A 72089-nucleotide genomic window follows, 5' to 3' on the forward strand; every position below is an offset into this window, starting at 1 on the left:
TCCGGAAACCGAGCCACGGTAAATGAAGGGGCGAGGAGGATATGGAATTGTACTGACCCACAAATGCAGGGGAGGAGCTCGTACAATGCATGGGGAGGTCTTCGCACACCAGACCTCACAGCGACGAGACAACTATCACATGTAAATCCATCCGATCAAGACAAATATTCTAATTATGTCATTTTAGAGGAAAACAAGTTAAGAATATAATATTCATGAGCTAACCAAGGTTTTTATGCCATTTTGTAGCTAAATGGGCTAATTATCTCATTGTTGGGGAAAATAAGGTAAGGAGAATAAGATAGAGGAGAAGAAAGAGGAGGAGAAGAAGAAGAAATCGAGAAGAAGGAGAAGGAGGAGGAGGAGAAGAAGGAGGAGAAGAAGGAGAAGGAGGAGAAGGTATTCTTCTTCTCTTCTTCTCTTCTTCTTCTCTTCTTCTTCTCTTCTTCTCCTTCTTATTTTTGTCTTCTCCTCCTCCTCCTCTTCTTCTTCTTCTTCTTCTTCTTCTTCTCCTCCTCCTCCTCCTCTTCTCCTCTTCTCCTCCTCATCTTCTTCTTCTTCCTATTCTTTCTATTAAGCTAACTAACTAACTAACCAAGCTAACTAAACCTATCGCTAAACCTATATAGCACTAAACAGCAAAAAAGTAACAAAAACAGAATCTACCACTAAGTATCTAAAAAAGAATCTAGCTACCACTAATTAACAAATCAAAATCTACCACTAAAGTACCTACTAAATCTACTAATTAACTAACTAAACTACCACTAAAACTACTAATTAACTAACCTACCAACTAAACTATACATATGCCACAACAACTATAATAACAACAACTACTACAACTACTACAATAACAAGAACAACTACTACAACAATAATAAAAATCATGCCGGTAGTTATAATCTAATTCCAAAAAATCATGCGGGTGCGGGTGGGGGTGTGGGGGCTCACCGGGAGGGGCGGCTGTGGCGGGGCCGGGAGTGTTGGGGGTGGCAGGGCGGCGCCGGGGGCGCTAGGGGCGGTGGCGCGACGGTGGTGGCTCTGGTGGGTGTCGGGGAGAGGTGGGGCAGCGGCGCCAGGAGTCTGTGGGGGCACCAGGGCGGCGACGAGGGCGGTGGGGTGGCGGCGGGGGGGCTGTGAGGCACAAAGGCGGCGCCGGGGGCGACAGGGGCGGCGGCGCGACGGTGGTGGCGGCGGTGGGCGTCGGGGAGAGGAGTGGGAGAGAGAGAGAGGGGCGGGGTGTGGAGCCGTTACACTGGGTGAGAGAGAGAGGGACGGGGTGGAGCCGTTACACACGGAGTTAGCGCTTTGTCGTATGCCGGCAGACGACAACGAGTCTAGATTCTTTGTCGTCTGCCTCCGGACTCTTTGCCGTCCGCTAGCAGACGGCAAAGAAGGGACTCCAGTTTGACCTAACATCCCCGCGGTCAGGTGGGCCCATCTACATGTTTGCCGTCTGATGTGCGCCTCTTTGTCGTCTGCTAGCTGACGGCAAAGATGTGACTCATGGCAAAGATACTCAATGCAATCAGCCAGTTCTTTGACGTCTGCTTTGTGGCAGCTGACGGCAAAGACACTCTTTGCCATCAGCTAGCTGACGGCAAAGATTTGGCAGATGGCAAAAAACTGATTTCCAGTAGTGCCTTTATAGTCACCCAGTTACGTTGTGACGTTTGATGCACACAAGGTATTCCTCCGATGCCAGTGAGTTATATGATCTCATGGTCATAGGAACAAATACTTGACATGCAGAAAACAATAGCAATAAAACGACACGATCAATATGCTACGTTCATAGTTTGGGTCTAGTCCATTACATGATTCTCCTAATGATGTGATCCAGTTATCAAGTGACAACACTTGCACATAGCCAGAAAACCTTGACTATCATTGATCAACTGGCTAGCCAACTAGAGCCTTGCTAGGGACATTGTTTTGTCTATGTATCCACACATGTATCTATGTTTTCATTCAATACAATTATAGCATGGATAATAAACGATTATCTTTAAACAGGAAATATAATAATAACTATTTATCATTGCCTCTACGGCATATTTCCAACAGAAGGGTAACGGCTGCGAGAGTCCACGGAGGGCTCCACCCACAAGGGGTCCACGAAGAAGCGGCCTTGTCTATTCCACCACGGCTTCCGTCCACACATGACTAGCCTCACTCATGGTAGATCTTCACGAAGTAGGCGATTGCTACTTCTCAAACAACAGCGCCAATATTTGACACATTTACGGAGACTTGCTTGCGTTGGTTTTTCCCTTGAATAAGAAAGGGTGATGCAGCACAGGAGCAGTAACTATTTCCCTCAATTTGAGAACCAAGGTATCAATCCAGTAGGAGAATCTCGTCAATTCCAGAGTACCTGCACAAACACAAAAGAGCTTGCACCCAACACTATAAAGGGGTTGTCAATCCCTTCAAGATTGTTTGCAAAGTGAGATCTGAAGGCGGAAAGTGCAACGAAGTAAAAAGTGTAAGGCTGAAAATATGGTGTGGAGTAGACTCGGGGGCCATAGTGTTCACTAGAGGCTTCTCTCAAAATAGCAAATATCACGGTGGGTAAACAAATTACTGTCGAGCAATTGATAGAACCGCGCAAAGTCATGACATGATGTAGAGGGATAATCTCAAACCAATGATGAAAACCCCATCTTTTTACCCTTGATGGCAACAACACGATGCGTGCCTCGCTACCCCTTCTATCACTGGGTGAGCTCACCGCACGGTATGAACCCGAAACCAAGCCCTTCTCCCATTGCAAGAATCAAAGATCTAGTTGGCCAGACAAAACCCACAACTCGAAGAGAATTACAAGGATATGAAATCATGCATAACAGAGATCAGAAGAAACTTAAATAAGATTCATAGATAATCTGATCATAAATCCACAATTCATCGGATCTCGAAAACACACCACAAAAGAAGATTGCATCGGATAGATCTCCATGAAGATCATGGAGAACTTTGTATTGAAGATCCAAGAGAGAGAAGAAGCCATCTAGCTACTATCTATGGACCTGTAGGTCTATGGTGAACTACTCACGCATCATTGGAGAGGTCATGGTGTTGATAAAGAAACCCTCCGTGTCCGAATCCCCCTCCGGCAGGGCACCAGAACGTGCCCCATATGGGATCTTGCAGAGACAGAAGCTTGCGGCGGCGGAAAAGTACTTTCGATGATCTCCTGATTTTTTTCTGGGATTTTAGGGAATATATAGGCGCAAAACCTAGGGCAGAGGTGGCCCAGGGAGCCCACAAGCCTGGGTGGCGCCCCCCCCCTGGCCGCTCCATGAGGGCTTGTGGGGTCCCTGCAGGGCCCCTGCCCTGATTCTCGGGCTTCCCGATCTTTTTCTGTTTCGGCAAAAATCTTTTTGGCAGTTTCATTCCGTTCGGACCTCGTTCAAAATCCTCCTCTGAAAGGGGTCAAAAACATGGAAAAAACAAGAACTGTCACTTGGCACTGAGTTAATAAGTTAGTCCCAAAAAATATAAAAGGCATACAAAACATCCAGAGTTTGACAAAATAATAGCATGAAACCATCAAAAATTATAGATACATTGGAGACGTATCAAGCATCCCCAAGCTTAACTCCTACTCGTCCTCGAGTAGGGAAGTGATAAAGAATGAATTTTTGATGTGGAATGCTACCTAGCATAGTTGTCCTTTGTAACTTCTTTCATGTGACATGAATGTTCAGATCCGTAAGATTCAAAACAATAGTTTTCTATTGACATGAAAACAATAATACTTCAAGCAAACTAGCAAGGTAACCATGAACTTTCAAAATAATAAGGCCAAGGAAAGTTGTCCCTACAAAATCATATAGTCTGGCTATGCTCCATCGTCCTCACACAACTAATGTAAATCATGCACAACCCCGGTATTGGCCAAGTAATTGTTTTCGCACTCTTACTTTCTCAAACTTTTTATAACTATCACGCAATACATGAGTGTGAGCCATGGATATAGCACTATAGGAGGAATAGAGTGTGGTGGTTGTTGGGAGACAAAAAGGAGGAGATGGTCACATTGACTCGGCGTATCAAAAGGCTATGGAGATGCCCACTAATAGATATCAATGTGAATGAGTAGGGATTGCCATACAAAGGATGCACTAGAGCTATAAGTATGTGAAAGCTCAAAAGTAGAACTAGTGGGTGTGCACCCAACTTGCTTGCTCACAAAGACCTAGGGCAATTTTGAGGAAGCCCATCATTGGAATATACAAGCCAAGTTATATAATAAAGATTCCCACTAGCATATGGTAGTGACAAAACGAGAGGCTCTCAATCATGAAGAACATGATGCTATTACGAAGCACAAGTGTGGAAAAAGATAGTAGCATTGTCCCTTCTCTCTTTTTCTCTCTCTTTTTATTTGGGCTCTTAGGCCTCTCTTTTTTCCCTTTTTTTCTTTTTGGGCTCTTTGGCCTCTTTTTTTATTTTGTCACGTGGGATAATTCTCTAATAATATCATCACACTTTTATTTACTCACAGCTGAAAGCTTAGAACGATGATGACTCTATAGGAGATGCCTCTGGCAGTGTACCAGGATGTGAAACGATCTAGCTTGGCGTATGACGTTGAAACATCTCGCTAGCTATCTTACGATCATGCAATGGCAATATGAGAGTGACGGCACAAGTCATCAGACGGAACAGTGGGAGTTGCATGGCAATATATCTCGGAATGGCTATGAAAATGCCATAGTAGGTAGGTATGGTGGCTGTTTTGAGGAAGGCATATGGTGGGTTTGTGTACCGGCAAAAATTGCGTGGCACTAGAGAGGCTAGCAATGGTGGAAGGTGAAAGTGCATCTATACCATGGACTCACATTAGACATGAAGAACTCACATACTTGTTGCGAAAGTTTTTATTAGTAATCGAAACAAAGTGATGAACGCATACTCCTAGGGGAACGTTTGGTAGGTGTTAACCATCGCGCGATCCCGGCCTCAACACAAAGGATGACAATCAATAGATCAATTATGCTCCAACTTCCTAACATAGCGGTTCACCATACGTGCATGCTACGGGAATCACTAACTTTGACACACGTATTTCTAGCTTCACAACACCCTACTAACATAACTCTTAATATTACCAATTCCACATCTCAAAACTAATTAAGAGGAATCAAAACTTCTCTTTCTACTCAATGCACATGAAGATAGAGGTTTTTGTATCCTCTTTGGGTACCTATCACCTTTGGAACTACTTTCATAGCATAGACCAACTACCAAGTCACGCACCGCCGTGCTCTAAAAGATATAAGTGAAGCACATATAGCAAAATTATCTAGCTCAAAAGATATAAGTGAAGCACTATGAGCATTCTAGAAAAACCACGATGAGTGCATGTCTCTCTCTCTAAAAAAGGTGTGCAGAAAGGACGATTGTGACACAACAAAAAGAAAAGACTCCTAAGATACAAGACGCTCCAAGCAAAACACATATCATGTGGTGAATAAAAATATAGCTCCAAGTAATGTTACCGATGGATTGAAGACGCAAGAGGGGATGCCTTCCCGGGGCATTCCCAAGCTTAGGCTTTTTGGTGTCCTTGAATTTGTCTTGGGATGCCTTAGGCATCCCCAAGCTTGAGCTCTTTCCACTCCTTATCTCTTTGTCCATGAGAACATCACCCAAAACTTGAAAACTTCACAACACAAAACTTAAACAGAAACCCGTGATAACATTAGCACAAGAAAACAAACTACCACCTCTTTCGGTACTGTAGCAAACTTGAATTCTATCTATATTGGTGTTGGGCTACTGTATTCTCACTTTTCCATGGCTAGTACCCCCCAATACTAACCATAGTTTCATCAAAACAAGCAACCAACTCAACAAAAACAGAATCTGTCAAAAACAGACCAGTCTGTAGCAATCTGTATACTTCGTATATTTCTGGTACCTCAAAAATTCTGAAACATTACGACTGCCTGGGAAAAAGGCATATCAACCATCGGCAAAAAGAATCAACTAAAAAGCTCTTTCTGAATAAAAATGAAAAATAATCTCGTGAGCGAAAAGTTTCTGTCTTTTTCCAGCAGGATCAAACAACCATCACCAAGACTAGTCATAAAGGTTTTACTTGGCTCAAACACAAAAAGAAACACAAAATACACAATCATAACAGAATGATGATGGTGTGGACGCAACAAAATAGAAAGAAAAACATAAATTCATTGGGTTGCCTCCCAACAAGCGCTATTGTTTAACGCCCTTAGCTAGGCATTGATAGTTCAATGATGCTCACACAAAAGACAAGAATTGAAGCACAACGAGAGCATCATAAAGCATGTGAAAATCACATCTAAGTCTAACATACTTCCTATGCATAGGCATTTTATAGGAAATAGATTGTCAAGACAACCAATAGTTACCATATGCAAGGAAGAAGAAAGAGACAATATCAATCTCTACATGACGAGAGGTAATTTGGTAACATGAAAGTTTCTACCACGATTATTTCCTCTCTCATAGCAATTACATGTGGGATCATATTCAAATTCAACAATATCGCTATCCCATAGGATATTCTTTTCATGATCCACATGCATGCAAAGTTGACGCTCTTCAAAAATAGAGGGATTATCATCAACTAAAGTCATGACTTCTCCAAACCCACTTTCAATAATATTGCATATATCATAATCATCATGAGGTTTAAAAAAATTCAAGATCATAAGAAATATCATTACCCCAATCACGATCATTGCAACAAGTTGTGGACATAGCAAAACTAGCATCCCCAAGCTAAGGGTTTTGCATATTTTTAGCATGATTATCACTAATAGAATTTATAGTGAAACCATTGCAATCATGCTTTTAACTCAAGGAGCCCTCGTGAATCACTTCATAAATTTCTTCATCACGATTTTCAGATTCATGCATCTCAAGCAAAACTCCATAGAGAAAGTCAAGTGCACTCAACTCACTAGCAATTGGATAAACATAATTGGATCTCTAAAAGAGATTAGCAAGTGGATGAGGATCCATATCACTAGATTTTTAGCAAGCGAAGATACAAGCATATTGAAGGCACATAGCACACAAGCGAACAGAAAGCAAGCGAGAGAAAAAGGCGAACGAAAAAGGCAAACTGTGAAGTGGGGGAGAGGAAAACGAGAGGCAACTGGCAAACAAAGTAAATGCAAGAGATGAGTTTGCGACACTTACTTGGATGAGTTCTTGACTTGATCCTCCCCGGCAACGGCACCAGAAATCCTTCTGCTACTTCTCAAACAACAGCGCCAAAATTTGCACGTTGACGGAGACTTGCTTGCGTTGGTTTTTCCCTTGAAGACGAAAGGGTGATGCAGCACAGGAGCAGTAAGTATTTCCCTCAGTTCGAGAACCAAGGTATCAATCGAGTAGGAGAATCTCGTGAAGTCAGAGTACCTGCACAAACACAAAAGATCTTGCACCAAAGGCTATAAAGGGGTTGTCAATCCCTTCAAGATTGTTTACAAAGTGAGATCTGAAGGCGGAAAGTGCAACGAAGTAAAAAGTGTAAGGCTGAAAATATGGTGTGGATTAGACCCGGGGGCCATAGTGTTCACTAGAGGCTTCTTCCAAAATAGCAAATATCACGATGGGTAAACAAATTACTGTCGAGCAATTGATATAACCGCGCAAAGTCATGAGTATATCTAAGGCAATGATCATACATATAGGCGTCACGTTCGAGACAAGTAGACCGATACTTTCAGCATCTACTACTATTACTCCACACATCGACCGCTATCCAGCATGCATCTAGCGTATTGTGTTCATGACGAACAGATTAACGCCTTAAGCAAGATGACATAATGTAGAGGGATAATCTCAAACCAATGATGAAAACCCCCATCTTTTTACCCTTGATGGCAACAACATGATGTGTGTCTCGCTACCCCTTCTGTCACTGGGTGAGGTCACCGCATGGTATGAACCCAAAACCAAGAACTTCTCCCATTGCAAGAATCGTAGATCTAGTTGGCCAGACAAAACCCACAACTCGAGGAGAATTACAACGATATTAAATCATGCATAAGAGAGATCGGAAGAAACTCAAATAAGATTCATAGATAATCTGATCATAAATCCACAATTCATCGGATCTCGACAAACACACCGCAAAAGAAGATTACATCGGATAGATCTCCATGAAGATCATGGAGAACTTTGTATTGAAGATCCAAGAGAGAGAAGAAGCCATCTAGCTACTAGCTATGGACCCGTAGGTCTATGGTGAACTACTCATGCATCATCAGAGAGGTCATGGAGTTGATGAAGAAGCCCTCCATGTCCGAATCCCCCCTCCGGGAGGGCACCAGAACGTGCCCCAGATGGGATCTTGCGGAGACAGAAGCTTGCGGCGGCGGATAAGTACTTTCGATGATCTCCTGATTTTTTCTGGGATTTTAGGGAATATATAGGCGCAAAACCTAGGGCAGAGGTGGCCCAGGGAGCCCACAACCCTGGCTGGCGCGGGCCCCCCTGGCCACGCCATGAGGGCTTGTGGGGTCCCTGCAGGCCCCTTGCCCCGATTCTCCGGCTTCCCGATCTTTTTCTGTTTCGGAAAAAATCTTTTTGGCAGTTTCATTCCGTTTGGACTCCGTTCAAAATCCTCCTCTGAAAGGGGTCAAAAACATGGAAAAACAGGAACTGGCACTTGGCACTGAGTTAATAAGTTAGTCCCAAAAAATATAAAAGGCATACAAAACATCCAAAGTTTGACAAGATAATAGCATGAAACCATCAAAAGTTATAGATACGTTGGAGACGTATCAACGATCTCCTTGTCCTTATAAACATCTTGGTTCAACTCCACAATACGAAGAAGGAGGCTCCCAAGCAACACCTAACCAATCTAGGAGGCACCACCCTACAAAAGGTAATAGATCCTGTAGAACAACGAATTCGTTGCTCTTGTGCTTCAAAAGATAGTCTCCTCAACACTCAATCACTCTCTCTTAGATTTGGCAAGGGTAGGAGAGATTGATCTTGTGGAATGCAACTTGGGGAGGCTGGAGATCATGTTTCAAATGGTTGGAATGGAATCTCTTGATCTCAACACATGAGTAGGTGGCTCTCTCTCAGAAAAATGGATTTGGCAAGTGTAAGTGTGTTCTGAGTGCTTCCTCTACGGATGAGAGGTGGGTGGAGGGGTATATATAGGCATCCCCAAAATTCAACCGTTGCAACATTATTGCCCAACTTGGTGACACCGAAATGAATCTCGATGGTACCGAGTTGCACTAAATGTGGCAACTTTTGAATTCTCGGTGAGACCGATATAGGAATCTCGATGGTACCGATATGATGACCTAGACTGGTTTCCAAATCTCGATGAGACCCATTTCAAACTCAGAAATTCCGAAACTTGAAATCTTGTCAACAAAAAGTTGGTCACACAATCTCGGTGGCACCGATAGGAATGTTGGTTGTACCGAGATGGTGGGGTTTAGCATAGGTTCTGTCAAGTGTAAAATCGGTAGGGCCAAATGGAAATTGTTGGTGGCACCGATTTTGCTCATATGGGTTTGGACAGAGATATTTTGTGGGATAATGGCTAAGTATTTCTGGTGGCTATCTCTAAGCACTTGAGCAACCAATTCATCATAGTACCTCACCCCCTTTTCATAGTACTGGATTTCCTATGGACTCAAAGTGATTTCTCACAAATATAAAATGAAGAGTCTTCTTGCTTGAAGCTTGAGCCAATCCTATCCTTCCTTCATTAAGGGGCTTCTCCTCACAATCCTTTAGCTAAAAATCTCTATGGACTATACCTAATTATACTAGGTAAAAGTATTAGTCCAAGAGTCAATGTATGTTGTCATGAATTTTCAAAACCACCAAGGGAGCATATGTGCTTTCAGAGCGCCCATACCCGTGTGCTCAAGTCTCCTTCTTTGGTGGTGAAGATGGAGGAGGTGGTTTAGATGATGAGGTAGCGTCACAATGTAGCCTCAAGAGGTTCATTTCGAAGGCTTCGATTTCAAGAGGGGTGAGATGCTCATAGTAAGGTTGAAGGTAATATTCTTCTTCCTCTTCTTTTGGTGGCATGTCCTGCCCTTGTTCTGGAGTTTGATCCCCCTTGACTTCCTTGCCCTTGTTCTCCTTGGTAGATCCTACTAGTTCTCTTCCTTCAGTTCCATCTTCATCAGCCAAGCATCTCCTTCTATGTGGTTAGAGGAGGAAGAAGACATGATGTCCGGCTTGATAGTTCTGATAGAAAAACAGCACGAAACAAGAATAGAGGGCTTCTCTGTGGTAGTGGGGTCAAATCATCAGGACGTGTATATAAATAATTTTTATATAAGGGAATACATGTTCTATAAGTAAACAGAGCGAGGAAGGTACCCGAGGGGACCACTAGACATCAGGCCCATGCCAGGGGGTGTGCACTGCGGTGCCTAGTGGACACATGGGTTGCATTCTCATGTGTTTCTCAGTTTCCTAAATTTTCTGAAATTCCAAAATTGCCACAAAATATTTTTGTGGATTTTTTTGAGCCCGTTTACTTACCGTATCACATACCTCTTCCTTTTAAGGGTTCTGGAGTGTTTTGGAAGGTCTCCCTATGTGCTCCTCCGGTGTCATGGTTTGGATAATATTTGTTTCATAATTAATTGGTGTACCTGAGATATAGTGCTTTATTCTTTGTCCTTTGACCACCTTCGGGGTAGTGCCTTCGGGATTATAGATCTTAATAGCTCCAGACTGATAAACTTCTTCGATGATATATGGTCCTTCCCATTTGGATAGAAGTTTTCCTGCAAAGAATCTAAGACGAGAATTGTACAATAGAACATATTCACCAACTTTGAATTCTCGCTTTTGGATTCTTTTGGCATGCCATCTTTTAACTTTTTCTTTGAATAGTTTGGCATTTTCATAAGCTTGGGTTCTCCATTCATCTAATGAGATAATATCAAATATCCTCGTTTCACCAAAAAGTTTGAAATCATAGTTGAGTTCTTTAATTGCCCAATAAGCTTTATGTTCTAACTCGAGAGGTAAATGGCTTGCTTTCCCATAAACCATTTTATAAGAAGACATACCCATAGGATTTTTATAAGATGTCCTATAGGCCCTCTATGCATCATCTAATTTCTTATACCAATTCTTCCTGGACCTATTGACAGTCTTTTGCAATATTAGTTTTATTTCTCTATTGGTTAATTTTAATTGACCACTAGACTGAGGATGATAGAGGGATGCAATTCTATGGTTAACATCATATCTAGCAAGAAGCTTACGCAAAGCACCATGACTAAAATATGAACCATCATCAGTCATTAAATATCTAGGGACTCCAAAATGTGAGAAAATATTTTCCTTAAGCATCTTAATAGTGGTGTTATGATCAGCACTATTGGTTGGAATAGCTTCTACCCATTTAGTGACATAATCAGGAGCAACCAAAATATGTGTTACCCATTGGAGGAAGGAAAAGTTCCAATATAATCAAATCCCCAAACATCAAATGGTTCAATAACAAGTGAAAAATTCATAGGCATTTCCTGGCGTCTACTAATGTTACCAAATCTTTGACTTTTATCACAAGAAAGGACAAACTTACGAGCATCTTTGAAAAGAGTAGGCCAATAAAATCCAGACTGTAATACCTTGTGTGCAGTTCTATCTCTCGCATGGTGTCCTCCATAAGCCTCAGAGTGACACTTCCGAAGGATTTTCTCATGTTCGTGCTCAAGTATACAATGTCTAACAATACCATCTACTCCCTCTTTATAAAGATGTGGGTCATCCCAAAAGTAATGTCTTAAATCAAAGAAGAATTTTTTTTCTTTTGTTGATAGGTGAAACTAGGTTGTTTGTATTTAGCAACAATGTAATTATCATAATCAGCAAACCACGGTGTGTTATGAGAAACATTGACCACAACTAGTTTTTTGTCAGGAAAGCTATCATCAATAGGTAGTGGGTCATCAAAAACATTTTCTAGCCTAGACAAGTTATCATCTACGGGGTTCTCAGCTCCTTTCCTATCAATGATATGCAAATCAAATTCTTGTAGCAAGAGAACCCACCTAATAAGTCTAGGCTTAGCATCTTTATCTTCCATAATATATTTAATGGTAGCATGATCGGTGTGAACAATTACTTTAGAATCAACAATGTAAGATATGAATTTATCACAAGCAAATACAACTGCTACGAATTCTTTTTTAGTGGTAGCATAACTTCTCTAGGCACTGTCTAGAGTTTTACTAGCATAATGAATGACATTTGATTTATTATCAACTCTTTGTCCTAGAACAACGCTAACAACATAATCACTAGCATCACACATAATTTCAAAAGGCAAGTTCCAATCTGGTGGTTGAACAATAGGTGCCGAAGTTAAGGCTTTCTTAAGTGTTTCAAAGGCTTCTACACATTCATCATTAAAAACGAAAGGAACATCCTTTTGTAATAAATTAGTAAGAGGCCTAGATATTTCAGAGAAATCTTTAATAAACCTCCTATAGAAACTAGCAAGACCAAGGAAACTACGCATATCTTTGATATCTTTGGGACATGGCATCTTTTCAATTCCATCAACTTTAGACTTATCCACTTGAATACCCCATTTAAAAAATATATGACCCAAGACAATACCTTCATTCACCATAAAGTGTCACTTCTCCCAATTCAAGAAAAGATTAGTTTGCTCACATCTCTGCAGAACTCGATTAAGGTTGCTTAAGTAATCAACAAAATAAGTTTCATAAACGAAAAATCATCCATGAAGACTTCAACAATCTTTTCACAAAAATCGGAGAATATAGTAGTCATGCATCTTTGAATGGTAGCAGGTTCATTGCATAATCCAAAAGGCATACGTCTATAAGCATAGATTCCAAAAGCACAAGTCAAGGTGGTTTTCTCTTGATCGGGTTGTGACATGGGTATTTGAGAGAAACGAGAATACCCATCCATAAAGAAAAATGGGTGTGCTTCGATAATCTTTCTAGCATTTGGTCTATGAACGATAAATGATAATGATCTTTTCTAGTAGCTTTGTTTAATTTTCTAAAATCCATTACCATTCTATAGCCAGTCACAACTATTTGTGGAATGAGTTCATTTTTATCATTAGGAACAACACTGATACATCCTTTCTTAGGGACACAATGAACTGGACTTACCCATCTACTATCAGCTATGGGATAAATTATACCAGCTTCCAGAATCTTTAATATTTCATTTCTCACCACTTTTTTCATTTTGGGATTCATTTTTCGTTGGTGATCAACAATGGGTTTAGCATCAGATTCCATATTAATCTTGTGCTGATAGAGAGTGGGACTAATGCCCTTAACATCATCAATAGTATACACAATAGCAGCTCAATGCTTCCTTAAAGTTTTTAATAATCTTTCTTCTTCATGCTCTGTAAGGTTAGTGATGTCTACTATGCAACCTTCTCCTGGTAGACGTTGTTGGGCCTCCAAGTGCAGAGGTTTGTAGGACAGTAGCAATTTTCCCTCAAGTGGGTGACCTATGGTTTATCAATCAGTGGGAGGCGTAGGATGAAGATGGTCTCTTTAAAGCAACCCTGCAACCAAATAACAAAGAGTCTCTTGTGTCCCCAACACACCCAATACAATGGTAAATTGTATAGGTGCACTAGTTCGGCGAAGAGATGGTGATACAAGTGCAATATGGATGGTAGATATAGGTTTTTGTAATCTGAAATTACAAAAACAGCAAGGTAACTAATAGTAAAAGCGAGCACGAACGGTATTGCAATGCGTGGAAACAAGGCCTAGGGTTCATACTTTCACTAGTGGAAGTTCTCTCAACAATTATAACATAAATGGATCATATAACTAGCCCTCAACATGCAACAAAGAGTCACTCCAAAGTCACTAATAGCGGAGAACAAACGAAGAGATTATTGTTGGGTACGAAACCACCACAAAGTTATTCTTTCTGATCGATCTATTCAAGAGTCCGTAGTAAAATAGCACGAAGCTATTCTTTCCGTTCATTCTTTCATAGAGTTCCTACTAGAATAACACCTTAAGATACATATCAACCAAGACCCTAATATCACCTAGATACTCCATTGTCACCTCAAGTATCCGTGGGCATGATTATACGATATGCATCACACAATATCAGAATCATCTATTAAACCAACACATAGAACTTCAAAGAGTGCCCCAAAGTTTCTACCGGAGAGTCAAAACGTGTGCCAACCCATATGCATAGGTTCCCAATGTCATGAAACCCGCAAGTTGATCACCAAAACATACATCGAGTACTCACATGAATATCCAAACGGGTGCCAACCCATATGCATAGGTTCCCAATGTCACAAACCCGCAAGTTGATCACCACACATAGACACGTGCAAGACATACATCAAGTGTTCTCAAAGACTCAATCCGATAAGATAACTTCAAAGGGGAAACTCAATTCGTTACAAGAAGGGAGAGGGGGAAGAACATCATAAGATCCAACTATAGTAGCAAAGCCCGCGGTACATCGAGATCATGACATCTCAAGAACACGAGAGAGAGAGAGATCAAACACATAGCTACTGGTACATACCCTCAGCCCCGAGGGAGAACTACTCCCTCCTCGTCATGGAGATCACCGGGATGATGAAGATGGCCACCGGATATGGGTTCCCCCTCCGGCAGGGTGCCGGAACGGGCTCCAGATTGGTTTTTGGTGGCTACAGAGGCTTGCGGCGGCAGAACTCCCGATCTAGGTTTCTTTTTGGGGGTTTCTGAATTTATAGGAATTTATGGCGGTGGAATTACGTCGGTTGGGCCCACGATGAGGTCACAAGCCTGGTAGCTGCGGCCTAGGGGGGTGGGGCGCCTCCTCGTCTTTTGACTCCCTCGTGGCTCTTCTGGCCTTCTTCCAAAGCTTCCGGGGTCTCTTTTGGTCCAAAAAAATCATCGCAAAGTTTTATTCCATTTGTACTCCGTCTGAAAAAGGGTCAAAAACACGAAAAAACAAAAATTGGCACTAGGCACTGAGTTAATAGGTTAGTCCCAAAAAGATATAAAATAGCATATTCATGCATATAAAACATCCAAAGTTGACAAGATAATAGCATGGAACCATCAAAAGTTATAGATACGTTGGAGACGTATCAGTTAGCAGTGATAATAACATGATATATCTTCTTTTCATCAAGATAAGCATATTTCAAAGTCTTCTTTTCATCAAGATAAGCATATTTCAAAGTGTCGGGTAATTGCTTTAATTCAAACAGAGGATCATCCTTGGGTGGAGGAGGACATCTTAGAGTTTCAATAGGCAAGTTGTGTTTAAGGATATGTTTTTGCTCAAAGAACATATTATCTATTCCATTTCTTTCATGCATATGCATATCATTTTCATGGTCTAGCAAATATTGTTCTAATGGATCCGTATGAGGAATGGCAATAGAAGCAAGACCAATTACTTCATCTTTACTAAGCAATTCTTTGTCATGGGGTTGTTTACTAAACTTGGAGAAATGAAACTCATCAGACGTACCACCAAAATTGACACTGATAATTTCCTTTCTGCGAGCATTAACAGTGTTCAAGAAGGGTCTACCAAATATTATGGGACAAAAATTATCTTGTGGTGAGCCAAGTACTAAAAAATAAGTAGGGTATTTTACTTTCCCACACAATACTTCAACATATCTAACAATCCTAAGTGGTGTGATGTTGTCTCTATTAGCAAGTTTAATAGTAACATCTATGTCTTCTATCTCAGCGGGTGCTATCACATGCATAATTTATTGATATAAGGTAAAAGGGATAGCACGAACACTAGCACCCATATCAAATAAACCATGATAGCAATGATCTCCTATTTTGACTGAAATGACATGCATGCCAACAACAGGTTTATTCTTGACTTTAGTATCAGGTTTGGCAATTCTAGCTGCTTCATTACAGAAATAAATAACATGCCCATCAATATTATCTACCAATAGATCTTTAACCATAGCGGTACTAGGTTCTACCTTCATTTTCTCAGAGGGTTTGGTTGTTCTAACATAACTTTTATTAACCACAGTTGAAGTTGTAGCATGTTCCTTTATCCTAACAGGGAAAGGTGGTTTCCTAATGTAAGTAGTAGGCACAACTGGGTCAACATTGTAAATAATAGTTTCAGCTTCAACTTTGATTGGTTATTCAAAAAATTTAATAGGTGGATGATATTTAAACCACTTCTCCCTAGGGAGATAAACATTAGCAACAAAGGTTTCACAAAATGAGGCTGCTATCTCAGAGTCAAGTCCATACTTAGTGCTAAATCATTGAAAGCATCGGTATTCATAAAAGATTTACCACAACCAAACTTAGATTTTATACCTGACTATTTACCTACGTCGAGCTCCCAATCTTCAGAGTTGCATTTAATTATTTCCAAAAGATCCCACCTGAATTCAATAGTCTTTTCATAAAAGAACCAGAGCAAGAAGTATCGAGCATGGTTTGATCATTACGAGAAAGTCGAGCATAAAAATTCTGAACAATGATTTCTCTTAGGAGCTCAATACTGGGGCGTGAATATAGCATTGACTTCAGCCTCCCCCAATCTAGAGCGATACTTTCTCCTTCACGACGCCAAAAATTATAGATAAAATTCCGATCATGATGAACAAGATGTGTATGATAAAGTTTTTAGTGAAACTCCAATTGCAATCGATTCTAGTTCCAAGATCCTCTATCATCACATAGCCTATACCATGTCAATGTCTTACCCAAAAAGGTAAAGGGAAAACCTTCTTCTTGACTTCATCTCCGGATAAACCTGCAAGCTTAAATAACCACAAACTTCATCCACATAGATTAGGTGCATATCGGGATGTTTTCTACCTCTCCTGCATAAGGATTAGCTAGCAGCTTCTATATCATACCCGAAGGAATTTCATAATAAACATTTTCAGTAGGTGCATCAAGTTGAGGGACAACCCTTAGTATTTCCGTTAGAGGTGAAGATACCCCGAACAAGCCCCTCAAAGGATTACTTTCCATAGTGACAAGTAACAACAAATTTCAGCACGTAATATAATTTTTCCCTTACCAAATTTCGCTTACCAAAAGTGCTTCACTCCCCGACAAAGGTGCCAAAAAAATAGTCTTGATTAGCCACAAGTATAGGAGGTTAATCATAGTCCTTTCGATAAGTAAGAGTGTCGAACCCAACGAGTGGCGGAAAGAAATGACAAGCGGTTTTCAGCAAGGTAATTTCTGCAAGACCTGAAATAGTGGTAACAAGTTGTTTGATAGCAAGATAATTGTAACAAGTGACAAGTAGAAATAGTAAAAATAGTTCCAACAAGATAGCCCAATAATTTTGTGACAAAGGATAGGCCAACACAATTTCTTATAATAGGCAAAGCATTCTTGAGGGCACACAGGAATTTCATCTAGTCACTTTCGTCATGTTGGGTTAGTTCACGTTCGATATTTTGATAATTTGATATGTGGGTGGACCAGTGCTTGGGTGTTGTTCTTAATTGAACAAACCTCCAACTTATGATTAACCCTCCCACAAGCATCCACAACTATGAGAAAAGTATTAAGAATAAATTCTAATCATAGCATTAAACATAGGGATCCAAATCAGCCCCTTAAGAAGTAGTGTTCGTTTAAGTTTCTCTCACTCTCGCAACCCACCCTCTAATTACTACTCCACTATGCATTACCTTAGGACCAAAATATGGTGAAGTGTTATGAAGTATATTTTCACATAACACCACTAAGGTAATCACAACATTCATATCATCAAAATATCAAACGAATATCAACTTCACATAACTATTTGCAACATAATTTCTCCCGTGGCCTCAAGAACAAAAGTAACTAATCACAAGTGATAAACATTTCCAAGATCAGAGAGGTATTGAATAGCATAATGGATCTGAACATATGATCTTCCACCAAGTAAACCATAAAGCATCAACTACAAGATGTAATTAACACTACTAGAGACACCCAAGGTACCAATCCGAGGTTCTGGTACAATATTGAGTACAAGATATGAACTTGGGTTTTGATAGGAGATGGTGTTGGTGAAGTTGTTGATGAAGATTGGCCTCCACAAGATGACAGGGTTGTTAGTGATGACGATGGCCTCGATTTCCCCCTCCGGGAGGGAAGTTCCTCCGGCGGAATCGCTCCGCCGGAGGGCTAAAGTTCTCGTGCCTAGGTTCCGCCTTGAGACAACGGCGCTTCATCCTGAAAGTCCTCTCCTTAATTTTTTAGGTCAAACGAGAATATATACGAAAAGATGGGCGCCAGAGGTGGGCAAGGAGGCCCACTAGACATCAGGCCGCGCGAGGGGTGCCTGGCGCGCCCTAGTTTCTAGTGGCTACCTGGTGGCCCCCTCTGGAACTTCTTCGTTCTAGTATTTTTTTATTTATTATAAAATAAATCTCTGTAAATTTTCAGCTCAATTGGAGATGTGCAGAATAGGTATCTGTGACGTAGCTTTTTCAGGTCCAGAATTCCATTTGTCGGTATTCTCCCACTTGATGTAAACCTTGCATATTATGAGAGAAAAGGCATTAGAATTACTCCACCAAGTGGGAAAATGCATAAAAACATTATAAATAACAGTAATACAACATGACAGAAAATGGACGCATCAGGCACCCCGGAGGTGCCTTGGAGGGGGCTCTCCTCCCTTCCTTGTGGAGGGAGGACTCCACCCTAGCCGTAGGCCCTCCTTGGAAGAGGGGCCAAGGGCTACAACGTGAACCTGCCCCTTTCCTCCTATATATATAAGAGGAGGGGGTTGGACGCAACAATTCACACACCCCGCGGCCTCCCCTCTCTCCCATTCTTCCTTGTTCGCAGTTCCAAAAGCACTTGGTGAAACCCTGTTGGGATTGTTCCACCACCATCTCCACCATGCCGTCATGTTGGTTGAGATCCCAGCTGCCTCTCCTTCCTCTCTTGCTGGATCAAGAAGGAGGAGACATCATTGCGATGCACGTGCGCTGAACGCAGAGGTGTCGTTCATTCTACGCTAGATCGGATCGGATCATGATTGGATCACGAAGACGTTCGAGTACATCAATTGCATTATATAAGCTTCCACTTAGCGATCTACAAGGGTATGTAGATGCACTCCTCCCTCTCGTAGATGTTGATATCCATAGATTGATGTTGGTGAGTGTAAGAAATTTTTTGTTTCCCATGTGCGTAGATGACATCACGAGTAGAACGCAAAGGAGTTTGTGGGTGTTGATATTCAGATTGCTTCCCTACTTAGTATTTTCTTGGTTCAGCGGTACTTTGGGATGAAGTGGCGTGGACAAACTTTACTCGTCCACGTACGAGAGACCGGTTCCATCGACTGACATGCAACTTGTTGCATAGAGATGGATGGCAGGTGTCTGTCTCTCCTACTTTAGTTGAATCGGATCCGACAAAGGCGATCCTTGTAGAAGGTTAAATAGCAACTTGCATATCACCCTTGTGGTTTTTGCGTGGTAAGAAGATTTCTTGCTATATAACCATATCAGCCACGTAAAACATGCAACAACAAATTAGAGGATGTCTAACTTGTTTTTGCAGGGTATGTTGTGATATGATATGGCCAAAGACATGATGATATGTGATACATCTACGTCGTATCTACTTTTCCGAACTCTTTTGCCCTTGTTTTGGACTCTAATTTGCATGATCTGAATGGAACTAACCTGGACTAACGTTTTTTTCAGCAGAATTACCATGGTGTTGTTTTTGCGCAGAAATAAAAGTTCTCGGAATGACCTAAAAATTTACACAAAATTTTTGTGGAATATATAAAAAATACTGGCGCAAGAATCAGTGGAGGAAGTGGAGCATGGAGCCCACAAGCCCACCAGGCGCGGGCCCCCCTGGTCGCGCCTGGCAGGCTTGTGGGGCCCACAACGCTCCACCGCCTCCAATCTCAGGTCTATTTAGTCCCTTTCGTCCAGAAAAAAATCAAGGAGAAGAGTTCATCGCGTTTTACGATACGGAGGCGCCGCCACCTCCTGTTCTTCATCTCGAGGGCAGATCTGGAGTCCGTTCTGGGCTCCGGAGAGGGGAAATCTTCGCCATCGTCATCATCAACCTTCCTTCATCGCCAATTCCATGATGCTCTTCACCGTTCATGAGTAATCTCATCGTAGGCTTGCTGGACGATGATGGGTTGGATGAGATCTATCATGTAATCAAGTTAGTTTTGACGAGGATTGATGCCTAGTATCCACTATGTTCTGAGATTGATGTTGCTGCTACTTTGCCATGCTTAATGCTTGTCACTAGGGCCCGAGTGCCATGATTTCGGATCTAAACCTATTATGTTTTCACCAATATATGTGTGTTCTTGATCCTATCTTGCAAGTTGTAGTCACCTACTATGTGTTATGACCCGACAACCCCGTAGTAACAATAGCCAGAACCACTCCCGGAGATGACCATAGTATGAGGAGTTCATGTGTTGGGGATATTATCTGTTGTGTGACCCGCCCTAGTTGGGCCGGGTCACCAAGCAGGCGACTCGTCCTTTGGCGATTCAAGCTTTGGCCCAATAAGCCCAGGAGCTGGATGGCGGTTCAAGATCCTCGTGGAGAATCAATCATTGGGAAGATCTCCAAGTCTTGGAAAGCACGACGACTTAGAGATAGAAAGAATCATGACTTGCGTAATGGCAAGGACTCTTGTAAACCCTAAGGGCTTGACCTTTATATAAAGGCGAGTCCCAGGGAAGGAGAGGGGAGGTTAGAAATCATTGAGAGCTAGGTCAGGCGAGTTACGCCCTCCTTGTAATCGAAACATCATCAATACAACACAAAGCAGGACGTAGGCTTTTACCTCCTCACGAGGGGCCGGACCTGGGTAAATCTGAGTCCTCCTCCCGTTCAACCCCTTTGAGTTGCCACCAAGGTGCGACGGCTCCAATACTAAGTCCTTTCACGAGGACATCTGCCGTGACAAAACCACGACAGTTGGCGCCCACCGTGGGGCCTACGCACGGTGGAGTTGAGTTCTCAAAGGGAGCCCTACCAGGGTCAGGGAGCTATGCGGCTGGGCTCATGACCCGGAGCCGCCACGGAAAGTACTACATCAACAACTCACTGTGGGGGCCCGAGGCCGATTCAATCGAATCCGGCTACAGGGTCCCCTTCGGCAAGATCAACATCTTCGTCGGCATGGTTGGATCACCCGTGCCTGAGCCGGACATCTCCACCGACATCGTCGAGCTGGCCAGGTATGTCCGTCCTGTCGTGATGCCAAACCTGACGCACCCGGTCTTCGTTGGCTTCACGCAGGGATCTGATGAACCAGAGCGATCAGCGACTCAGGAGACTACGCCGGTCAACACTGATGACGAGTCATCCATGGGCGACACAGATTCAATTCAGTCCCTGCACGAAGGCCGCCTCGGAGATCTGTCGCTGGCGATGGATCCCGAAGTCCTCGACCAGACCCACCGTCAGATCGCCGTGTATATGGCGGGGGCGACACAGTCCCAGCAAAATCCTGCAGGCAACAACGAGGCTGGCGAACCATCCAAGGGCCTAGCTGCGGTCCTGGTGGACCTGACGGCGGAGATAGCAAGGATCATGGCGACCCCAGTAACGGCAAAAAACCAAGGAACGGTAAACGCCGAGTTGGCAAAGCTGCGAGACGAGTTGGCAAAGGCCCAGCGAGACGCAGAGGCAGAGGCCGCCAGAATCGTGACTCGGCAAGCTCAGATCACCGCCGAAACGGCCCGCTTGAACACCGAGAACTGGCGACTTGAAAGGCATCAACGCGCGTCCGATGTTGTCCATCAGAGGAGGCACCAGGGGCGTTTACCCCCTGATCTGAACCCTACCCGCCTTTTCGACACTCCGCGCACCCCCAAGGCCGGAACCGTTCCGGGAGGAGGGCCGGTTCACCCACCAAACCCGCCGCTTCAGCCAGCAGATAATCACGTCCCCTGTTTCCAGATGCCTCAGGGCCACTTTTCCAACCCCGTGGACAACGTGCTTGCCGCCACTCGCCACCTAGAATCCCTTCCAATTTATGGCAACACTCCGGCAGAGATAGAAGCAAGGAACGCCATTGAGATGTTGAAAATGGCGGTGGTTCAGAACGCGCAATTCTCACACAGCCTTGATCGGCTCCACTCCAGCCCCCAGGCGAGTCGCACCAGAAGCCGGCCTAAGGACCAACCCGCCATAACCAGCGGACCGCGACACCTACCTCAGGGTAACCCGCCTGACCATCGGGACCCGCCTCGCCAGGATCACCAGGACATCCAAACCCGCCCAGTGCCACTTAGCGGAGGCGGCAAGCAAGTAGGGGTGCCATGTTTGGCCCGTGCCCTACGCAACGAGCGGATGCCGAAGGACTTTAAAGGACCGAGGAAGGTGCCCAACTACACACCGGACCTTGAGCCGGCATCATGGGTAGAGAGTTACGAACTCGCGATGGACATGCTCAACGTAAGTGAAGCAGTCTGTGCCAGATACTTCACAATGATGCTCGAAGGGACGGCATGCACTTGGTTGAAAAACCTGCCACCCAATTCCATCCAGACTTGGGCTGAACTGAAGGAACGATTCATCAAAAACTTCCGGGGAACTTGCAAACGCCCGATGACGATCGTCGACTTACAGCACTGCGTTCAGCGCCCCGATGAGTCGTCCCACCACTGGACGCGGCGGGTTGCGGAAATCATTCACTCATCAGATGGCATCACGGCGGCTCAAGCCGTGCTAATCCTGGAGAAAAACTGCCACTATGAGCCCTTGGTACAAAAGATGGAGCGACTCAAGCGCAAGGTCCAGGATATGGGCGAATTGATGGACACCCTCACTCGGTATGCCGAAGCAGACGATACCAAAGATCCAGGAGAGGCCGGCAGCCAGGCCAACTCGCCGAGGAAAGGCGAGTCATCCAAGAATCACTCCCGGTTTCAGGGGCGCGCCCACCATAATCATAGTGGAAACGGCAAGAGAAGGCAGCAGGAAGGATCCACGGACTTCGCCGCCAACACCAATGCTAACAACGGCAACCAGCACCAGAAGAAGAGGGGTTACAGCGGCAAGAAGCCGCGCAACTACAACGAGATACTTAAGGGGCCCTGCCCACACCACGCCATGGCGGACGGGTCGGCGACTCACTCTTGGGAAGACTGTTACGTAATGCAGGAATTTCGGGCGGAGGCAATCAAGAAGGGCTAAACCGGTGACCAGGGCCAACGGCAGGAATAGCTCGGTGTGCCTAATCAACGTCAGAACCCGTTCGGCGGCTTTCCCGAACCAGGGGCCCAGGGCGGCCCGCAACCAAGCAGTGGCCAGTACCCTGTGCATAACCAGCAGCGGTATAACCCGCCCGGAGTGTTTCAACAGCCACCCCCGCAGGGGGCTCCGCAGGGGCAAGATGATAATGGCGGATTCTGCAACAATCCCAAACAGTTAAGCAGCGGACAATAGCATGTTTTTACCACCAGCGCATGTAAGAGAGACAAGAACGTGAAGCACTGGACATATATCGTGTCCGAGCCGGCACTCCCCAGGTATCTCCACTGGTCTGAGCAGACTATCTCATGGAGTAGGGAGGATCACCCGCCCAGAATCGACAATCCCGGCGACTTGGCATTGGTCGTGGCCCCCCAAGTTGGGGGATATACCCTTTCGAAGGTTCTTATGGATGGTGGCAGCAGCATCAACATATCATATTTCGACACCTTTCGAAGGATGAACCTTTCAGAGAAAGACCTAATGCCGTCTACCACCGTATTCCATGGTATCGTCCCAGGCAAGTCGGCATATCCAATTGGGCGAGTCAAACTTAATGTGGCTTTTGGTACAGCATCTAATCACAGGAGCGAGTCGCTTTTATTCGAGGTGGTCAAGCTAAAGAGCCCTTATCATGCGTTGTTCGGGCGGCCGACTTACGCTCGGTTCATGGCTCGCCCCTGTTATGTCTACCTTAAACTCAAGATGACTGGCCCTAAGGGACCCATCACGGTTGATGGTGACAGGAGGATAGCAAAGGAGTGCGAAGAAGGGGACGCGGCTTATGCGGAAATCACCTGTGCTGCAGAAGAGCTCAAGTATCACCAAGCCAACGTTGACCCGGCAGACATGTCACCTCTCAAGAAGCCAACAACTGATGCCGAACCACCCCTCAAATTTAAGCCGACCGATGACACTAAGATGGTGGACTTCACTCCTGGCAATTCATCCCAGCAGTTCACCATCGGGGCGGGTCTGGATCCCAAATAGGAAAGCGCGCTCATCGAATTCATCCGTGAGAATCGGGACATCTTCGCATGGAAACCTTCTGACATGCCCGGTGTACCGAGAGAATTCGCTGAGCACCATCTTAATGTTGACCCTAAAGCAAAGTCGATTCAGCAATATCTTCGCAGGTTCAATGAGGAGCGATGCAAGGCGATCGGAGAGGAAGTCGCGCGTCTTTTGGCCACCGGATTCATCGTGGAGGTTTTTCACCCTAAGTGGTTGGCTAACCCGGTCCTGGTGCTAAAAAATAACGGCACTTTCCGCTTGTGCATCAACTACACCGACCTCAACAGAGCTTGCCCAAAGGATCCTTTCGCCTTTCCCCGCATTGATCAAATCATTGATTCGGTGGCGGGCTGCGAGCGTTTGTGTTTCTTGGACGCCTACTCCGGTTATCACAAAATCAAGATGGTTGTGGAAGATCAGGAGAAGACAGCTTTCATAACCTCGTTTGGGGCTTTTTACTATGTATCCATGTCGTTCGGGCTCAAGAGCGCTGGGGCGACTTACCAGCGCTGTATCCAAAACTGCCTCCGCGGCCAAATCGGACGTAACGTTCATGCTTACGTCGATGACATCATAGTTAAAACTCGCAAGAAGGAGACGCTCTTGGAGGATCACAAGGAAACTTTTGAGAATCTACGGGTGTATCAGATGAAGCTTAATCCCACCAAATGTGTCTTTGGCGTTCCCGCAGGAAAGTTGTTGGGTTTCTTGGTGTCTGAACGCGGAATTGAAGCCAACTCGGACAAAATCGAGGCAATTACTTTGCTCGGGAAACCAGCAAATATTAATCAAGTTCAACGCATGGCGGGTCATATTGCGGCCTTGAGTCGCTTCATAAGCCGCCTGGGGGAGAAAGCTATTCCCCTCTATCAGTTGCTCAAAAAGGCCGATCGTTTTGTTTAGACTGACGAAGCCAACGAAGCCTTTGAAGCTCTGAAGCAGCAGCTGGTCAACCCGCGGGTTCTGGCCGCCCCGACTAAAAAGGAGCCTATGCTTTTATACATCGCGGCCAATTCCAAAGCGGTGAGCGTGGCATGGCTATTGAATGGAGGGAAGAAGGAAAGGAATACCCGGTGCAGCATCCGGTGTATTTTATCAGCGGGGTGCTGACCCTCTCCAAACAACGCTACCCGCACTGGCAGAAGTTGGTTTACGGGGTCTTTATGGCAAGTCGGAAGCTCAAACACTATTTCCAAGAACATCCTATCACGGTGGTTAGCTCCGCCCCTCTTGGGGACATCATCGAGAACCGAGAAGCAATGGGGCGAATCGCCAAATGGGCGATTGAGCTTGGGCCGCACCACATGCGGTATACACCTCGCACGGCCATCAAGTCCCACGCATTGGTCGACTTCACGGCTACCAAGTTGATCATATCGACTGGTGACTTAACGAAGCAGCTGATGCCCTCTCACGTCTCGGCTCCCAACGTAAGCCGGTTCCTCCTAATGTTTTTTTGGATATTTTACATAATCCTTCCGTGAGGTTGCCCTCAGAAGAGGAGTTGGCGATACCAGATCCTGAGTCCCAGTTTGTGGCGGCTCTCCGTGTTACGCTGGATTGGGTTATTCCTTATTTGGCATACCTTGCACGAGGCGAGTTACCTTCAGATGAGGTGTTGGCTCGCCAAATCGTTCGTCGGAGCAAATCCATGGTCATCATCAACGGCGAATTATATAAGCGAAGTACTTCTGGGGTGTTCCAACGATGTGTTTCTTCCGATGAAGGGTGCGTAATTCTGAACGACATCCATGCCGGAGATTGTGGGCATCATGCCAGGTCACGTTCCCTGGTCTCAAAGGCGTTCCGACATGGATTCTTTTGGTTGACGGCTCATGCGGATGCAGAAGAGATAGTTCGTCGATGTGATGGCTGTCAACGTTACGGATGACAGGATCATGTGTCGGCTCAAGAACTAAGGATGATCCCTATCACTTGGCCTTTTGCAGTCTGGGGGTTAGATATGGTTGGCCCTTTTAAGATGTCATCCAATAAAAAACTCATCTACTGGTGGCGGTTGATAAATTCACCAAGTGGGTCGAAGCAGAACCTGTTGGCACCTGTGATGCAGAAACAGCCGTCAAATTCTTGAAAAAGTTGATCTTCCGGTTTGGATATCCACACAACATTATCACTGATAATGGTACCAATCTATCACAAGGAGCGATGCAGAAGTTTTGCCACCGTGAGCACATCCGGCTTGATGTATCTGTGGTCGCTCATCCACAATCTAATGGGCAGGCGGAACGGGCGAATCAGGAAGTACTGCGAGGAATCAAGCCCCGACTTATGGTTCCCCTGGAGCGCACCCCAGGGTGTTGGTTGAGGAGTTACCTTCAGTATTATGGAGCATCCGAACCACCCCAAACCGTTCTACGAGTTTTACTCCCTTTTTCCTCGTGTATGGAGCAGAAGCCGTTCTTCCCAGTGACATTAGGCATGACTCGCCCAGAGTCGCTGCTTATGTGGAACAGGACAACGAGTTGGCACGTCAGGATTCTGTGGATGCTTTGGAGGAAGCACGCAATTTGGTTGCCTCCCGATCGACTATCTATCAGCAGGACTTGCGGCGTTATCATAGCCGGCGGGTCAAGAGCCGAGCTTTTCAAGAGGGCGACTTAGTGCTTCGTTTGATCCAAGATTGCACTGGCATGCATAAGTTGTCACCACCATGGGAAGGACCGTTCGTCGTTGATGACCCACAGGTATAGGGGATCAATCTTAGTCCTTTCTATAAGTAGGAGTGTCGAACCCAATGAGGAGCAGAAGGCTCTGATAAACGGATTTCAGCAAGGTAATAACTGCAAGCACTGAAAGTAGCGGTAACAAGTGATTGTGTAGCGAGGTGAAACGTAGCAAGCAAAAAGTAACAAGTAACAAGTAGTAGCAACGGTGCAGCAAGTGGCCCAATCCCTTTTGTATCAAGGGACAAGCCTGAACAAAGTCTTATAGGAGGAAAAACGCTCCCGAGGACACACGGGAATTTCTGTCATGCTAGTTTCATCATGTTCATATGATTCGCGTTCGTTACTTTGATAGTTTGATATGTGGGTGGACCGGAGCTTGGGTACTGCCCTTACTTGGACAAGCATCCCACTTATGATTAACCTCTCTCGCAAGCATCCGCAACTACAAAAGAAGAATTAAGACAAAGTCTAACCATAGCATTAAACTAGTGGATCCAATTCAGCCCCTCACGAAGCAACGCATAGACTCGGTTTAAGCTTCTGTCACTCCAGCAACCCATCATCTACTTACTACTTCCCAATGCCTTCCTCTAGGCCCAAATATGGTGAAGTGTTATGTAGTCGACATTCACATAACACCACTAGAGGAAAAACAACATACATCATATCAAAATACCGAACGAATATCAAATTCACATGACTATTATCAGCATGACTTATCCCATGTCCTCAAGAACAAAAGTAACTACTCACAAGACATAATCAAAATCATGACCAGAGGTGTAATGAATAGCATCAAGGATCTGAACATAAACTCTTCCACCAAGTAATCCAACTAGCATCAACTACAAAGAGTAATCAACACTACTAGCAACCTTACAAGTACCAATCGGAGTTGCGAGAGGAAGATTGGTTACAAGAGATGAACTAGGGGTTGGAGAGGAGATGGTGCTGATGAAGATGTTGATGAAGATGCCTCCCCTCCGACGAGAGGAGTGTTGGTCATGACGATGGCGATGATTTCCCCCTCCGGGAGGGAAGTTTCCCCGGCAGGATCGTCCTGCTGGAGCTCTAGATTGGATCTGCTCAAGTTCCGCCTCATGGCGGCGGCGAAACCACGAAAAAGCTCCCTATTGATTTTTTCCAGACCAAAACCCTTCATATAGCAAACGGGGGAGCTAGTGGGCCGCCAGGCAGCCCACAAGCATGCCCTGCGCCACCAGGGGGGTGGTGGCGGTGGGCAAGCTTGTGGAGCCCTGGTGGGCCCCTCCGGTAGTTCTTTCGCCCAGTATTTTTTATATATTCTAGAAAAAATCCACGTAACTTTTCAGGGCATTTGCAGATGTGCAGAATAGTGGACTAGGATTTGCTCATTTTCCAGTCCAAAATTCCAGCTGCCTGAATTCTCCCTCTTCAAATAATCCTTGCAAAATAAGAGAGAAAAGGCATAAATATGGTACCACAAGTAATATAACAGCCCAAAAAGCAATAAATGTCAACATGAAAGCATGATGCAAAATGGACGTATCAACTCCCCCAAGCTTAGACCTCGCTTGTCCTCAAGCGAAAACCAAGTTCCATAAACATGTCCACATGTTAAGGGACGAAGGTGTCGATAAAACATAATACGGACATGAGGGCATCATGATCACACATAGAACAACAATATATCATAAAGATTCTTATGGGAAAGTAACAATTCCTTCACAAAGCAAAGCATGAAGCAAAAACCTTACCGAGAAGTAACCAACAATAGTCCATAGTCATTGAAGCAATTGCAATTTATCACAACATCAGAAAGAGTCAAATAAGAGCTTGTAAGGCAAACCCACATACTCAATCATCTCTTTTGTTTTCCACAATTGTTACAACTCACGTGGTACTCATGGTGTCAAAGTTTCAGCTGGACACAGAGGAAGATAGGGGCTTATAGTTTTGCCTCCCAACGGTTTACCACAAGGGTAAAGTCAACAACAATAAAGCATGAGTATTCAACTCCAAGTTGATATATGATTATAGATCTTTCCCAAGCATGTGACGGTAGCCAAGACATAGGCAAAAAGGGAATTGGTGAAGATCACCATGACTCTTACGAGGGTAAAAAGTAAAGGTACAAGATAGGCCCTTCGCAGAGGGAAGCAGAGGTTGTCATGCGCTTTTGAGGTTTGAATGCGTGTCCTCTTAGTGCGGAGGAACGTCACTTTATATTGCCTCCTGTGATAAAGAACTTTATTATGCAGTATGTCGCTTTTATGTCTTCCTCATCACAGGTTCGTACAAAGCTTATTTTCCACACACTAATAGATCATACATATTAGAGAGCATTTTTTATTGCTTGCACCGATGACAACTTACTTGAAGGATCTTATTCAATCCATAGGTAGGTATGGTGGACTCTCATGGCAAAACTGGTTGGAGGTTTATGGATGCACAAGTAGTATCTCTACTTAGTGCGGGAGTTTTGGCTAATATGAGGTGGAATCAATCACTACTGAAATTCAGAAATTTGCCGTCTGCCAAGGCGGACGGCAAAGGGGGCAACCACGGACGGCAAAGGCTTTGCCGTCTGCCCCCTCATGGCAAAGTAGACGGTAAAAAAAATCCGGTGAAGAGGCTCTTTGCCGTCTGCTTTCACAAAGCGGACGGCAAAGAATCTTTGCCATGAGGGGGCAGATGGCAAAATAAGTGGGACGGCATATATTGCAACGTCCCCGTCAAGTGTTAACGGCAGGCCTCCTCTCTTTGCCGTCTGCCTCCCCCCCTTTGCCATGTGGGGGCAGACGGCAAAGAGGGGAGAGAGAGGGGGCAGATTCTCTCTTTGCCGTCTGCCTCCCCCCCTTTGCCATGTGGGGGCAGACGGCAAAGAGGGGAGAGAGAGGGGGCAGATTCTCTCTTTGCCGTCTGCCTCCCCCCCTTTTCCATGTGGGGGCAGACGGCAAAGAGGGGAGAGAGAGGGGGCAGATTCTCTCTTTGCCGTCTGCCTCCCCCCCTTTGCCATGTGGGGGCAGACGGCAAAGAGGGGAGAGAGAGGGGGCAGATTCTCTCTTTGCCGTCTGCCTCCCCCCCTTTGCCATGTGGGGGCAGACGGCAAAGAGGGGAACCAGCCCCTTTTTTATTTATTTTTTATTATATCCAGCATTTTTAACAATAATCAGGATATATATATATTTGACATAAATAAATTTCTTTCCGTACTCATAACCATATTAAAATAACTCTCATCCATAGTGCATACATATTATGGAAGTTACATCCGTACCAAACCATATATTACACCAGTTTCATCCACGTGCATACAAAGTTTCATATATTCATATACTACAATAGTTTCAATACAACCCATGGTACAAGAAATCATCTTCAAGCATTCCATCAACCAAGCTTCCCGTGAAGTGAAGGTAATCTGCAAAATGACAAATAAGAAAGTTAGAAAAATAATACTAGATGAAGTAGTGTATATATAGGTTATTTCGGAGAGAAATTAGCTAAGTATAGACCATTTAGGAGCTAACTAAGCTAATTATGTCATTTAGGTGGAACCCTAGCTAACTATAGGAGAAGAGAAAGAGAAGAAGAAGTAAAATAAGGAGGAGGAGGAGGAGGAGAAGGAGAAGGAAGAGGAGAAGAAGAAGAAAAAGGAGGAGGAGGAGGAGGAGGAGAAGGAGAAGGAAGAGGAGAAGAAGAAGGAGAAGAAGAAGGAGAAGAAGGAGAAGAAGAAGGAGAAGGAGCGGGAGAGCTCCTTCTCCTTCTTCTTCTCCTTCTTCTCCTTCTTCTTCTCCATCTTCTCCTTCTTCTTCTTATCCTTTTGTCCCCTTCTTCTTCTCCTCCTCCCTCTCCTCCTTCTTCTTCTCCTTTTTCCTCTTCCTTCCTTTCATTTTCCTCTTTTTCTCTTCTTGTCCCCTTCTTCGGGCTAAATTGGCTAAGAATGCCTTTTTGGAGCTAATTATGTCATTTCGAGGATAATTAGCTAAGTATAGGTCATTTTTTATTAAATAGGCCATTTTGGAGCTAACTAAGCTAATTATGTCATTTCGTAGGATAATTAGCCAATTCAGCCTTTCTTGGATAAGTCTAAGCTACGTAGAAGAAGAGATAGAGAAGAAGAAGTAAAATAAGGAGGAGGAGGAGGAGGAGGAGGAGAAGAAGAAGGAAGAGGAGAAGAAGAAGAAAAGAAGAAGGAGAAGAAGAAGGAGAAGGAGAAGGAGGAAGAAGGAGGAAGAAGAAGGGGAAGGAGGAGCTCCTTCTCCTTCTCCTCCTTCTTCTCCTTCTTCTTCTCCTCCTCCCTCTCCTCCTTCTTCTTCTCCTTTTTCCTCTTCCTTCCTTTCATTTTCCTCTTTTTCTCTTCTTGTCCCCTTCTTCGGGCTAAATTGGCTAAGAATGCCTTTTTGGAGCTAATTATGTCATTTCGAGGATAATTAGCTAAGTATAGGTCATTTTTTATTAAATAGGCCATTTTGGAGCTAACTAAGCTAATTATGTCATTTCGTAGGATAATTAGCCAATTTAGCCTTTCTTGGATAAGTCTAAGCTACGTAGAAGAAGAGATAGAGAAGAAGAAGTAAAATAAGGAGGAGGAGGAGGAGGAGGAGGAGGAGAAGAAGGAAGAGGAGAAGAAGAAGAAAAGAAGAAGGAGAAGGAGAAGGAGAAGGAGAAGGAGAAGGAGGTAGAAGGAGGAAGAAGAAGGGGAAGGAGGAGCTCCTTCTCCTTCTCCTCCTTCTTCTCCTTCTTCTTCTCCTCCTCCCTCTCCTCCTTCTTCTTCTCCTTTTTCCTCTTCCTTCCTTTCATTTTCCTCTATTTCTCTTCTTGTCCCCTTCTTCGGGCTAAATTGGCTAAGAATGCCTTTTTGGAGCTAATTATGTCATTTCGAGGATAATTAGCTAAGTATAGGTCATTTTTTATTAAATAGGCCATTTTGGAGCTAACTAAGCTAATTATGTCATTTCATAGGATAATTAGCCAATTTAGCATTTCTTGGATAAGTCTAAGCTACGTAGAAGAAGAGATAGAGAAGAAGAAGTAAAATAAGGAGGAGGAGGAGGAGGAGAAGAAGAAGGAAGAGGAGAAGAAGAAGAAAAGAAGAAGGAGAAGGAGAAGAAGAAGGAGAAGGAGAAGGAGGAAGAAGGAGGAAGAAGAAGGGGAAGGAGGAGCTCCTTCTCCTTCTCCTCCTTCTTCTCCTTCTTCTTCTCCTCCTCCCTCTCCTCCTTCTTCTTCTCCTTTTTCCTCTTCCTTCCTTTCATTTTCCTCTTTTTCTCTTCTTGTCCCCTTCTTCGGGCTAAATTGGCTAAGAATGCCTTTTTGGAGCTAATTATGTCATTTCGAGGATAATTAGCTAAGTATAGGTCATTTTTTATTAAATAGGCCATTTTGGAGCTAACTAAGCTAATTATGTCATTTCATAGGATAATTAGCCAATTTAGCCTTTCTTGGATAAGTCTAAGCTACGTAGAAGAAGAGATAGAGAAGAAGAAGTAAAATAAGGAGGAGGAGGAGGAGGAGGAGGAGAAGAAGAAGGAAGAGGAGAAGAAGAAGAAAAGAAGAAGGAGAAGGAGAAGCAGAAGGAGATGGAGAAGGAGGAAGAAGGAGGAAGAAGAAGGGGAAGGAGGAGCTCCTTCTCCTTCTCCTCCTTCTTCTCCTTCTTCTTCTCCTCCTCCCTCTCCTCCTTCTTCTTCTCCTTTTTCCTCTTCCTTCCTTTCATTTTCCTCTTTTTCTCTTCTTGTCCCCTTCTTCGGGCTAAATTGGCTAAGAATGCCTTTTTGGAGCTAATTATGTCATTTCGAGGATAATTAGCTAAGTATAGGTCATTTTTTATTAAATAGGCCATTTTGGAGCTAACTAAGCTAATTATGTCATTTCATAGGATAATTAGCCAATTTAGCCTTTCTTGGATAAGTCTAAGCTACGTAGAAGAAGAGATAGAGAAGAAGAAGTAAAATAAGGAGGAGGAGGAGGAGGAGGAGAAGAAGAAGGAAGAGGAGAAGAAGAAGAAAAGAAGAAGGACAAGGAGAAGAAGAAGGAGATGGAGAAGGAGGAAGAAGGAGGAAGAAGAAGGGGAAGGAGGAGCTCCTTCTCCTTCTCCTCCTTCTTCTCCTTCTTCTTCTCCTCCTCCCTCTCCTCCTTCTTCTTCTCCTTTTTCCTCTTCCTTCCTTTCATTTTCCTCTTTTTCTCTTCTTGTCCGCTTCTTCGGGCTAAATTGGCTAAGAATGCCTTTTTGGAGCTAATTATGTCATTTCGAGGATAATTAGCTAAGTATAGGTCATTTTTTATTAAATAGGCCATTTTGGAGCTAACTAAGCTAATTATGTCATTTCGTAGGATAATTAGCCAATTTAGCCTTTCTTGGATAAGTCTAAGCTACGTAGAAGAAGAGATAGAGAAGAAGAAGTAAAATAAGGAGGAGGAGGAGGAGGAGAAGAAGAAGGAAGAGGAGAAGAAGAAGAAAATAAGAAGGAGAAGGAGAAGAAGAAGGAGAAGGAGAAGGAGGAAGAAGGAGGAAGAAGAAGGGGAAGGAGGAGCTCCTTCTCCTTCTCCTCCTTCTTCTCCTTCTTCTTCTCCTCCTCCCTCTCCTCCTTCTTCTTCTCCTTTTTCCTCTTCCTTCCTTTCATTTTCCTCTTTTTCTCTTCTTGTCCCCTTCTTCGGGCTAAATTGGCTAAGAATGCCTTTTTGGAGCTAATTATGTCATTTCGAGGATAATTAGCTAAGTATAGGTCATTTTTTATTAAATAGGCCATTTTGGAGCTAACTAAGCTAATTATGTCATTTCGTAGGATAATTAGCCAATTTAGCCTTTCTTGGATAAGTCTAAGCTACGTAGAAGAAGAGATAGAGAAGAAGAAGTAAAATAAGGAGGAGGAGGAGGAGGAGGAGGAGAAGAAGAAGGAAGAGGAGAAGAAGAAGAAAAGAAGAAGGAGAAGGAGAAGAAGAAGGAGAAGGAGAAGGAGGAAGAAGGAGGAAGAAGAAGGGGAAGGAGGAGCTCCTTCTCCTTCTCCTCCTTCTTCTCCTTCTTCTTCTCCTCCTCCCTCTCCTCCTTCTTCTTCTCCTTTTTCCTCTTCCTTCCTTTCATTTTCCTCTTTTTCTCTTCTTGTCCCCTTCTTCGGGCTAAATTGGCTAAGAATGCCTTTTTGGAGCTAATTATGTCATTTCGACGATAATTAGCTAAGTATAGGTCATTTTTTATTAAATAGGCCATTTTGGAGCTAACTAAGCTAATTATGTCATTTCATAGGATAATTAGCCAATTTAGCCTTTCTTGGATAAGTCTAAGCTACGTAGAAGAAGAGATAGAGAAGAAGAAGTAAAATAAGGAGGACGAGGAGGAGGAGGAGAAGAAGAAGGAAGAGGAGAAGAAGAAGAAAAGAAGAAGGAGAAGGAGAAGAAGAAGGAGAAGGAGAAGGAGGAAGAAGGAGGAAGAAGAAGGGGAAGGAGGAGCTCCTTCTCCTTCTCCTCCTTCTTCTCCTTCTTCTTCTCCTCCTCCCTCTCCTCCTTCTTCTTCTCCTTTTTCCTCTTCCTTCCTTTCATTTTCCTCTTTTTCTCTTCTTGTCCCCTTCTTCGGGCTAAATTGGCTAAGAATGCCTTTTTGGAGCTAATTATGTCATTTCGAGGATAATTAGCTAAGTATAGGTCATTTTTTATTAAATAGGCCATTTTGGAGCTAACTAAGCTAATTATGTCATTTCGTAGGATAATTTGCCAATTTAGCCTTTCTTGGATAAGTCTAAGCTACGTAGAAGAAGAGATAGAGAAGAAGAACTAAAATAAGGAGGAGGAGGAGGAGGAGGAGGAGAAGAAGAAGGAAGAGGAGAAGAATAAGAAAAGAAGAAGGAGAAGGAGAAGAAGAAGGAGAAGGAGAAGGAGGAAGAAGGAGGAAAAAGAAGGGGAAGGAGGAGCTCCTTCTTCTTCTCCTCCTTCTTCTCCTTCTTCTTCTCCTCCTCCCTCTCCTCCTTCTTCTTCTCCTTTTTCCTCTTCCTTCCTTTCATTTTCCTCTTTTTCTCTTCTTGTCCCCTTCTTCGGGCTAAATTGGCTAAGAATGCCTTTTTGGAGCTAATTATGTCATTTCGACGATAATTAGCTAAGTATAGGTCATTTTTTATTAAATAGGCCATTTTGGAGCTAACTAAGCTAATTATGTCATTCCATAGGATAATTAGCCAATTTAGCCTTTCTTGGATAAGTCTAAGCTACGTAGAAGAAGAGATAGAGAAGAAGAAGTAAAATAAGGAGGAGGAGGAGGAGGAGGAGAAGAAGAAGGAAGAGGAGAAGAAGAAGAAAAGAAGAAGGAGAAGGAGAAGAAGAAGGAGATGGAGAAGGAGGAAGAAGGAGGAAGAAGAAGGGGAAGGAGGAGCTCCTTCTCCTTCTCCTCCTTCTTCTCCTTCTTCTTCTCCTCCTCCCTCTCCTCCTTCTTCTTCTCCTTTTTCCTCTTCCTTCCTTTCATTTTCCTCTTTTTCTCTTCTTGTCCCCTTCTTCGGGCTAAATTGGCTAAGAATGCCTTTTTGGAGCTAATTATGTCATTTCGAGGATAATTAGCTAAGTATAGGTCATTTTTTATTAAATAGGCCATTTTGGAGCTAACTAAGCTAATTATGTCATTTCATAGGATAATTAGCCAATTTAGCCTTTCTTGGATAAGTCTAAGCTACGTAGAAGAAGAGATAGAGAAGAAGAAGTAAAATAAGGAGGAGGAGGAGGAGGAGGAGGAGAAGAAGAAGGAAGAGGAGAAGAAGAAGAAAAGAAGAAGGACAAGGAGAAGAAGAAGGAGATGGAGAAGGAGGAAGAAGGAGGAAGAAGAAGGGGAAGGAGGAGCTCCTTCTCCTTCTCCTCCTTCTTCTCCTTCTTCTTCTCCTCCTCCCTCTCCTCCTTCTTCTTCTCCTTTTCCCTCTTCCTTCCTTTCATTTTCCTCTTTTTCTCTTCTTGTCCCCTTCTTCGGGCTAAATTGGCTAAGAATGCCTTTTTGGAGCTAATTATGTCATTTCGACGATAATTAGCTAAGTATAGGTCATTTTTTATTAAATAGGCCATTTTGGAGCTAACTAAGCTAATTATGTCATTTCGTAGGATAATTAGCCAATTTAGCCTTTCTTTGATAAGTCTAAGCTACGTAGAAGAAGAGATAGAGAAGAAGAAGTAAAATAAGGAGGAGGAGGAGGAGGAGAAGAAGAAGAAGGAAGAGGAGAAGAAGAAGAAAAGAAGAAGGAGAAGGAGAAGAAGAAGGAGATGGAGAAGGAGGAAGAAGGAGGAAGAAGAAGGGGAAGGAGGAGCTCCTTCTCCTTCTCCTCCTCCCTCTCCTCCTTCTTCTTCTCCTTTTTCCTCTTCCTTCCTTTCATTTTCCTCTTTTTCTCTTCTTGTCCCCTTCTTCGGGCTAAATTGGCTAAGAATGCCTTTTTGGAGCTAATTATGTCATTTCGAGGATAATTAGCTAAGTATAGGTCATTTTTTATTAAATAGGCCATTTTGGAGATAACTAAGCTAATTATGTCATTTCGTAGGATAATTAGCCAATTTAGCCTTTCTTGGATAAGTCTAAGCTACGTAGAAGAAGAGATAGAGAAGAAGAAGTAAAATAAGGAGGAGGAGGAGGAGGAGGAGGAGGAGAAGAAGGAAGAGGAGAAGAAGAAGAAAAGAAGAAGGACAAGGAGAAGCAGAAGGAGATGGAGAAGGAGGAAGAAGGAGGAAGAAGAAGGGGAAGGAGGAGCTCCTTCTCCTTCTCCTCCTTCTTCTCCTTCTTCTTCTCCTCCTCCCTCTCGTCCTTCTTCTTCTCCTTTTTCCTCTTCCTTCCTTTCATTTTCCTCTTTTTCTCTTCTTGTCCCCTTCTTCGGGCTAAATTGGCTAAGAATGCCTTTTTGGAGCTAATTATGTCATTTCGAGGATAATTAGCTAAGTATAGGTCATTCTTTATTAAATAGGCCATTTTGGAGCTAACTAAGCTAATTATGTCATTTCGTAGGATAATTAGCCAATTTAGCCTTTCTTGGATAAGTCTAAGCTACGTAGAAGAAGAGATAGAGAAGAAGAAGTAAAATAAGGAGGAGGAGGAGGAGGAGGAGGAGAAGAAGAAGGAAGAGGAGAAGAAGAAGAAAATAAGAAGGAGAAGGAGAAGAAGAAGGAGAAGGAGAAGGAGGAAGAAGGAGGAAGAAGAAGGGGAAGGAGGAGCTCCTTCTCCTTCTCCTCCTTCTTCTCCTTCTTCTTCTCCTCCTCCCTCTCCTCCTTCTTCTTCTCCTTTTTCCTCTTCCTTCCTTTCATTTTCCTCTTTTTCTCTTCTTGTCCCCTTCTTCGGGCTAAATTGGCTAAGAATGCCTTTTTGGAGCTAATTATGTCATTTCAAGGATAATTAGCTAAGTATAGGTCATTTTTTATTAAATAGGCCATTTTGGAGCTAACTAAGCTAATTATGTCATTTCGTAGGATAATTAGCCAATTTAGCCTTTCTTGGATAAGTCTAAGCTACGTAGAAGAAGAGATAGAGAAGAAGAAGTAAAATAAGGAGGAGGAGGAGGAGGAGGAGGAGAAGAAGAAGGAAGAGGAGAAGAAGAAGAAAAGAAGAAGGAGAAGGAGAAGAAGAAGGAGAAGGAGAAGGAGGAAGAAGGAGGAAGAAGAAGGGGAAGGAGGAGCTCCTTCTCCTTCTCCTCCTTCTTCTCCTTCTTCTTCTCCTCCTCCCTCTCCTCCTTCTTCTTCTCCTTTTTCCTCTTCCTTCCTTTCATTTTCCTCTTTTTCTCTTCTTGTCCCCTTCTTCGGGCTAAATTGTCTAAGAATGCCTTTTTGGAGCTAATTATGTCATTTCGAGGATAATTAGCTAAGTATAGGTTATTTTTTATTAAATAGGCCATTTTGGAGCTAACTAAGCTAATTATGTCATTTCATAGGATAATTAGCCAATTTAGCCTTTCTTGGATAAGTCTAAGCTACGTAGAAGAAGAGATAGAGAAGAAGAAGTAAAATAAGGAGGAGGAGGAGGAGGAGGAGGAGAAGAAGAAGGAAGAGGAGAAGAAGAAGAAAAGAAGAAGGAGAAGGAGAAGAAGAAGGAGAAGGAGAAGGAGGAAGCAGGAGGAAGATGAAGGGGAAGGAGGAGCTCCTTCTCCTTCTCCTCCTTCTTCTCCTTCTTCTTCTCCTCCTCCCTCTCCTCCTTCTTCTTCTCCTTTTTCCTCTTCCTTCCTTTCATTTTCCTCTTTTTCTCTTCTTGTCCCCTTCTTCGGGCTAAATTGGCTAAGAATGCCTTTTTGGAGCTAATTATGTCATTTCGACGATAATTAGCTAAGTATAGGTCATTTTTTATTAAATAGGCCATTTTGGAGCTAACTAAGCTAATTATGTCATTTCATAGGATAATTAGCCAATTTAGCCTTTCTTGGATAAGTCTAAGCTACGTAGAAGAAGAGATAGAGAAGAAGAAGTAAAATAAGGAGGACGAGGAGGAGGAGGAGAAGAAGAAGGAAGAGGAGAAGAAGAAGAAAAGAAGAAGGACAAGGAGAAGAAGAAGGAGATGGAGAAGGAGGAAGAAGGAGGAAGAAGAAGGGGAAGGAGGAGCTCCTTCTCCTTCTCCTCCTTCTTCTCCTTCTTCTTCTCCTCCTCCCTCTCCTCCTTCTTCTTCTCCTTTTCCCTCTTCCTTCCTTTCATTTTCCTCTTTTTCTCTTCTTGTCCCCTTCTTCGGGCTAAATTGGCTAAGAATGCCTTTTTGGAGCTAATTATGTCATTTCGACGATAATTAGCTAAGTATAGGTCATTTTTTATTAAATAGGCCATTTTGGAGCTAACTAAGCTAATTATGTCATTTCGTAGGATAATTAGCCAATTTAGCCTTTCTTTGATAAGTCTAAGCTACGTAGAAGAAGAGATAGAGAAGAAGAAGTAAAATAAGGAGGAGGAGGAGGAGGAGAAGAAGAAGAAGGAAGAGGAGAAGAAGAAGAAAAGAAGAAGGAGAAGGAGAAGAAGAAGGAGATGGAGAAGGAGGAAGAAGGAGGAAGAAGAAGGGGAAGGAGGAGCTCCTTCTCCTTCTCCTCCTCCCTCTCCTCCTTCTTCTTCTCCTTTTTCCTCTTCCTTCCTTTCATTTTCCTCTTTTTCTCTTCTTGTCCCCTTCTTCGGGCTAAATTGGCTAAGAATGCCTTTTTGGAGCTAATTATGTCATTTCGAGGATAATTAGCTAAGTATAGGTCATTTTTTATTAAATAGGCCATTTTGGAGATAACTAAGCTAATTATGTCATTTCGTAGGATAATTAGCCAATTTAGCCTTTCTTGGATAAGTCTAAGCTACGTAGAAGAAGAGATAGAGAAGAAGAAGTAAAATAAGGAGGAGGAGGAGGAGGAGGAGGAGAAGAAGGAAGAGGAGAAGAAGAAGAAAAGAAGAAGGACAAGGAGAAGAAGAAGGAGATGGAGAAGGAGGAAGAAGGAGGAAGAAGAAGGGGAAGGAGGAGCTCCTTCTCCTTCTCCTCCTTCTTCTCCTTCTTCTTCTCCTCCTCCCTCTCGTCCTTCTTCTTCTCCTTTTTCCTCTTCCTTCCTTTCATTTTACTCTTTTTCTCTTCTTGTCCCCTTCTTCGGGCTAAATTGGCTAAGAATGCCTTTTTGGAGCTAATTATGTCATTTCGAGGATAATTAGCTAAGTATAGGTCATTCTTTATTAAATAGGCCATTTTGGAGCTAACTAAGCTAATTATGTCATTTCGTAGGATAATTAGCCAATTTAGCCTTTCTTGGATAAGTCTAAGCTACGTAGAAGAAGAGATAGAGAAGAAGAAGTAAAATAAGGAGGAGGAGGAGGAGGAGGAGGAGAAGAAGAAGGAAGAGGAGAAGAAGAAGAAAATAAGAAGGAGAAGGAGAAGAAGAAGGAGAAGGAGAAGGAGGAAGAAGGAGGAAGAAGAAGGGGAAGGAGGAGCTCCTTCTCCTTCTCCTCCTTCTTCTCCTTCTTCTTCTCCTCCTCCCTCTCCTCCTTCTTCTTCTCCTTTTTCCTCTTCCTTCCTTTCATTTTCCTCTTTTTCTCTTCTTGTCCCCTTCTTCGGGCTAAATTGGCTAAGAATGCCTTTTTGGAGCTAATTATGTCATTTCAAGGATAATTAGCTAAGTATAGGTCATTTTTTATTAAATAGGCCATTTTGGAGCTAACTAAGCTAATTATGTCATTTCGTAGGATAATTAGCCAATTTAGCCTTTCTTGGATAAGTCTAAGCTACGTAGAAGAAGAGATAGAGAAGAAGAAGTAAAATAAGGAGGAGGAGGAGGAGGAGGAGAAGAAGAAGGAAGAGGAGAAGAAGAAGAAAAGAAGAAGGAGAAGGAGAAGAAGAAGGAGAAGGAGAAGGAGGAAGAAGGAGGAAGAAGAAGGGGAAGGAGGAGCTCCTTCTCCTTCTCCTCCTTCTTCTCCTTCTTCTTCTCCTCCTCCCTCTCCTCCTTCTTCTTCTCCTTTTTCCTCTTCCTTCCTTTCATTTTCCTCTTTTTCTCTTCTTGTCCCCTTCTTCGGGCTAAATTGTCTAAGAATGCCTTTTTGGAGCTAATTATGTCATTTCGAGGATAATTAGCTAAGTATAGGTTATTTTTTATTAAATAGGCCATTTTGGAGCTAACTAAGCTAATTATGTCATTTCATAGGATAATTAGCCAATTTAGCCTTTCTTGGATAAGTCTAAGCTACGTAGAAGAAGAGATAGAGAAGAAGAAGTAAAATAAGGAGGAGGAGGAGGAGGAGGAGAAGAAGAAGGAAGAGGAGAAGAAGAAGAAGAAAAGAAGAAGGAGAAGGAGAAGAAGAAGGAGAAGGAGAAGGAGGAAGAAGGAGGAAGAAGAAGGGGAAGGAGGAGCTCCTTCTCCTTCTCCTCCTTCTTCTCCTTCTTCTTCTCCTCCTCCCTCTCCTCCTTCTTCTTCTCCTTTTTCCTCTTCCTTCCTTTCATTTTCCTCTTTTTCTCTTCTTGTCCCCTTCTTCGGGCTAAATTGGCTAAGAATGCCTTTTTGGAGCTAATTATGTCATTTCGACGATAATTAGCTAAGTATAGGTCATTTTTTATTAAATAGGCCATTTTGGAGCTAACTAAGCTAATTATGTCATTTCGTAGGATAATTAGCCAATTTAGCCTTTCTTGGATAAGTCTAAGCTACGTAGAAGAAGAGATAGAGAAGAAGAAGTAAAATAAGGAGGAGGAGGAGGAGGAGGAGAAGAAGAAGGAAGAGGAGAAGAAGAAGAAAAGAAGAAGGAGAAGGAGAAGAAGAAGGAGATGGAGAAGGAGGAAGAAGGAGGAAGAAGAAGGGGAAGGAGGAGCTCCTTCTCCTTCTCGTCCTTCTTCTCCTTCTTCTTCTCCTCCTCCCTCTCCTCCTTCTTCTTCTCCTTTTTCCTCTTCCTTCCTTTCATTTTCCTCTTTTTCTCTTCTTGTCCCCTTCTTCGGGCTAAATTGGCTAAGAATGCCTTTTTGGAGCTAATTATGTCATTTCGAGGATAATTAGCTAAGTATAGGTCATTTTTTATTAAATAGGCCATTTTGGAGCTAACTAAGCTAATTATGTCATTTCATAGGATAATTAGCCAATTTAGCCTTTCTTGGATAAGTCTAAGCTACGTAGAAGAAGAGATAGAGAAGAAGAAGTAAAATAAGGAGGAGGAGGAGGAGGAGGAGGAGAAGAAGAAGGAAGAGGAGAAGAAGAAGAAAAGAAGAAGGACAAGGAGAAGAAGAAGGAGATGGAGAAGGAGGAAGAAGGAGGAAGAAGAAGGGGAAGGAGGAGCTCCTTCTCCTTCTCCTCCTTCTTCTCCTTCTTCTTCTCCTCCTCCCTCTCCTCCTTCTTCTTCTCCTTTTTCCTCTTCCTTCCTTTCATTTTCCTCTTTTTCTCTTCTTGTCCCCTTCTTCGGGCTAAATTGGCTAAGAATGCCTTTTTGGAGCTAATTATGTCATTTCGAGGATAATTAGCTAAGTATAGGTCATTTTTTATTAAATAGGCCATTTTGGAGCTAACTAAGCTAATTATGTCATTTCGTAGGATAATTAGCCAATTTAGCCTTTCTTGGATAAGTCTAAGCTACGTAGAAGAAGAGATAGAGAAGAAGAAGTAAAATAAGGAGGAGGAGGAGGAGGAGGAGAAGAAGAAGGAAGAGGAGAAGAAGAAGAAAATAAGAAGGAGAAGGAGAAGAAGAAGGAGAAGGAGAAGGAGGAAGAAGGAGGAAGAAGAAGGGGAAGGAGGAGCTCCTTCTCCTTCTCCTCCTTCTTCTCCTTCTTCTTCTCCTCCTCCCTCTCCTCCTTCTTCTTCTCCTTTTTCCTCTTCCTTCCTTTCATTTTCCTCTTTTTCTCTTCTTGTCCCCTTCTTCGGGCTAAATTGGCTAAGAATGCCTTTTTGGAGCTAATTATGTCATTTCGACGATAATTAGCTAAGTATAGGTCATTTTTTATTAAATAGGCCATTTTGGAGCTAACTAAGCTAATTATGTCATTTCGTACGATAATTAGCCAATTTAGCCTTTCTTGGATAAGTCTAAGCTACGTAGAAGAAGAGATAGAGAAGAAGAAGTAAAATAAGGAGGAGGAGGAGGAGGAGGAGAAGAAGGAAGAGGAGAAGAAGAAGAAAAGAAGAAGGAGAAGGAGAAGAAGAAGGAGAAGGAGAAGGAGGAAGAAGGAGGAAGAAGAAGGGGAAGGAGGAGCTCCTTCTCCTTCTCCTCCTTCTTCTCCTTCTTCTTCTCCTCCTCCCTCTCCTCCTTCTTCTTCTCCTTTTTCCTCTTCCTTCCTTTCATTTTCCTCTTTTTCTCTTCTTGTCCCCTTCTTCGGGCTAAATTGTCTAAGAATGCCTTTTTGGAGCTAATTATGTCATTTCGAGGATAATTAGCTAAGTATAGGTCATTTTTTATTAAATAGGCCATTTTGGAGCTAACTAAGCTAATTATGTCATTTCATAGGATAATTAGCCAATTTAGCCTTTCTTGGATAAGTCTAAGCTACATAGAAGAAGAGATAGAGAAGAAGAAGTAAAATAAGGAGGAGGAGGAGGAGGAGGAGAAGAAGAAGGTAGAGGAGAAGAAGAAGAAAAGAAGAAGGAGAAGGAGAAGAAGAAGGAGAAGGAGAAGGAGGAAGAAGGAGGAAGAAGAAGGGGAAGGAGGAGCTCCTTCTCCTTCTCCTCCTTCTTCTCCTTCTTCTTATCCTCCTCCCTCTCCTCCTTCTTCTTCTCCTTTTTCCTCTTCCTTCCTTTCATTTTCCTCTTTTTCTCTTCTTGTCCCCTTCTTCGGGCTAAATTGGCTAAGAATGCCTTTTTGGAGCTAATTATGTCATTTCGAGGATAATTAGCTAAGTATAGGTCATTTTTTATTAAATAGGCCATTTTGGAGCTAACTAAGCTAATTATGTCATTTCGTAGGATAATTAGCCAATTTAGCTTTCTTGGCTAAGTCTAAGCTACGTAGAAGAAGAGATAGAGAAGAAGAAGTAAAATAAGGAGGGGGAGGAGGAGGAGGAGAAGAAGAAGGAAGAGGAAAAGAATAAGAAAAGAAGAAGGAGAAGGAGAAGAAGAAGGAGAAGGAGAAGGAGGAAGAAGGAGGAAGAAGAAGGGGAAGGAGGAGCTCCTTCTCCTTCTCCTCCTTCTTCTCCTTCTTCTTCTCCTCCTCCCTCTCCTCCTTCTTCTTCTCCTTTTTCCTCTTCCTTCCTTTCATTTTCCTCTTTTTCTCTTCTTGTCCCCTTCTTCGGGCTAAATTGGCTAAGAATGCCTTTTTGGAGCTAATTATGTCATTTCGAGGATAATTAGCTAAGTATAGCTCATTTTTTATTAAATAGGCCATTTTGGAGCTAAGTAAGCTAATTATGTCATTTCGTAGGATAATTAGCCAATTTAGCCTTTCTTGGATAAGTCTAAGCTACGTAGAAGAAGAGATAGAGAAGAAGAAGTAAAATAAGGAGGAGGAGGAGGAGGAGGAGGAGGAGAAGAAGAAGGAAGAGGAGAAGAAGAAGAAAAGAAGAAGGAGAAGGAGAAGAAGAAGGAGAAGGAGAAGGAGGAAGAAGGAGGAAGAAGAAGGGGAAGGAGGAGCTCCTTCTCCTTCTCCTCCTTCTTCTCCTTCTTCTTCTCCTCCTCCCTCTCCTCCTTCTTCTTCTCCTTTTTCCTCTTCCTTCCTTTCATTTTCCTCTTTTTCTCTTCTTGTCCCCTTCTTCGGGCTAAATTGGCTAAGAATGCCTTTTTGGAGCTAATTATGTCATTTCGAGGATAATTAGCTAAGTATAGGTCATTTTTTATTAAATAGGCCATTTTGGAGCTAACTAAGCTAATTATGTCATTTCGTAGGATAATTAGCCAATTTAGCCTTTCTTGGATAAGTCTAAGCTACGTAGAAGAAGAGATAGAGAAGAAGAAGTAAAATAAGGAGGAGGAGGAGGAGGAGAAGAAGAAGAAGGAAGAGGAGAAGAAGAAGAAAAGAAGAAGGAGAAGTAGAAGAAGAAGGAGAAGGAGAAGGAGGAAGAAGGAGGAAGAAGAAGGGGAAGGGGGAGCTCCTTCTCCTTCTCCTCCTTCTTCTCCTTCTTCTTCTCCTCCTCCCTCTCCTCCTTCTTCTTCTCCTTTTTCCTCTTCCTTACTTTCATTTTCCTCTTTTTCTCTTCTTGTCCCCTTCTTCGGGCTAAATTGGCTAAGAATGCCTTTTTGGAGCTAATTATGTCATTTCGAGGATAATTAGCTAAGTATAGGTCATTTTTTATTAAATAGGCCATTTTGGAGCTAACTAAGCTAATTATGTCATTTCGTAGGATAATTAGCCAATTTAGCCTTTCTTGGATAAGTCTAAGCTACGTAGAAGAAGAGATAGAGAAGAAGAAGTAAAATAAGGAGGAGTAGGAGGAGGAGGAGGAGGAGGAGAAGAAGAAGGAAGAGGAGAAGAAGAAGAAAAGAAGAAGGAGAAGGAGAAGAAGAAGGAGAAGGAGAAGGAGGAAGAAGGAGGAAGAAGAAGGGGAAGGAGGAGCTCCTTCTCCTTCTCCTCCTTCTTATCCTTCTTCTTCTCCTCCTCCCTCTCCTCCTTCTTCTCCTCATTTTTCCTCTTCCTTCCTTTCATTTTTCCTCTTTTTCTCTTCTTGTCCCCTTCTTCGGGCTAAATTGGCTAAGAATGCCTTTTTGGAGCTAATTATGTCATTTCGAGGATAATTAGCTAAGTATAGGTCATTTTTTATTAAATAGGACATTTTGGAGCTAACTAAGCTAATTATGTCATTTCGTAGGACAATTGGCTAATTTAGCCTTTCTTGGATGAGTCTAAGCTACGTATAAGAAGAGATAGAGAAGAAGAAGTAAAATAAGGAGGAGGAGGAGGAGTAGGAGGAGGAGGAGGAGGAGGAGAAGAAGGAAGAGGAGAAGAAGAAGAAAAGAAGAAGGAGAAGGAGAAGAAGAAGGAGAAGGAGAAGGAGGAAGAAGAAGGAGGAGGAGGAGCTCCTTCTCCTTCTCCTCCTTCTTCTCCTTCTTCTTCTCCTCCTCCCTCTCCTCCTTCTTCTCCTCATTTTTCCTCTTCCCTCCTTTCATTTTTCCTCTTTTTCTCTTCTTGTCCCCTTCTTCGGGCTAAATTGGCTAAGAATGCCTTTTTGGAGCTAATTATGTCATTTCGAGGATAATTAGCTAAGTATAGGTCATTTTTTATTAAATAGGCCATTTTGGAGCTAACTAAGCTAATTATGTCATTAGATGGAAGTCTAGCTATTTTGGAGCTAACTAAGCTAATTATGTCATTAGATGGAAGTCTAGCTATTTTTTATTAAAACACTAGAAATAACATACCTAAGTTAGGGTGAAGCACGGTGGCTCTAGCTTGTTTCACCTGGAGAAGGCTGCCCTGGAGAAGGCTCGACTGTAGAAGGGTCGTGCGATGCGTTTCGGGACATATTCTGCACCAAACATCGTTTGCAATGTGTAGTTAGCATGAGGACACTCTTAAGATCACTCCACTGAAATGAAACTCACCGTCCCCGCCACGTTAATGACTGGCATCGGCGGAGGGACTTGGCCGTTCTTCTCGCACATAGACTGTACATTTGGTTTCGACAAGTCAAACTTTTTATTTATTAATGAAACGGACATTCAAATGCAAGATTTGAAATAACATGAAGAAGAAACTTACCACGAAGAGCTCGTATATGGCCCTGGTAGACGCTTCATTCCGTGCCCTCTCCGCCTCCACCAATGCAGTCGTCCTCTCCTCCAGCTCCCTAATTTCCTTATCCTTCTCCGCCATAGCCGCCTGCATTGCCGCTCTCTCTTTCTGAATAGCAGCCTGCAACACAACTCATTGTTAGCAATGTAATCATATTGGTTCCAACGCACAACATAATGCGGAAAGATAGTTGAGTCCATTAAACTAACCTCGATGGCGAGCTCGACTGGCCGTGGACGACGTGTTATCTCCGGACAAGAGCTCGTTTGGCGTGCCTTTATCTGCCGGAGAGTGCTAGGACAACGTATAAGGCCGTCTCCAATGGCGATCGAGCCATGGGGCCTCCCGTTGCCAGCTATCATCACCAGCTCTGGATCAATAGGCCCCTCGCTCGGGTTAAAGTCCTCCCCTTTCCTCGCCTTCCCGTGATCTCTGTACTTCACGAGCTTGTCGTGGGAGGAGATGTTGGTGAAGTTTTCTGGATGCTCGAGGTCAGACTCACAGAATGCCTTGACCTTCTTGTACGAGGCAGTATGGGCCATCGCATACAGGTCGTACATCTGTGGCGCCTCCGTCTTATTGTGACGCGCCTAAAAGAGAGAGAGCAGAAAATTGTATTGGTAAAGGGCTCAAGATAGCATTAAGAATGAATTGCATGAGGCATGAAGCAAACCACATACCCAGTTCTCGCCAAATTGGATTAAGTTGACGCTCCCTTGATGGTGTGGCACGCCAACCATTTTGCCACGCCTCTCCTTGGCGTTGTTGTGGCTGGTCTCCCACGTTTCGGAGCACCACTGGTCCACCAAGGCCTCCCAACAATCCATCTTATCCACACACCATCTAGGGGGCACCTAAGTTAATAAAGAGAAATTTGAGTGCGTAAGAACCAAATCAAGGAAACTAACTACAAAGCCTTAATAATATGTAATTACCTTCATGTAATGCTCCTTCTCCATCTTAGCATCATGGCACTTCGCCTTATCAATCCTAATACGCCGCGTGGCATAGTAGTCTCGAACAGCCTGCACCCGAGCCTCGTGCCGAAAGTTTTGAAGTAGGCGGCGACATTCGGTTTCGATAACCTTTGTCGCGTCGTCCTCGTATCCCTCCTCACACCTGTAGAAGGTCTGCAAACGAGACAACACCGATTAGTACAATAAATAGCTATGGTTAATTTATAATTGTGTGAAAGAGAAATTACCCAGAACTTTCGGATCACCATGTCCGCCCTCGTGTCACACAAAACACCGTCGATCTCCACCTCCGGCGGGGCCGGGGCACCCAAGTAGTGCTCCCAGGTCATCCCTACCTCTCGCTCCCGACCGGGCAACGTAACAAACCCTGGGAAGTTTTGACGGCAAAGAACACCGAGGACGTTGTTGGGCTTGCGGACACCCTTGGCAACAATCCAACCCCTACAGTATGACAAATTAAAGCCAAAACATTAGATATTTGAGAAAACGCGAAGGCAAAAGGTTAAATAAGAGTAAATTAACTTACTTGTCCCCATTTTGCCTAATCGAGCACCTCTGCTCGGGGGTCGCTGGCACGAGCGGGAGCCCCGAACTACCACGCTGGTAGACGGTATCCCCCTCACCCAGCTCCTCGTCGCTACCAGCATGGCCAGTTGGCTCTGGCCAGGGATCCCACTGGGTCTCTTGGGACGTACCCTCATCCCTGTTGTGCTCCGCAGTCGTGTGGAAGGAAGCCTCTGGGACACGAGTCTCGTGGGTCAAAGGCTCGTCGACCTGAGGCTCGTCGACCCGAGGCTCGTGAACCGGAGACCGTGTAGCCTCCACCTCAGACGAATCCACCCTAGAAGTCCTCCTGTGCTCAGGTGAATCAGCTTGGGGTGGTGGCGGAGACCGTGTAGCCCTACCTCTCCCGCGGCCACGTGTACCTTTAGTACAACATAAATACCAACATGAGTAATAAAATGTATATAAATACCAATATGCATACAACATGAGTACAACATAAATACCAACATGAATACAACGTGTACCTTTAGTGCCTCTCGACTTCGCGGGTGGTCGACCTCCTCTCACGGGGGCCGCTCCTTGCATAGTAGAGAGCAACACTCTCCGAAGAGGCGAGGCAGGAATGGAAGTACCCATCCCATCACCCGCCGACGAAGAAGCAGTCGCGGCATGCTTTCGACCCTTTCCCACCATCTTTCAACACCTGTCATGACAAAGAGTAAATGAAATTAGTACAACATAAATACCAACATGACTAATAAAAATTGAATACCTAACATGAACTCAAAATTTATATATAGTATAATAGTTGAATACCTGACATGAACTAATAACAATCGTCCTCGTCTATATATGCTTCGGGGTCAATAAATGCATCATGATCATCACTATCATCAATAAATGCATCATCATCATCACTATCTAGAAGAACATGTGGAAGGCCACCATTATGTAATCGGTCAAGAAGTGACAGGTCATCCGCAGTAGTAACCTCTTCTTCTTCCAGCTCTTCCTCTTCGGGCTCAGGGGTTAAGACGGATTCACTGTCGCTGTCTACTTCAATGTTCTGGGGTGAAGTAGAGCGGTTCTTGAAACATTTCTTGGACATACGTGTTTCTTGGAAGAATTCTCCTTCGTATGTGTCTGGGTTAATGTGAGGTTCGTAATCCTCTTCATTGAGGGTAGGTGGTCTAAAATGTGGTGGCACTTCATAAACGACATCCCAACCTTTGAGATTTGGATCAGTTTGGCAGGCCCACGGTAGATAGAAAACTTGTGTCGCCTGTTGAGCCGTAATATAGACATCGGGAACATCTAAGTGGGTGTTTTGGTTGATTTCGACTAGTCCTATATGTTCATGAGTCCTTCTAGTCTCCCTCGGCTCAAACCAATAACATTTGAAGACTACGACGGTCGGTGGGTTTTCACCATAGAATAGAAGTTCATAAATTGCTTCAACCCTTCCATAATACTCGGTGTCTCCTTCGCCGATAGCAGGGACAGAACAATTTGTAGTCTTTAGGTCGGGCATAGATAGCTCTTCTCCAAAGGTACGAAAGTGATACCCGTTGATGTTGTATTTGTCAAACGAACGGACCTTATAGTCAAAACCATTAGCGACTTGTCTCAACTCGGCGTCCATAGACTCTGCATCAGCCTACAAGTTTAATACGAAAGAATGGATGCATTAGCCGCAAATTAGACCAATAAGTCAAATGGGCCCTTAATGGTAATTAATTACCCTTTGTTTGAACCAAGAGATGAAACCAGGATAGTCGCCTCCATGCTTTGCGAGAAGCTCATACTCTTCGACGGAATCCTTTTCGATGACCGCTCCATCCGAGAATTCGGCGACGTATCGACTATATCAAATATCCGGGAATAAGAGTGGTTCAAAGCAATTAGAAGTTGCGGAACAATAAATTAACGAGAACTTACTCGATGTACGGCCGCACTTCTGTTAGGTTGGTGAAGATATACAATGAAATGGTCCGCCATTCTTCGACATCCAACGATTTCCCTTTCGAAGCACCAGATGGTGCGAGCTTACCTTTGAATAGGCTGAGGTTGGATCGAACTTTTTCTCGATCGCCATCATTGTACCGAGGCTTCGGGTTATGCAAATGATAATTTTTGGCTTCGTAGTGTGCTGTCACGAAGTTTGCCGCCTCCTCAGTAATGAATGCCACGGCCATCGGGAAAACAAACCCAATCTACACATACTCGGGCTGTCCATGGATAATGTTGGACAATTCGAAAGGATGGCGGTTATAAATATGCAAAGAAATGCATATTTATAGATGTCGCCCTTTCGAACGGGAGACGCATACTGGTCACGCATACTCATGATTGAAGAAACCTATAGCTAGCAAGTTTCATGATTGAACGGGAGACGCATACTCATGATTGAACGGGAGACGCATACTCATGATTGAAGAAACCTATAGCTAGCACGAAGACCGGAACAGAGCAAATTAAGGGGGTAGGAGGAGAAGTCATTTGTGCTCACCAACAAACGCAAGGGCAGAGCTCGTCCAACGCACGTGGAGGTCGTCGAACAACTGCACATTGAAATTCACCCGATCAACACAAATACGATGTTTTTATAATTAACATGATCGGAAAATATGTGACCTAACTCATAATTTACAAAACTATGACCCCGTGGGCCTCTGGAAGGCCGAAAATCACCTTCTCGTTCAAAAGAAGGCAGAAGAGGTGTCGGGAGTCGGGGCTTAGTGGCGTCGGGAGTCAGTGTCGTCGAGGGTCGGTGGCATCGGGGGTCGGGGGGTTAGTGGCGTCGGTTATGGGGGGTCAGTGGCGTCGGGAGTCCAGGGTCAGTGGCGTCGGGGGTCCAGGTTCAGTGACGTCGGGTGTCAGTGGCGTCGGGGGTCGGGGGTTGGTGGCGTCGAGCGTCGGGGGTCGGGAGTCGTGGGCCGAGGGTCTGGGTCGGGGGCAGTGGCGTCGTGGGTCGAGGGTTAGTGGCGTCGGGGGTCAGTGGCGTCGGGGGTCGGGGGTCGGGGGTCAGTGGCGTCGGAGGTCGATGGTCGGGGGTCAGTGGCGTCGGGCGTCAGGGGTCGGGGGTCGAGGGTCAGTTTCGGGGTGCCGGGGTTCCCTTTTCCTCTTCTTTCTTCTTCTCCTCTCTCCTCTTTTTCTTCTTCTTCTTCTTCTTCTTCTTCTTCTTCTTCTTTTTTCTCCTCCTACTCCCCCTCCTCTTTTTCTCCTTCTATTCTTTTTCTTCTTCTTCTTCTTCTTCTTCTTCTTCTTCTTCTTCTTCTTCTTCTTCTTCTTCTTTCTCCTCCTCTTTCTCCTCCTCCTCCTCTCCTCCTCCTCCTCTTCTTCTTCTTCTTCTTCTTCTTCTTCTTCTTTCTCCTCCTCCTCCTCCTCTTCTTCTTCTTCTTCTCCTGCTTTTTTTCCTTCTGCTTTTTTTCTTCTAACCTAACTAACTAACCTAATTAGCCTAATAATCTAACCAAATAAACTAACTAAATTACCCTATATATAATAAAAAAACTAACCCAATAAACTAACTAAAGTAATTAACTTTTTTAAAAGAAAAACAGGAAAAACTCACCGGCAGGGGGCGGCGGCAGGGGGCGGCGGCGGCAGGGGGCGCGCGGCTGGGGGCTCGCCGCAGGGGGCGTCGGCGGCAGGGGGCGGCGACGGCAGGGGGCGCAATGCAGGTGGCGCGCAGCAGGGGGCGGCGGCGGCAGGGGGCGCAATGCAGGTGGCGCGGGCGCGCGGCAGGGGGCGTCGGCGGCAGGGGGCGCGCCGCAGGGGAGGTGCTCACCGTGGGGGTGGGTCGCCGCGGGGAGGTGCCCTCGCGGGGAGGGGATCCCACGGGGAGGGGGTCGCCGGGGGGTGGGCTCGCCGGGGGGGTGGGCTCGCCGCGGGGAGGGGATCTCGCGGGGAGGGGGTCGCCGCCGTGGAGAGAGAGAGTGGTCGGGGTGAGAGAGAGAGAGACAGTGAGCGAGGGGGGGTAACGGCCGTTATAGGGCTGCCCCTTTGCCGTCCGCCCCCCGACGGCAAAGGGCCGTATGGCAGATGGCAAAGGCCCGCGGACGGCAAAGGCCCCCGGATTTCGGACACGGCTGGCATGGGACCCACGCGTCCCCTTTGCCGTCTGCCCTGGGGCTCTCTGCCCAGACGGCAAAGGACCCACACATGGCAAATAGTATTTTTGCCATGTGTCAGTTCTTTGCCGTCTGTATTGTGTCAGCTGATGGCAAAGAGGTTCTTTGCCGTCAGCCAGCAGACGGTAAAGAACTGGCTGACGGCAAATTTCTGGATTCCAGTAGTGAATCGTCACATGCTAAGGGATCTCTAATCATATAACATTGTTTGGAACCAAGCAAACACAATTCATTATGTTGTCTTCCTTGTCCAACATCTACTCCTAGGCATGTAATAGTTTGGTAAAAAGTATCTAAGATGATATATTTATATGTGAACCTCTCTTTCCTTATTACTTCTTATTAATTGCAACAATGACTGAGGTCTATGTTGATTTATTCTCAACAAGTTTCAATCATCATACATGTCATAGTGAAGTTATCACTTTCCATAAGATCGTCTCATGATCTTTCATGCTATCGTTCTTTTCATACTTTTTGATCATGGCACAAAGCAAAGCCCTTAACTAAGACACTCTTTATTATATAGCTCGTAAGCTCGAATACATCGGGGGAGAGACAAAAGCAAAAGACTCAAACTAAAACTAAAGACTTATTCCTCTAAAAGAAGAAATAAAAACTGAAAAGGAAAGAACTAAAACAAAGGTAAAAGCAAAAGATATAAAGGTGATACGATACCAGGGCAACTCCCCCAAGCTTGGCAGAAGCCAAGGGGATTGCCCATACCAATGCTTAGTTGTCTTCCTTTGGTGGTGATGGTGGTATTGTTGGAGTAGTCTGATCCTCCGTCTTCCAAGGCATAGGTGCTCCATCATGGTAGGATGAACGAGTCGTCGGAATCCTCAAATCTGCAGCCAACCTTATTGATTTAAATCTGTACTCATACTCACAGTTTTTATTCTGCAGGTCATAGATCTGGCCCTGAAGTTGGTCAACCCTATCGTAGAGCCTGGAGAGGTGTTTCCCAATATCAATGGCATCCATCTTGTGATTGCTAGTGAACTCCGTGATCATCATGTGGTTGGCGTTGAGTCCACGCTCCACCATCCCTTGGCACTTGAAGACTTGTTGCTCCATTGCTTCGAGCCTCGTCTCCATGCTTCCGGTCTTCTTAGGCCCCTCAACATCACGGATGTGCAACATCCCCTCACTCATCTTGATAGATTGAGGGTGTTTCAGCACTTCCGTGAGGTAGGGATTGATGACCTTCTCGAATATCTTGTCCTTAGGAGCGTTTGGGGAAGTCATGATGATCTAGATCGATCTGCGGCAGAAACAAGCTCGAAACGAAAACAGAAGAAAACTGCGCGATACGGAGATCAAAACCTTCGGGCAACTATATATTGATTTTTTCTGGGCCAGAAGGAGTCCTCCGCAAGAAAACGGAGTCCGGGAGGCACACGAGGTGCCCACAAGCTTGCCCTCCGCCACCAGGGGTAGGGGGCCGTGGCAGGGCTTGTGGCCGCCTCGTTCGCTCTCTAGACTGCTTTTTATTTTCTAATTTTCCAAAAATTCCAAAACGGAAGAAATTTCCTATTGGAAAAGTATCGGAGTCCAATTTCTTACCGAAACAGATACATCTTCGTTTTCAAGGTCTGAAACAGGCTGATAAACATCCCTTATGTACTCCTCTGGAGTTATGACATTGATGATATTGGTCTCAACATATATGGGAGTACCACAGATGTAATGGTTGATTCTTTTCCCATTTACCACTCTAGGAAAATTTCCTTTCGTGTTATTGATTTTGATGGCACCGAAACGATATACTTCCTCGACAACATAGGGACCTTCCCATTTAGAGAGAAGCTTGCCTGCAAAGAATCTCAAACGAGAATTGTATAGCAAGACATAATCACCTACATTGAACTCTCGTTTATGTATTCGTTTGTCGTGCCATCTCTTAACCTTTTCCTTGAACAACCTGGCATTCTCATATGCATGGGCTCTCCATTCATCTAACGAGCTGATATCAAACAACCGCTTCTCACTGGCAAGTTTGAAATCAAAGTTGACCAATTTGATTGCCCAATAAGCTTTGTGTTCCAGCTCAAGAGGTAAATGACAGGCCTTACCGTAAACCATTTTATACGGTGACATGCCCATGGGATTCTTATAAGCAATCCTATAAGCCCATAGTGCATCATCAAGTTTGCTAGACCAGTTCTTTCCAGATCTATTGACGGTCTTTTGTAGGATCAACTTGATCTCCCTATTACTCAACTCAACTTGACCACTAGACTAAGGATGATAAGGAGATGCAACTCTATGGTTGACGTCATACTTAGTTAGCATCTTGCGGAAAACACCATGAATGAAGTGTGAACCGCCATCAGTCATCAAGTATCTAGGGACTCCAAATCTTGGGAATATGACTTCTTTAAGCATCTTAATAGAGGTGTGGTGATCAGCAATTTTAGTGGGGATAGCTTCTACCCACTTAGTAACGAAATCCACAGCAACTAAGATGTGAGTGTACCCATTGGAACTCGGGAAGGGTCCCATATAATGAAAGCCCCAGACATCAAATGGTTCAATGACAAGTGAATAGTTCATAGGCATTTCCTTACGCTTACTGATGTTCCCTATCCTTTGGCATTCGTCACAAGACAAGACAAACTTACGGGCATCCTTGAAGAGAGTGGGCCAATAGAAACCTGATTGCAATACCTTATGGGCAGTTCTATCTCCAGCATGGTGTCCTCCGTAGGCTTCAGAATGACACTTCTGCAGGATATGTCCCTGCTCATGTTCAGGCACACAACGTCTAATAACACCATCTACTCCTTCCTTATAAAGGTGAGGATCATCCCAAAAGTAGTGTCTCAAATCGAAGAAGAATTTCTTCTTTTGCTGATAGGTGAAACTGGGTGGTATGTATTTCGCTACGATATAGTTTGCATAATCGGCATACCACGATGCACTAAGTGAAGTGCGGATGACATTTAATTGCTCATCAGGAAAGCTGTTATCAATAGGTAGTGGGTCATCAAGGACATTCTCTAGCCTAGACAAGTTATTTGCTACAGGGTTATCAGCATCCTTTCGGTCAATGACGTGCAAATCAAATTCCTGTAGCAGGAGAACCCATCTGATCAGCCTAGGCTTAGCGTCCTTCTTCTCCATGAGGTACTTAATAGCACCATGATCAGAGTGAATAGTGACTTTGGAGTCAACTATGTAAGATCTGAACTTTTCGCATGCAAACACGACTCCTAAAAATTCCATCTCCGTAGTGGCATAGTTTCTTTGAGCACCGTCTAGAGTTTTACTAGCATAGTGAATGACATTCAACTTCTTGTCAACTCTTTGTCCTAGAACAGCACCAACAGCATAATCACTAGCATCGCACATGATTTCAAAGGGCAAATTCCAGTCAGGTGGTTGAACAATAGGTGTGGTTATCAAAGCCTTCTTAAGTATTTCAAAGGCTTCCTCACAATCCTCATCAAAAACAAAAGGAACATCCTTCTGCAAGAGGTTGGTAAGAGGCCTAGAAATCTTAGAGAAGTCTTTAATGAACCTTCTATAGAAACCAGCATGACCTAGGAAACTTCGTATACCTCTGATATCTGTGGGGCAAGGCATTTTCTCAATTGCATCAACCTTAGCCTTATCAACTTCAATGCCTCTCTCAGAAATTTTTTGTCCTAAGACGATACCTTCATTAACCATAAAGTGGCACTTCTCCCAATTCAAGACGAGGTTGGTTTCTTCGCATCTCTGTAAGACTCGATCAAGGTTTCTGAGGCAATCATCAAAGGAAGACCCGTAAACGGAGAAGTCATCCATGAAAACCTCGATGATCTTTTCACAAAAGTCAGAGAATATAGCCATCATAAATCTTTGGAAGGTGGCAGGTGCATTACATAAGCCAAAAGGCATACGTCTATAGGAAAAGGTACCGAAAGGGTAGGTGAAAGTGGTTTTCTCTTGATCAGATTGTGCAACAGGTATTTGCGAGAAACCTGAATAAGCGTCTAGAAAGCAGAAGTGTGTGTGCTTTGATAGCCTTTCTAGTATTTGGTCGATAAACGGCAAAGGATAATGATCTTTCCTGGTTGCCTTGTTCAGTTTCCGGAAGTCTATCACCATTCTATAGCCGGTAATAATCCTTTGTGGGATTAGTTCATCCTTATCATTAGGAACGACGGTGATACCTCCCTTCTTAGGTACGCAATGTACTGGACTTACCCAATCACCATGAGCAATAGGATAAATGATTCCTGCTTCCAAAAGCTTTAATATTTCTTTTCTAACGACCTCTTTCATCTTAGGATTTAATCTCCTTTGATGATCAGCAACTGGTTTAAAGTCAGGATCGGTTTTAATCTTGTGCTGACATAGAGTAGGACTAATACCCTTAAGATCATCAAGAGTATATCCAATAGCAGCGCGGTGCTTCCTCAGAGTTTTTAGTAACTTCTTTTCTTCGCGCTCTGAGAGGAGAGCACTAATAATGACAGGATATATCTCCTTCTCATCAAGATAGGCATACTTAAGAGTATCAGGCAACTATTTAAGCTCGAACACAGGATCACCCTTTGGTGGGGGAGGATCCCCAAGCAGTTCAACACACAGATTATTCTTGAGAATAGGATATTGTTCTAAGACAATTTTATCTATCTCATCTCTCTCCTCCATATGGATATCATTTTCATGCTCAAGCAGATATTGCTCTAAAGGATCCGTAGGAGGTACGGCAATAGAGGCAAGAGCAATGATTTCATCCCTACCAGACGACTCTCTTTCATGAGGTTGTCTTCCAAACTTGGAGAAGTTAAATTCATGAGACACACCCTCGAAACTTACTGTGACAGTCTGCTTAATGAAATCAATGTGAGCATTGACAGTGTTGAGAAAGGTTCTACCAAATATGATGGGACAAAAGCTATCTTGTGCAGTACCAAGGACGAGGAAATCAGTAGGATACTTCGTCTTACCACACAGGACTTCTACGTCTCTCACAATTCCCAGAGGGCAGATGGTGTCTCTATTAGCTAGCGTAATAGTGACATCAATGGGTACTAACTCAGCAGTTGCAATCTCATCTTTGATTTCATCATATAGAGAACGGGGTATTGCACTAACACTAGCTCCCATATCACATAAACCATGGTAACAGTGATCTCCTATCTTGACAGAAACAACGGGTAGGCCAACTACAGGTCCGTGTTTGTCTTCCGCGTGAGGTTTAGCAATTCTAGCGGAGTCCTCACAGAATTTTATAACATGCCCATCTATGTCTTCGGCTAAGAGATCTTTGATAATAGCAACACTAGGTTCAACTCTAATCTCCTTAGGGGGTGCAAGTGGTCTAATGTAACCCCTACGTATCACAGTTGGAGCTTTAGAATAATCCTTTATCCTAGCAGGGTATGGTGGTTTCTCAGTGTAAGCACAAGGAACAATAGGATCACTAAAAGCTATGATTTTCTCCTAAACTAGATTGGTTTTGGCTATGTTGCTTTCTACAGGAGGATGATATTTAAACCACTACTCTTTGGGAAGATCAACATGAGCAGCAAAAGATTCACATAGAGAAGCTACTATCTCAGAGTCAAGTCCATACTTAGCGCTAAAATCTCTAGAAGTGTTTGTCTCAACAGAAGATTTAACGCAATCAAACTGGAAATTCATACCTGACTCCTTACCTTCCTCCAGCTCCCAATCTTCAGAGTTGTGTTTGACTCTCTCCAATAAATTCCACTTGTGATCAATATCCTTCTTCATAAAAGAACCGGCACAAGAAGTGTCAAGCATGGTACGATCTTCATGAGAAAGCCGAGCATAAAAGTTTTGAGTGATGATTTCTCTCGAGAGCTCATGATTAGGGCATGAATATAGCATTGATTTAAGCCTCCCCCAAGCTTGAGCTATGCTTTCCCTATCACGAGGCCAAAAGTTATAAATAAATTTCCGATCACAATGTACTAAATGCATAGGATAGAACTTTTGATGAAATTCAAATTTCAACCAATTGTAGCCCCATGATCCAGTATCATCACATAGCCTATACCATGTCAACGCCTTATCCTTCAAAGATAAAGGAAAGACTTTCTTCTTTACCTCATCCTCGAGCAAACCTGCAAGCTTAAATAAACCACAAACTTTATCTACATAGATTAGATGCAAGTCTGGATGTCAAGATCCATCTCCTGTGAAAGGATTAGCCAGTAGTTTTTCAAGCATACCCGAAGGAATTTCATAAAAGATATTTTCAGTAGGTACCTCAGGTTGAGCAGCAACTCCTCGTGCTTCCGTTCGTGGTGAAGATACCCCGAACAAACTCCTCAAAGGAACAGTTTCCATAGTGACAAGTGATAATAAATTTCAGCACAGTATATAAATGTTTCCTTACAAATTTCCACTTACCAAAGGCGCTTCACTCCCCGACAACGGCGCCAGAAAAGAGTCTTGATGACCCACAAGTATAGGGTATCAATCGTAGTCCTTTCGATAAGTAAGAGCGTCGAACCAAACGAGGAGCAGAAGGCTCTGATAAACGGATTTCAGCAAGGTAATAACTGCAAGCACTGAAAGTAGCGGTAACAAGTGATTGTGTAGCGAGGTGAAACGTAGCAACCAAAAAGTAACAAGTAACAACTAGTAGAAACGGTGCAGCAAGTGGCCCAATCCCTTTTGTAGCAAGCGACAAGCCTGAACAAAGTCTTATCGGAGGAAAAATGCTCCCGAGGATACACGGGAATTTTTGTCATGCTAGTTTCATCATGTTCATATGATTCGCGTTCGTTACTTTGATAGTTTGATATGTGGGTGGACCGGTGCTTGGGTACTGCCCTTACTTGGACAAGCATCCCACTTATGATTAACCTCTCTCGCAAGCATCCGCAACTACAAAATAAGAATTAAGACAAAGTCTAACCATAGCATTAAACTAGTGGATCCAAATTAGCCCCTCACGAAGCAACGCATAGACTGGGGTTTAAGCTTCTGTCACTCCAGCAACCCATCATCTACTTACTACTTCCCAATGCCTTCCTCTAGGCCCAAATAAGGTGAAGTGTTATGTAGTCGACATTCACATAACACCACTAGAGGAAAAACAACATACAACATATCAAAATACCGAACGAATATCAAATTCACATGACTATTATCAGCATGACTTATCCCATGTCCTCAAGAACAAAAGTAACTACTCACAAGACATAATCATAATCATGACTAGAGGTGTAATGAATAGCATCAAGGATCTGAACATAAACTCTTCCACCAAGTAATCCAACTAGCATCAACTACAAAGAGTAATCAACACTACTAGCAACCTTACAAGTACCAATCGGAGTTGCGAGACGAAGATTGGTTACAAGAGATGAACTAGGGGTTGGAGAGGAGATGGTGCTGATGAAGATGTTGATGAAGATGCCTCCCCTCCGACGATAGGAGTGTTGGTGATGACGATGGCGATGATTTCCCCTCCGGGAGGGAAGTTTCCCCGGCAGGATAGTCCTGCCGGAGCTCTAGATTGGATCTGCTCAAGTTCCGCCTCATGGCGGCGGCGAAACCACGAAAAATCTCCCTATTGATTTTTTTTCCAGACCAAAACCCTTCATATAGCAAAAGGGGGGAGCTAGTGGGCCGCCAGGCAGTCCACAAGCTTGCCCTACGCCACCAGGGGGGTGGTGGCGGTGGGCAAGCTTGTGGAGCCCTGGTGGCCCCCTCCGGTAGTTCTTTCACCCAGTATTTTTTATATATTCTAGAAAAAATCCACGTAACTTTTTAGGGAATTTGGAGATGTGCAGAATAGTGGACTAGGATTTGCTCCTTTTCCAGTCCAGAATTCCAGCTGCCTGAATTCTCCCTCTTCAAATAATTGTTGCAAAATAAGAGAGAAAAGGCATAAATATGGTACCACAAGTAATATAACAGCCCAAAAAGCAATAATTGTCAACATGAAAGCATGATGCAAAATGGACGTATGAGTCGTCAGCAAAAACCTTCGCAACGGGTCATACTATTTGGTGGATCTTCGGCCTGATCGGCCAACCACGGAGGCTGAGTCAACTCGCCCCTCGAACATATATAGCCCACCTGCGGCCTTACTACACTTGAGCTTTTGGCTCCGTTTTATCTTTTCTCTCTCATCTTTGAAGATTGTAAGTCTTTCATTTATATAAAGCAATAAAGTTGATACCCAAGAAATTCTGGGTCTTTCCTGCCACTTCATCTTCTTGAAAGCATAGATCTTTATTGCTCTTCGATAAAGTCTCCCAAGCATGGGCGCTATCAATACCAAAGAGCATAAGTCGCCATGCTACACTTATTACAACATTGGGTATCGATAAGCCAAAGAGGATCAAGTCACTACAAGCGCACGATTCAAACATGGGCGCCTTATATGATTTTGAGGATCAGGCCGCCTTACTTGGGGGCTATCAGCTCCCGAGTCGTTTTGTGGTAAGAGTGTATACGCGTCTACAATCCTATGACCGGTCTTTCCCCTAATCATTGGTCACTTGGGGGCTTCCTCTCACTGAGATCAGCCTAACTACCCATTTGGCTAGCGAAAAATTACCGCATTACAAATGGTTATACTGGACTGTGTGTTGGCCGAATCGCCATATGGACCCATGAACTCTTGGCGAGTCAATCCGCTCTATGGACCCTGAACTCACCTTGGTTAAAACATGTATGGTACCGGCTAGCTCCCCACATGGAAAATAGAGAAACCATTGGTTCATTGAACCTGCTTCACTGAAGCTTGACTCGCGCCTGATCAGCCGGTCTAAATACTCCCTCGGGTAGCACTTGAGTTTATCTAACTCGTTCTATCTTGTCGCGACTTGAACAAGCCGACGAAATTATTACTCTCACCTTCCTGGCACTGCCACGAGGTTTCACAATTTTTTATGACTCGCCGGATCTTTTTGAACCTGGCTCTTCTGCATATAATTCGCCAAAACACCTTAAGTCGGTTATTATTTATCATCCATTACTCGTTGAGATGGTTTGATGTATGTTTTTAGCCCAACAAGTTGATGATCAAAATCTCTACTGGCATGGTGGGTCAAGCATCATAAGGTGCCCCAAGGGCGACACAAGGTTTTTAAAAGATCGCAGAAAGGGATTGTTTTCTACAATAACCTATTACATGGCTCGGATGGCCAATTCAGTAAAGATCTATTCTGTTGGTGCCTCCGGGTCAGCTTGCCCTGAGCTCTGGCCGACTTCAAGTTGTAAGTCGCCCAGCACCCAATTGCACTTGGATAGAGCGGCAAATTCGTCTTCATCATTCAAGAATGCCGAGAGGTCCGCCTCCAAATCAAAATGGTTCTTGGGCCGACGAGGAGTCAAGCTGGTTGTCACAAAGGTTGGCGGGTTTACTTTCTTGTTCTTGTCGTCATAAGCAGCTTGGTACTTTGACAAATCCAAGCTTGCTGCCAGCTGAGTCGCCGCCGAGCGTGATTCTTTGACAACACGTTGATAATCGTCTTGAGTAAATTCTGACTCGTCGTCCTTGAGCTGTGGAAAGCCTGCTGCTACTTCTTCGGGTTTCAGTTCTAGAGCATATGATAAACACCGACTCAACATAGTCAGCACCCTTTTCCGGGCGGCTGATCGGGTTAGCTCATCTATCTGAGGCGGAAGGGTAGATAAACAGCCAAGCATCTTTTTGATTGATGTTATGGGTTCCTTGGCGCCCATCACTACCTTCACGGTTAGCACGCTTCCAGTATACAGCTGCTCCGTCAATGTGTAAATAGCCTTTAACCTCAAGATACGGTCGTCCTGAAGGTTGGCGGCTCTCAGACCTGTATAAGGGACAATTATGGTCAGTACTTTCTTCACACTAAGTTTTTCTTTTTCAAAGTACAAGATCAGGGATTCCTTCTTACCAAAGATAGCCTGAGCCATGTTGGAGATATGTTGCTTTAAGCCGGCCAACTCTTGTTGCATGGCTTTCAGTTTTGTTTCAGCTTTTTCTGCTCGCTTTAGCGCGGCGGCCTGATCAGCTTGAGCCTTCTAGTTGGCGGCCTTCATATTTTCCATCTCAGCTAAGATCACCTTATATTTTTCTTCCGATTTAGCACGCGCGTCTTGCTGGTCGGCTAAACTTTTCTTTAAGTCGCCCAACGTCGACTCAGCTTGGGCGAGAGATTCTTGTCAAACATATTATCAAGGGACAAGGCTCAGAATTATTGCAAGCAACACCCCTGACACTTGGGGGCTAATGTATAATTTTTTAGACAAAATTATACCACATCAAGACCCGGCTCATCTTTCAAAAGATGACCCGGCCCTTGGGGGTTAGAGGTCGAAAGTTTTTCTAACATCAAGACCCGGCTCATCTTTCAAAAGATGACCCGGCCCTTGGGGGTTACAGGTTGAAAGTTTTTCTAACATCAAGACCCGGCTCATCTTTCAAAAGATGACCCGGCCCTTGGGGGTTACAGGTCGAAAGTTTTTCTAACATCAAGACCCGGCTCATCTTTCAAAAGATGACCCGGCCCTTGGGGCTTACAGGTCGAAAGTTTTTCTAACATCAAGACCTGGCTCATCTTTCAAAAGATGACCCAGCCCTTGGGGGTTACAGGTCAAAAGTTTTTCTAACATCAAGACCCGGCTCATCTTTCAATAGATGACCGTCCCTTGGGGGTTACAGGTCGAAAGTTTTCCTATATAAAGACCCCGGCTCATCTTTCAAAAGATGACCCGGCCCTTGGGGGCTAATGAGGAGGGTATGCATTAAGGCGTACCTCATGTTTATTATTCATCATAAGGAGCAGATTCTTCTCCATTTCATAACTTGTCTCCAGGCAACTTGCGAAGCCAGAGCAGAGCTCTTTAAATTCAAGATTCTCATATTGAGAAAGTTTGGCCTTGGAAATTTCATGTCCAGTAGAAGGCTGGGATGATGTTCATACATGCTTCGATAAGACTGCCGAAGCCGGCTTAGAGAAGCCAGTACCAGTGATGATTACAGCATCCGGATCTTCGGTCGTTTTCAACGGACTTGGCGGCTTGGGCGTTTCCGTGCCTTCCTTGGGAGAACTTGGAAGGCTAGCTTGGTCATCAGGTTTATCCTTTGCCGCGTTAGCATGAGCCATTGCCGGGTTTTCTTTAGGCTCTGGAGCCGGAGTGGAAGTTGATCCGCCAATTTTTCTCTTCTTCGCTTGCGCTCTAAAAGAAAAGAGGTTTATGCTTAAAAGCAAGCGTCGTCATCATCAGGACAAACATCAGTATTATAAGGACTTACCCTCGAACGCGAATCATTGGCGGAAGGGCCGACATCACTGAGTCGCCCAACGAAGGGGGAGAATTCTACAAAAGTAATATCTCAGAATATGAGCAAGTTACAAGTATGATCCAAAAGAAAACAAAGGGGGACATTGCTAAAGGATACCTCATTCTGCCGTTTCTTGGTAGGAGTTTTCGCTGGTAACCCGGACACCAAATCTCCTGAGTGGCTCCGAGTCTTCCGATAGGAAGCGTGTTGCGCCTTCTTCAAGAGGAAATTAGGATCCAGACAAGCATTCGGGTGAGACATGGGAACTTTCCCACAAACCCGCCTGGCCGGCTTAGGCGGAGGAGAAGATGAGTCGGAAGAAATAGAAATTACATCTATGGTGTCATCTTGGCTTTCGTTACCATCATTCTATACATGATAGATGCAGAGATATAACCACGAATTAGAGCAACAGATATCAAGACAAAGAAGATAGAATTTTACCTCTGAAGACGCATCGCCGACTTGGGATTCATCCACATCGGACGATTCGATGATGACGACTTTGTTCTTTCCTTTGGTTTTCCTCTTTGGAGGCGGTCTAGCTTGCTTCAGGGCCATCTTTTTCGGCCTCTTTGACCAGAATCGGTCATCTTTCTGAAGTGAAATTTTCAGTATGCAAGTCAGAATCTGAATAAGTCGGAAAGAATGAACCAAGGGCGGGTTAAATTATTTACCTTGGGTGCCGGGTTAATCTTGCAGAACGGCTTAAGCCCTATCTGGCTGCACTTGGCCAAAGGCTCGCCGGTTAACTTCTTGATGATGGACACAATGTCTTCTTCTGTAAGTGTTGTGCGGAAGTAACATTGGGGGTGGTCCAAAGTCCCATCAAACTCGCACATCAAGCCGTCTCGGTGACTCAAGGGAAGGATGCGCCATTCCACCCAGCAGCGGATCAAGTCAACTCCAGTAAGACCGTTGTTTGTTAAGGATCGTAACTCAGATAGCACTGGAATGAAATCCGACTCGTCCTCTTCATTGAGCTTGTCTGGAAGTTTGAAGTTTGTGGGCAGACGCTCTTTCCTATAGCCAAGGAGTTTGTTCTCACCCGGAGGGGAAGTTTCCTGGCAATAAAACCAAGACTCGCCCCAACCTTTGGGATGGCTAGGCATGGCGAGTGACGGGAATGAGCTGTCCCTGCAGCGTTGAACATTGACCCCTCCAAGTTCTAAGCTAGGGCCGTTGGCAAATTCGGTCTGGCGATTCAAATGGAAGAAATACCAAAACAAAGGGACCAATGGTTCCATCCGTAAGTAGGCTTCGTAGAATACTTGGAACTGGCATATGTTGTTGATCGAGTCGGGGCTCAGGTCTTGGAGGCGGACGTTCATGAAGGCCATAGCATCTCTGAGGAATTTTGATCCTGGCGGCTTAAAACCCCGTTCGAGGTGCTCAGCAAAAAAAACTATCTCCCCTTCCTTTGGGTTGGGGATTTCCTCGCCTAATCCGGATCGCCACCCGATAACTTTTTTCGGGTCAAGATTCCCCGTTTTCACGCAGTCGTTGAGGAAGGCGTCGTCAACTTTGGTCGGGAGCCAATCGGCCTTGAACACGGTGCCCATAGCTACAGAGGAAAGGGTCACAGGTAAATTAACCCGCCAAATGCTTGTTGAGTGGCTAAGAGGATCAATTAACCCGTCGAATATTTGTTGAGTGGTTAAGGGAATTTGTTAACTCACAATAAAGGACCAGATCTGGGCACAGGGGCGACTTAAGAATTTCCTATTGTTTAGAGAAGACATCTCAGAGCATCAGGATCTATAAACAGGTTTCTACACGGCAGGCAGCAAAATATAGATCTACGAGCAAGTTAAAATGAATGCAAAAAGGCCTGGATAAGGTGAAACAGTCTATGGCTAGGGTAAAAACATTGAATGAGATTTGACAGAAGCCTTTTTTAGATCCTCAAACAGGACCTAATCGATTGAGGATATGGTCGATGCTACCGTGCCTACTACTATTATTATGAAACAATCGGCATCTATGGGGGCATTCGAGGTGTTCTAAGGAACCGGCAGGCGATGAACGTCGAGGAGCTAAGATCTATCTCTAATGGCGAAGGACTGACCTGATGATAGCGTCCGGAGGCGACTGAGGGAGATCCGCGGCAAGTGTTGCGCACTTTGTCGGCTTGGAGATGCGTCGGACGCGGTGGCCGGAGACGGAAGTCCTCGGACGGCGATGGAGTTCTTGGTGCAGTCGCGAGGAAGAAGGGGCTGACGAAATGGGTAGGTGCCGATGTTCCCTGCCCCCTTCCCCAAGCCTATTTATTGGGTCGGGCACTAGAATCAAGGCGCCTCGTGCGGGAACTGAAGACAGGATAAAGATTCGCTATAATAGCGCCGAGATTTTTGGGATATCTGTGCCGAAAGATCTGTTGGGGATTGCGTCATCATTTCTTCCAAGATTAAAGGGATAAGATGGTGTCAACAAGCAACGGTTCGGCGACTTGGATATTTCCATGAAGGGTGGCGGATTAAGTGTATGGTGCATAAAAAGAGCAGAGTGAGTCGCCCCTAAGCAGGTAAGAGTTGGCGTGAACAAGTTCAAGTCAAGCTGGGGCCTAATGTTGGGGATATTATTTGTTGTGTGACCCGCCCTAGTTGGGCCGGGTCACCAAGCGGGCGACTCATCCTTTGGCGATTCAAGCTTTGGACCAATAAGCCCATGAGCTGGATGGCGGTTCAAGATCCTCGTGGAGAATCAATCATTGGGAAGATCTCCAAGTCTTGGAAAGCACGGCGACTTAGAGATACAAAGAATCATGACTTGCGTAATGGAAAGGACTCTTGTAAACCCTAAGGGCTCGACCTGTATATAAAGGCGAGTCCCAGGGAAGGAGAGGAGAGGTTAGAAATCATCGAGAGCTAGGTCAGGCGAGGTACGCCCTCCTTGTAATCGAAACATCATCAATACAACACAAAGCAGGACGTAGGCTTTTACCTCCTCATGAGGGGCCGAACCTGGGTAAATCTAAGTCCCGCTCCCGTTCAACCCCTTTGAGTCGCCACCAAGGTGCGAGGGCTCCAATAATAAGTCCTTTCATGAGGACATCTGCCGTGACAAAACCACGACATCATGTATTCACCAAGTGTTAATGCGTTGGTCCGGTTCTTTATTAAAAGGAGAACCTTAATATCCCGTAGTTTCCATTAGGACCCCGCTGCCACGGGAGGGATGGACAATAGATGTCATGCAAGTTCTTTTCCCTAAGCACGTATGACTACATACGGAATACATGCCTACATTAGATTGACGAACTGGAGCTAGTTACTTATCTCTCTGTGTTATAACTATTGCATGGTGAATAGCATCCGGCATAATCATCCATCACCGATCCAATGCCTATGAGTCTTTTACTACTAGTCCTTGCTATGTTACTTTGTTGCTACTGCTGTCACTGCTAATGCTGTTACTTTGCTGCTACTGCTGTTACTCTGCTGCTACTGGTTACTGTTGCTACTGCTGCTATCATACTACCTTGCTACTGATACTTTGCTGCAGATACTAAATCTTTCAGGTGTGGTTGAATGGACCACTCAACTTCTAATACTTGAGAATAATCTTTGGCTTCCCCTTGAGTCGAATCAATAAATTTGGGTTGAATACTCTACCCTCGAAAATTGTTGCGATCCCCTATACTTGTGGGTTATCAAGACCTTTTTCTCGCGCCGTTGCCGGGGAGGCACAACTATATTCTCTGAATCACTTGGGATTTACGTCTGCTGGTCACTATGAGGAATCTGAAAGATCCAAGAACTAAAGTCTTGCCCTCAACTACGAGGACAGGTAAGGAACTGCCATCTAGCTCTGCACTTGATTCACCTTCAGTTATGAGTAAGTTTGCGACACCACCTCCTGCTAGAAATCTTGATATGTCGCCTGTGCTTGATGATGCTACTTCTGCTGCCCATGATGCTTATGATGATGGTATGCTTGATACTGCTTTGCCTGATCATGCTATGCTTGATACTGCTTTGCCACTAGGTGCATTCCTTGATGCACAAATTGCTAGAGCTACTGCTAGATGTGATGATACTTCTGAAACTTCTGAGATTATTGAAGTAGAACATGCTATTTCGCCTGTTAGAACTAGCTCTCCTAGATATAAATTACCTGATATGCCTGAGTGTTATGTTATGGAGGGAGAGATAGCTGAGGATTTTCTTGCATGTAAGGATAGCTATGATGTTGAGAACTTACTACGCAAGTGGAAAGAAAAATCTTTGAACGCTAGGATGAAATACGACCCGAAGTTTGCTACTTCGCCTATCTTTGTGACTGATAAGGATTATGAATTCTCTGTCGACCCTGAGTTAATCACTCTGGTCAAATCTGATCCTTTTCACGGTTATGAGTCTGAAACGGTTGTAGCCGATCTTACCAAACTACACAATATAGCCACCCTATTCACTAGTGAGGAAAAGATCCGCCACTACTATATCCTCAAGATGTTTCCTTTCTCGCTAAAGGATGATGTTAAGACCTGGTTCACTTCTCTTGCTCCTGGTTGTGTGCGTAGCCCCCAGGATATGGTCTACTACTTCTCTGAAAAATATTTCCCTGCCCATAAGAAGCAAGTTGCCTTGCAGGCAATATACAACTTTCCACAAGTTGAAGAAGAGAGTCTTCCACAAGCTTGGGGGAGGCTCGTCCAGCTGCTGAATGCTTTGCCTAATCACCCTCTTGAGAAGAATGAAATACTTGATATCTTCTATAATGGACTTACCGATGCTTCTAGAGACCACCTAGATAGTTGTGCCGGTTGTGTTTTTAGGGAAAGAACTGTAGAACAAGCTGAGATCCTATTGAATAACATCTTGTGCAATGAGAATGCTTGGACTATTCCCGAACCACCTCCTCAGCCAACTCCAAAGAAAAGAGGTATTTTATTCCTCACTCCTGAAGATATGCAAGAAGCTAAGAAATCTATGAAAGAGAAAAGCATTAAATCTGAAGATGTCAAAAATCTACCACCTATCGAAGAGATCCATGGTCTTGATAACCCGATACAGGTAGTAGAAGTAAATTCTCTGCGTAGGTTTGATGAGAGTGATATTCCTTTTGATAAACCTGCTAGCTTATGCCTGGATGAATTTGATAACTTCGTTGCCAAACAACAAAGTTTCAATGATTATGTTAGCAGACAATTGGAATAGAATGCTCGTATTCTTAGTCATTTAAGTGCTTGTCTGGACAGAAACATCAATGATCTTAAGATCTTGAGTAAACATGCCTCTATGGTTACTACTCAGGTAGAACAAGTACTTAAGGCTCAGAATGACTTGCTCAATGAGTTGAATGACAATTATGTCAGAGTCGTCACTAGAGGCGGTAGAATGACCCAGGAACCTTTGTATCCTGAGGGTCATCCTAAGAGAATTGAACAAGATTCTCAAGGAGTTAGCACTGATGTACCTAGTCATCCTAGAAAGAAGAAGAAAGATGATAGGAACTTGCACGCTAGCAACCCAGATGTTGTTACCCCTGAGAGTCCAAACGATGTCTCTGACTATGATGCCGAAACACAATCTGGTGATAAACATGAGCCAAATGACAATATCGATAGTGATGTTCATGTTGATGCAATGATAAGGATGTGGAGATTGAACTTGTTGATCTTGATAACCCACAGCCTAAGGCTAGGAGATATGATAAGAATGATTTCACTGCTAGGAAGCATGGTAAAGAAAGGGAACCATGGGTTCAGAAACCCATGCCCTTTCCTCCCAAACCATCCAAGAAAAAGGATGATGAAGATTTTGAGCACTTTGTTGAAATGATTAGACCTGTCTTTCTGCAAATACGTTTGACAGATATGCTCAAAATGTCTCCGTATGCTAAGTACATGAAAGATATTGTGACTTATAAGAGGAGGATACCTGAGGTTGATATTTCCACCATGCTTACTAATTATACCTTCAAGGGTGGAACTCCTAAGAAACTAGGTGATCCCGGTGTGCCCACTATACCTTGCTCCATTAAAGGCAACTACGTTAGAACTGCGTTATGCGACCTTGGAGCCGGTGTTAGTGTTATGCCTCTCTCTCTTTATCGTAGACTTGAACTGGATAAGTTGACACCCACTGAAATCTCTCTGCAAATGGCCGACAAATCAACTTCTTTCCCTATCGGCATTTGCGAGGATGTGCTTGTTGTGGTTGCTAACATTACTATCTTAACAGACTTTGTTATTCTGGATATTCCTGAGGATGATGCCATGGCGGTCATCCTTGGGAGACCCTTTCTAAACACTGCATGGGCAGTTATAGATTGCAACAAAGGCAATGTCACTTTCCATGTCAACGGTAATGAGCATACGGTGCACTTTCCAAAGAAACAATATCGAGTACATTGCATCAATGCTATCGAAAAGACTTCATCGATTCTTATTGGGAGCTTTGAATGCCCTATACCTCCTGTTAAGATGAAGTATGATTTTCTTGTTGGGGAGATTCACATCCCCATTGAGGTAACCTAGTGACTATTCAAAAACTCTCCGTCTTCTTTTGCGATTCGAAAAGGTTTGTCAAGGAGACTTGATCAACCTCATTGACGGATTTCTTTTGATGACCACGAGACGGATGAATCGAGGAGTCACAAACCTCTATTCCAAGCTTTCACCTTCGGTTGCTTAGAAGAAAAATGATAGATTTAGTTTAGTTTTCCCTGTTTTCTGCTTTTAGCGCCCCATGGAAAATACCCCAAAAATAAAAGTTCTCCGAATGTCATGAAAATCAAGTATGATTTTTTCTGGATTTTTTTAAAAATACTGAGACGAAGAGCTAGTCTGTGGGCTGCACCAGTGGGCCACAAGCCGTGGAGGTGCAGGCACCCCCCTGGCCGCGCCTACCAGGCTTGTGGGCCCACGTGCACCCCTCCACTCATTCTAGCTCCCATCTGCTTCTCCTACCTCGAGAAAAAATCGTTTCGCAGCTCAAACCCGTGTTCTTGCTCTTCTTGCTGGGATTTTCGATCTCCTTGCTCAAAGCACCATTCTCCAAACTGTTTTGGGGAAATTACTCCTTGGTAAGTGACTCCTCCATTGATCCAATTAGTTTTTGCTCTAGTGCCTTATACTTCGCGTATTTTTGTTGCCTTGGTGACCATGTTCTTGAGCTTTGCATGCTAATTTTAGCTGATCCCAAGTAGTTTTGATGCGTAATATGGCCTCTAGGCACTTGTGGGAGTAGTTGCTACGAGTTTAGTTGAGCCTTGTTCACTTTACCTTTGGGTCACTGAAAATTTCAGAAAAGGAAGATGTTCAGGAGAAACTATCATGGTGGTTCCTCAAGCAAGAGAGGTCCCCGTCTTGCGATTCGGGAACCCGATCCTTACCAACCGAGGAACGCACAGGTACAACCATGTGAATGGCCTTCTGATGAATTCATGATTGAGGCAGGTTTCAAAGACGAGTTTGATACACTTGCTCACAACGTCGGACTCGAAGAATTCATCTCCGATAAATGTGAACAGTATGTTGCTCTCACTGCCTCTTTTGTTCGTAGATTCAAATTTTTAGTTGGCCGTGACACATCCATACTGTTTGATCTCTATGACAAATCGTATACCATGGATTTAGAGGATTTCAATAGAATTTGCAAGATACCTATTTGGGGTAGTCTCAGTGATCCTCCTAAATCTTCGGTTAGAGATTTTTCCTCTGGTATAACTATCGGAGAAACTAGAGATATTACACAGGCTACCATGGGGAGCATTCATTTTCCTGCCTTGCATTATTTTGCCCTCTTCATAGGCAGATGCATTAATGGCAAGATTGAGCATTGTCACCTCTGCGCACCGGACCTTAGTATTCTTAAGAGCGCAGTAACGGGTGATAAAAGTTTCAACATGGGAGCTATTATAGCAAGGAAGCTGAATAATAATGCTAATGAAGGGGATTTCTTTGGTGGGATCTATGCCACCCGCATAGCAAATTTTCTTGGAGTACCTATCCGCGAAGGAGATCCCCCGCTCCATACAGCTTTCCTTGATCGCACCGCTTTGACACGCTATCAGTTCCTTGAGAGGGATGATGAATCCCTCCTATACCGGTTAATATTTAACCGGCAGCGTGTTTTCCATATTACCCTTCCTGCTCCTGCCTTCTTTGACTTTCAGGTAAAACGGAGATATTACATAACCAGAGGAGAGGCAAAGGAGTATGAGAGGGAGGCAAAGGTTACTCGTCTCCGTGAGACAGCTATTCAGGCAGTGGCTGCAGCGCTCCCGTATAACCCCCATTATGATTTTGGGTATCGCCCGGACCATCCATGGGAGTAGACCAACTTAGGCCAAAATCCTAAGCTTGGGGGAGTACGTGTTTCTCACCGACTTTACATTCTCGCTTATGCTTTCACTTTGTTAGTTCGTGTTTACACTTTGCCACTGTATCATCCATGCTAGTTTATTTTCTTTTTCTCGTTTTATTTTCGTGTGTCTGTCTAGTTTGAGAAAACCCAAAAAGATTTCCTTGTTCTTCTTTTTGCTTGTTGGGAGCTTTCTCGTGTAAATAGTTTTCTTTTTCTTTAGGTCAAGGTAGAAGACCATGGTTACAACGTTTAGTGGCTCTCGCATGCATATCTGTTTATCTTTCAAAGAGCCATATTACTTTGTCTTCTCCTTTGTGTTTGCCTGCAGATTCCAACTTAGTCCAATGCACGAGCACTCTTATTATTGTTCACATTCTTCAGTCGTGCAAGTGAAAGGCAATAATGATGATATATGATGAAGTGATTGAGCCTGAAAAAGCTGGTATGAACTCGATCTATTTTGTTTTTGTAAATATGACTAGCTCATCATTCCTGATTCAGCTTTGTTGTGAGAGAAACATGTTTGCAATGACAACTTAGAGATCATAGTTTCTGATGCCATGCTTAATTATCTAGGAGCTTATAATGGTTTGTCTTGGATGCCAACATGAATTTTGAGATGACTATGATGTAGTATGATAGGATGGTATCCTCCTTTGAATGTTTCAAGTAGCTTGACTTGGCGCATGTTCACGCATGTAGTTGAAACAAAATCAACATAGCCTCTATGATATTCATGTTCATGGTGATTTATGTCCTACTCATGCTTGCACTCATTGTTGGTTAATCTCAATGCATTTTGATGACTGTTGTCGCTCTCTAGTTGGTCGCTTCCCAGTCTTTTGCTAGCCTTCACTTGTACTAAGCGGGAATACTGCTTGTGCATCACTTCCATAAACCC

This window comes from Hordeum vulgare, chromosome 4H, assembly GCF_904849725.1.
Source record: "Hordeum vulgare subsp. vulgare chromosome 4H, MorexV3_pseudomolecules_assembly, whole genome shotgun sequence".
Lineage (NCBI taxonomy): Eukaryota > Viridiplantae > Streptophyta > Magnoliopsida > Poales > Poaceae > Hordeum > Hordeum vulgare.